Genomic DNA, 72,089 nt, shown 5'->3' on the forward strand with positions numbered 1-72,089 from the left:
ACTCCGTTATGTATTATCCATGCTTAATATGATGATTATCAATATTGAACAACGCTTGTGAAAGTATTCTTGGTAATTGACCATGGTTGAGAATTGACTCAAGTTGAGATTTATGTTGTGAAGCGATTGTGGAATCGGGATGAGATATATTGTTGATTCCCTTGCCGGGATGTTATTGCTTATGATATTGTTTCCCTTGCCGGGATGTTATTGCTTATGATATTATTTCCCTTGCCAAGATATTATTGATATACTATTGTTCCCTTGACGAAATTCTATTGTGATTTTATGATTCCCTTGCCCGAATTGCTTTGTGATTGTTGCTTGGGTAAGGAAGAATGGAAAGCACGAAGGGTGATGCCGTGCGTGATATTTGTGAGCGAGTGTTAATGCACGAAGGGTGATGCCGTGCGTGATAGTTGTGAGCGAGTGTTAATGCACGAAGGGTGATGCCGTGCCGATATTATGAATGTAAAAGAACGAAGGGTGATGCCGTGCCATGATATGAGTTAAAATGCACGAAGGATAATGTCGTGCCATGATTATGTGAGGTAAAAGCACGAAGGGTGATGCCGTGCCGAATCTATTGATTTTTATGGTGAGAAGGAGAGTAAAATCACGAAGGGTGATGCCGTGTATTTGTTATTGATTTCCTTATTCTTGATGATATGAAATTTTGGTGTTCCTTATGTTTCTCTACTGAGATTCTGTTAGTACTTGTTATTCCCCGCAGCATGTTCCCCTTTCCCATCTTTAACTGCTAGTTTCTGTTACTATTATTTGTTGTACATGATTTAACTACACATGCTTACTTGGTAGTCTTGTCCTAGCCTCGTCACTACTTCGTCGAGGTTAGGCTCGACACTTACCAGCACATGGGGTCGGTTGTGCTGATACTACACTCTATACTGTGTGTAGATCCTGGTGCTGGAGCATTTGGACTACAATGAAGTTGCTGCCTTTAGTCCAGCGGAGACCCGAGCTAGTCCTGCAGACGTCCGCAGGCCTTGGCGTCCCCTTCTATCTTTTCCATTCTGTTTTTATGTATTTCAGAGACAAACTTGTATTTTTCATTCAGACCACTGTTTGTAGATGGTCCGTGACATTGTGACACCAATTCTGGGTAGAGTTGTATGTCGGATTTTGTAATAGTATTTAGTTAAATTATCAGATTTCGTCTTTCGCATTTCTTTTATTATTATGGTTATTTCGCTGTTGATCACATGTTAATTTGGAATTGTTAAAAGGTTAAGGAAAAATGGTAATAAAATTTGTAACACTCGGCTTGCCTAGCTTTCACGAGTAGTCGCCATCACGATTCCCGAGGGATGGAAAACCGGGTCGTGACAGTATATAATACGACCGATCGATTAACAACCGGCGCTTTACCACTGAGCTACTTGGGAACAATAGGAGATTCGATCTCTTACCCATTCATTAGATAGAGAAGATCATGTCCAAGATTTCGCAATCCGTTACCGAATTTATTTCAATTTCAAAAGCTTGGATCAAATCGATATTCATGGACCAATTAAATAAAAAGGAAAAAAGAGATGATAGAAAATCCGTTTTTCCAGAATACTTAAAAGCACCGACCAAAATACAGAGACTCAAAAAAAGAAAAAGATCTCACTAAACTGCATTGTACTTTCTACCCTAACACCTATTAAGAAAAATCAAATATCCACAAACAAACTCCACTCTATTACATTCTTTTCATTTTGGGACATCTCTTTTTAATTAATTCCAATAAGAATAAAAAATACTTATTGGAATCATTCAATAGATAAAGTATTTTAAAGTCAGGTCAAATTGTACTTTGAATCTTTTTTCATTTGAATTTCTAGAATAATAAAATCTAAATATAAATCACCAAAAAAAAAAAAGTTATTAGAAATAAAAATATATATTTAAGAAACTTTTGGGATGATATAACAATCAAGTTGACATTGACTCAGCGGAATTTATTTTATCGGAGCTGGACATGTGATCGGAAATGAAGGTTTCAAAACGGAGCCCTAGAACCAGGCCTCAGAATCGCTTTCAACTGGGCATTTTGGAACTGAATCAAATAGGTATCCATTACTGTATTGTTTGAGAAATCTAGATAGAGACGACTCACAAGCTATAAGACAATTTCCTCTTAGGTTTAATATTTGGTGCTAAATCATGACTCGTAGGAAAAGTCTTCTAAGATTAACACCAAAGTGAAGGCTACTAGCTTGATTATAAGGTTTCAATTGGTACCAATGTCAGCGCCTGAGTTGGAGAGAGCATTGCACCATTTTTGAAGGAGTTCCTGAAAATTAGGTATCTACCATTTGACTCTGACATATAGTATGAATATTGAAACCATTACTATTATATTATAGACCTTGAAGCCATCAAGTTACATTATTTAATATTTTTTTTATGCTGTGACTTCCTAATATTCAATATTCAGGATGCGCGACAATGTTTCATTCAGATTTTAAATCTCTTAAAAAAAATTCTGAAATTAATATAAATTTCGTTTTATTAAAAAGTACTCTTAATGTTGCCTAGCTTCATCATTCATGCCTTGAGATTTGAGGAGAAGTATTGTGTATGATTCTCTTATAACTTTACTAAAATATACCTAATTGTTGCCTAGCTTCATCATTCAATGAATGTGTGAATAATTAAGTAGTCTAAACAATTTATATTCATGTTCGACTTACCAATTTACCAACAAGCAACATATTGGCATTGTTTGACTTTTAGGGGCAGTAAACTTTCTAATCTCATCTTTGCAAATTAGAAACAAAATCATTCATAAGACAAGCTTTAATCTAATGATATGAACCATGGACTTCAATAGTATATTGTGATATTGACCTTTGAGCCATCAAGTTGTATTTTTGTATATTTTTTGTTAGCTGTGATTTTCGTATATTTAATATTCATGGGAGATAATGTCTCGTGATCACATTTCTAATCTCTTAAAAGTCTTGTAAGACTATCACAAAAAAAGTTTTTCTTAGGGAAGTAAGTCAATGGTACATTTCTCAGAACCCCATAGTAGTGTCCTCCTCTCTCTCCCTTTTCAAAATATACTATACAGTAATGGATAGCGAACTGATTCCGTTCCAGATGGAGGCGATTCTGGGGCCTGATTCACAGCCATTTCAAACCTTTATTTCCGATCATTGGTCCAACTCCAAGGAGAAACGATCCAAGGCTGAGTGGATGTTCAACATGATGAAGCAAAAGGATCCAGAGTCCATTGCTCTTAAGCTTGTTGACTATCTTGGCCCTTCCCACGACATTTATTACCGTGAAAGGTGTGCTGGACTCCTTCGCAAGTTGCTTAATGATAATGACTTGTGCACTTGGCATAATCTTAGTGTCTCCACTCAATCGACCATCAAATCTATGATCGTTGATCGTTTCTCCGTTGAAGAACCAGGATTCATCATTCAAGAGCTCCTTATAACTGTTTGGACGCTTATTGATTCAGTTCGCGCAGATAAAACCTGGCCTGAACTATTGCCACCCCTGTACCAACGTGTCACTAATTCCAGTTTAGACCCGTACCTAAAAGGGGCAGCTTGCATAATATTTGCGATTCTATCTAAGGACATAGGCGAAACAACAGCACCTTGCATAAAAGATTTGCACAAGCTATTCCTTAATACACTGAATGATGATACCCTCCACCTCCAAGTGAGGATCACTGCCGCAAGAGCTGTGATCACCTTCATTCAGAGCATACCGAGTTCAAATGAAAAAGAGCGGTTTCAAGAACTATTGCCAGGTATGATGAGAGCTTTGACTGACACATTGAACAACAAGAGGAGGGAGGATGCAGCAGAGCAGGTGCTGTTATTTCTTATAAAGTTGGCGAAGAATGAACCTAGGTTCTTGAGGAGGCAGCTAGTGGATGTGGTGGGTACCATGTTTGACATAGCAGAGGATAAGAGTTTGGAAGAAACGACAAGGCACTTGGCAATTGAGTTCGTATTAGCTTTGGTTGAGGCTAGGGAGAAGGCCCCTGGTATGATGAAGAAGCTGCCTTTGTTTACTACCACTTGTTTTGCAGTGTTGTTGAATTTGTTACGGGATATTAAGGACGAACCTAGCTGGCATAGTTCGGAGATCTGGAATGACCAGGCAGGGGTTACTGATAACTACATTTATGGTCGGGAGTGTTTAAGCCGGTTTTCTAAAGCATTAGGTGGCAAGACTATAGCTCCTATTGCACTAGAGCAGCTGGATGCTTATTTGATAGTCCCTGAGTGGGAGAAACGGCACGCAGCTCTCATTGCACTTTCTCAGATAGCTGAAGGAAGCTCAAAGGTACAAATCTGATGTCTCATTCGTGATTATATTGCGATGATTTTGTAGCATTTGAGAGGTGTTTTTTCGCTAGCAAACTGCTGGGATAGATAAGATTGTTTGCCACTAGCCCCTATTCGTTCTAATTTAGTTTTCTTCGTCTATTATCTTGAGCCCATGGTTTCTCTGTTTGTAGGTGATGATGAAGTATTTGGAGCAAATAATGAATATGGTTCTGCATGCTTTCCAAGATCCTCATCCTCGAGTCAGATGGGCTGCTATTAATGCAGTTGCGCAGTTCTCAATTGACTTCTCTCCACATTTGCAAGTACAATACCATAACTTTGTATTGCCTGCATTAGCTGCAGCTATGGATGATTTTCAACATCCTCGAGTGCAGGTCTGACCTATGGTGATATGAACCCTTTATGATCATTGGACTTCCCAAAATACAATTGTAGCTATAAAAAAATAGAGTATATTATTCTTGCAGGAAACAACCAGCAAAAGTATCTAACTTGCTGCACCTTTACAATGGTGTTACATATTCCATAAACTTGATGATCTATAAGTTTGTATAGGTTTAATCTTTTTAATCTTAAAAATTTGTTGTTGTTATATTCAGAGAATTTTTTTAATTAACTTTACATATTCTAGTATGTTTTATTGACAAGAGTCTTTGGCCTTACTTATGGAGCCTTAATTGCGCACTGCCTCAAATTTAAGCTTATGACTATATTTTGGTGTAAATAAAGTCTCACCTTAAATCCTTATCCCAAAAAAAAAAGTCTCACCTTAAATGACTGTAAATATGACACAAGAGAGAATGATTACTACACAGAGATATGTTAGGGGAGGTATCTGAAGTGACCTTTAATAGAGTTTGACGAATTCACAGCGTAAAGATTGTGTATAGATCTGTCATTACTGACTTCATTTATTTCATGATACTTTCTATGGCATTTTCATAGGCACATGCAGCTTTAGCTGTCTCGGATTTCTGTAAATCTGACAAGCCAGAAACTTTGGTACCCTACTTAGATAGAATACTCAACAAACAGCTTGTACTTCTACAGGTATGCAAATTTAGAGGCCACCTTGTTACAAAAGGCAGATTACTGCTAACAAGTTTAAGAGATTGATGGTGTATTTTCCTACTCATTGCTGTTGTTTGGAATGCAGAACGACAACGAAATGGTTCAAAGAGCAGCATTAAAGGCATTGTCTGGTATTGCTGATTTATCTAAGGTATTACCTACTTGCATTCATTTTTGACTCAGTTCAGTATCTGCTTATGTTATGGATATTGATGGCTAAAATATCATATATATACTTCAACAGGAGCAATTCCAAGCGTACTATGATTTTGTAATGCCATATTTGAAAACTATCCGGGCAAATGCAAATGATAAATCTAATCACAAGCTTCAAGTCAGAGCCTTCGAGTGCATAAGCCTGGTTGCATTGGCTGTAGGCAAAGAGAAATTCAGAGATGACTTAGAGCAGGTCATCTCCCAACTATGCCCATTACATCTTTTTGCTTGTGTGTGTGATGCGCAAGACATATATTCATGTTATTGGAAAAACTTATATACACCCGGTGTTTATACCATACAATCATAATTTATCAATGGTTAATGATAACTTGAGGTGAAAATACAAGTTAATTAACCACAATTAAGTGATAAAGCGTCAATGACACATCTCATATATTCATAGATTTGGTGTAAACATCATCATGAGCAAGTATCTTTCAGTAGTGCCATTGCAGATGGATTACATTGTCTTCAGCACTTGGGAGCAACGACTAATGACTCATATATAACTTCTCCTCCTAGTTCCTCTTTTGTCCTACATTCTGCCTCTCTTTTGACACTCTCGTTCTTCTCTTGGCAACGTGGTTGTGTGATCTTACCCGTTCTTTCATTTCTCAACATCAACTTTTTAAATTCTGTTTTTGGTGTCATTAAAGGTTATGGAAGTGCTCAAGTCATTTCAAAAATCACAAGTGAGAGAGGCTGATACTATTGTTTACATTCTACAGGTATGTGTTAATCCTTTGATTTTACGAGCTTAGAACTTTTTATATTGGCCTCTCAGCGTTTCTTGATTTCATCGCAGGCATCCAACAGAATTTGCCAGTGCATAGGGAAGGATTTTCTTCCTTACATGAGTACAGTCATGCCCTCTTTGGTTGAGTGTGCTCAATTTGAGCCCGATAAGACTGTATCGACTGATAAATTATATGATAGGTAAGCTTTTATGATTGAGGGTTGGCTTTGTCTTTATTTTTGAAGTTCATAGGATTTCTTGTTATTTCTTTTGCCTTACTCATCAGTACTAAGACTACTAGGGAAATGTGGTTATTGGGGCTACCTAGGATCAACTTGAGTTTCACATTTTGCAGTATACACAAAGTCAAGTTCGGGAAGGAAATGATATGCATCAAAGGAAGTGACCTCCTAGAGGTGAAATCTATAGCCTGTGGTCTCCTTGGTAGATATGCTCATAATTTGAAGGAAGAATTCTACCCATGGATTTCCCAGGTTAGCATGAATAAATAATTATCACTTGCACATTTACTTTTTCGTGTGCTGTTAAGTGGATTTGCAACAGGTGATACTTATGGCTTAAATCATGAAACAGGCTGCTTCAGTTTTAGCTCCGCTTCTTAAATTCTATATGGACGATGATGTCAGGAACTATGCTAATTATGGTAAAAAATGCTCGATTTCATATGGTTTTCTTCATTTTTATTTTAACTACTTCAACTTCTGATGAGATGTTATAATTTGTGGTGGTTAAGCATTGTCATCCCTGTTGCCTTCTGCTGAACTGGCGGTAGAGAAAGGGATTGCTCAAGGTGGAAACCAGTCATACTTCAAGCAGTTGTCTGGCGATATAATACTGGCTTTGGGGAACGCTTTATACTCGGTTGCCTTCAACATATGCTTCTGGTTTTTTTTATTTGGGGAAAAGGATTGACCTCCATTTATCTGAATAATGAGAAAGTGACACTTTGATGATTGCTATCTCATGCAGGAGTCTGAGGCAAAAATAAGTGCAAATATATTATGGGGATTGAATGAATGCCTATTGGTACGTCATGTTAAGATGATTTCTTTACTTTGATCCAAGTATGCAACTTTTTTCCTATGATGGTGGTGTGATGCTTTTGAGTTTCTCATGTCCATTATGATGAGCGAGACACTTTTCCAAGCTCGTCCCTCAAATCCCATAAAGGGCAGCCCGGTGAACAAAGCATCCTGCATTCACGCAGGGTCCGGAAAAGGGCGGCACCCCAAGGGGTGTGATGTAGACCGCCTATCCTAATGCAAGCATTAGTGGCTACTTCCACAGGTCGAACAGGTCACACAAAGACAATTTTACCGTTGCTCCAAGGCTCCCTTTCCTACCATAAATCCCATAATTACGAAATTTCCCTTGACATGAATAGGCAAGACATTAAACAGATTATTAACTATGTAGTAGATTGACTCCATAATGAAACTTATTTTCAGCAAGACAGAAAACAGATTATTAACTATGTGGTAGATTGTCTCCATAATGAAACTTATTTTCAGTAAATCACTGTTAAGCCAACTAATGACATGCTTCATGCTTACTGAAAAAGCAAGAAGCAGCACTAGCTGTAGAAATTAAATGAGTTTGAACTTCAGTTTTCACTATTATGGTACTTTTGGTAACTTCTTTCAGATCTGTGGATCACTTCTCAATGAAGATCAGGTTCATAGCATCATCGATGAGATAAAGCACGTTCTTATGGAAAGTTCACGCAGAAATGGAGAACTCACAAAGAGAGCAAAATCAGAAGACTTTGATGCTGAGGAGGCTGAATTGCTGAGGGCTGTAAGAGAGCTAGAAGATGAAGTTTGCATAAATGTATGTTTTATTAGAGAATTAAGTTCATATACAACTCACGACACCATATTATCTTTATACAAGCCTTTCACTTTAATTTATTCTTGACTCACTTATACTTGTTTTATCAGGTTGGTAACATATTGATTACACTGATCCACACATTCAAGGCTGCTTTCTTGCCTTTTTTCGATGAGCTTTCATTATATCTATTGCCTATGATGGTAAGTTTCAGGTCACTATAACCAATGTCATTCTAACCCCTAGGTTGTTTTTCATTTATATTTCTCATTGTGTTTTTTCCCCTGCTTGAAGGGAAAGGATAAAACAGCTGCAGAGAGAAGTATGTGTTTTCATGTTTTTGACATACTTGTGGTGTATTGCGGTGAAGCAGCTCTAAAGTAGGTCTATATCTATGTTTTTCTTAAATAAGATCATAAGTCTGATGAAGGGGAGTCTTGGCGTAACTGGTAAAGTTGTTGCCATGTGTCCAGGAGGAAGTCGTAGAAACAGCCTCTCCTCTTGCAGAAATGCAGGGTAAGGCTGCGTACAATAGAACCTTGTGGTTCGGCCCTTCCCTGGACCCGCGCATAGCCGAAGCTTAGTGCACCGGGTTGCCCTTTCAAGATCATAATTCTGATAGTCACTTTCTTTCCAAACTAGGTACTATAATATATATCTTCCTTTTCTTTTGAACTCAAGTGACGACGAAAAGCCAGTTGTTAGACAGGTTTGCCTATCTTGGTAGACGGGTCAGTTTTCAGTTGTGTTACATTTTCTTTTTGATTCATCCAAACACCATTAACGTCATGTTCAGAATGCGCTTTATGGACTTGGGTTGTGTGCGGAACATGGTGGTTCTGTTTTCAAACCTTTTGTTGGAGGTAAGATACTGTTGAATCTGATATTGAGATCCTTCTCATCAGGGGGAAATGGACGAAGAGTGATATATTTTTGTATTTACTACTTACTAAATCTCATGGTGTGTTTCAGAGGCTCTTTCGAGAATCAATGTAGTGATAACACATCTACACGATCGTGAGCCTGAGAATTTAAGTGCATATTATAATGCTGCTTTTGCGCTTGGTAAGATATGTCAATTTCATCAGGAAAGTATCGACGCAGCACAGGTATGTTTTTTTGGGGAATCCGGGATGTTTTCTTGTTCATGTATTATATCTATCTTCAGTTTGTATATACTATAGTTATTCTAAATTATCAGGTTTAGATTTTGAGCACTTCACTGCTACCTTCATTTCATGCATCAGTAGTTTTGAACTCGCTATAATCTTTTGACCAGGAGCCTTGTCGTAACTGGTAAAGTTGCTATCGTGTGACCAGGAAGTCACGGGTTCGAGCCATGGAAACAGCCTCTTGTAGAAATATAGGGTAAGGCGGCGTAAAATAGACCCTTGTGGTCCGGCCCTTCCCCGGATCTCGCGCATAGCGGGAGCGTAGTGCACCGGGTGCCCTATAATCTTTTGATCAAAAGTCTTTAGCTTTTAAATGAAAGTCAATATACCAGCTCGATACAATTGCAAACGCTAGCTCATGAAGTTCAAGACTGCCTTAGACAATTCCTTCATTTATTCTTTAGGCTTTCTAATTTAATTCTTAAATTTCTGGCTGTATCAAATAATACATATATTATCAGTACTTATCCTCGTTTTAGGTGAAATGGACTGAAAACATGGATTGATGCTCCTCCAATATACTTCATAAGATTGTTAAAAAAAATTCTTATTTGAAGTTTTTTGGTAGATTATTCCGTCTTGGTTGAATTGTCTGCCCATAAAAGAGGACACGGTTAAAGCCAAAGTAGTTCACAAACAGCTCTGTTCAATGGTTGAAAGGTATTAAATTAGTTTTCTTGTCACCTATTTTGTTTTACTTTTTTTTGAAATTTTCCTTATGTTACATCAACCACCATCATCCTACAAAGAAATTGAAAGAACTACAACTAAATTCAATGAATGAGGTAAAAACCATGTTAACCAAGTCTAAAAATCATTTTAAAATTCTGAGTATCAAAAGGCTGAGAAATAAAATACGAAGCGCAAACGGTGATGTCTTGATTCCTATTGGTCGGTCTGCTATCCGGAACAAACCTTTGTCCAAGTAATCTTCAATCAAATTCCTGAAATTTACACAATTATATATTATTTTTCTTGATATTAAATTTATAATTTCCTATACTTTCCTAACACATTCATACAAAATGTTGCTTTAGCAATTGATATATTCCTTTTACTTAACAAAATTATCTTTCATGGTGATTGTTACTGGGATTTTTTGGTTCTTCAATTAACAAAATTAACCAATGTTTGCAGACTCTAAAATGTAATCTCGCGCACTAATGTATTTTAATCTTTAATGTTTAACAAAATCTTCTGACTTACAGATCAGACGGAAAACTTTTGGGTCCCAACTATCAGCACCTTCCAAAGGTTATTTCAGTTTTTGTAGAGGTTAGTTCAAAATTTCAAGTAGCAGATGTTAGAATGAGTCATCATTTATGCAAGAGATTTGAGTGTTAGTCAGTTGACAATTAGCTCTCCATCTGTCTATTTGGAGGGTTAATTTGACATTTCATTTTTGTTTGTTTTCCTTTAGTTTATGTACAGCGAGACCTCTCTATAACAACCATCCTTTATAACAGAACTTCATCATAACTGCCACGTTTTCTTTGGAACCAATATCTCATGTTATGTTATTATATAATATGTTCTCTATAACAACACTTAATTGTAGCAGCCAAAAAATATTGGAACAAACGAGGTTGTTATAAAGAAGTTTGACTGTAGTTGATTAATCTAATTTTATGACTGTCTTATTGTACTTTGATATTTGCATCTGACGATCTTTTATGCTGATGTAGCCATAAAGTAATTGAAAGTTGGTTCTTTTATGTAAGGTTTTATGTGCTGGAGAGAATCTTGCTGCAGACGAAACTAAAAAATGCATGATTAATCTTTTGAGGCATTTTCAACAAACAGTACCAGCAACCACCTTGGCATCAGCATGCTCATTGTTATTGCCTCAGCATGAGATGGAATTGGAATCCATTTTATCACCCGAGGAAGATGTTAACATTTCGACATACGCAATGTAACTGCTAGTCTTGTGAACTTGTGGAAATCAATTCATTTTGGTGCTCAGTCCACTCGTCTCGAGCCGTGGAATCGGCCACTAATGCTTGCATCAGGGTAGGCTGCCTACATCACACCCCTTTGGGATGCGGCCCTTTTCCGGACCCTGTGTGAACGCGGGATGCTTTGTGCACCGGACTGCTCTTTTCTACTCCTCTGATTAAACATTGTTCATTTTGGAATGAGATTTCACGTTGGGAGGCTTAGGTGTGGAGAAACATGAACACCGTGCACTGCAAGTAGTGGAAACATGTATCTATGTATAAACTAGTTAAGAGCTAGCCCGTGCTGAGCCCGGGCCCGAGTTCAAAGTGGATAAGTAATACTTTTTGAGTTTTGATTAAAATAGAATAACATGTGGTACATTCTTAAATTTCTGTTAAATCTCCACTTTCTCCTCGTAAAAAACAATTCGAGCAAACTGAAACTACAAAGCGAACTTAAAATACAATCATGGATATGTATTTCTAGGGACCTGTTTCTTCTTGCGAGTCCAATTCCAAATTCTTCGGCACATGTTTTCTAATCTTGTATTCATCTCTTTGACTCCCGAATTGGCGAAGCGTGTGACATATTTCAAGAGAACTGCTTAAAAGCCATGCTAGTGCATACACATTACATTTAGACAATACATGGGGAAAAATAAGCAAATCTTATGTCTTCAGTTGTCTTTGAATGATAGTGTGTAGTGCCAACTAATGTAAGCCTTTCTCAAGACTATCGGTAGTAGGCTTTGCAACAAAAAGACTAAGAAATCCCTGTAAGCTATAGACCAGTTTATCAAATATATCTGTCTTTGCTGGAAAACAAGTGAAGCCAAAAGGTGCTCACCATATTGCTTGAATATACTACTCCTATATACAAATCTATGTAACAAAAAGGAGATTCCCTTGCACATTCGTGTTTCTGAGCCTAAAATTATGTTCATTTATGAGATTTTTTTAAAGTGAAAATCTAATCTTTAATTTGTATACAACCCGAAAAACGGAGAGCAAGAAAGTTTTGGTGTATATTGCAACTGTCAAGTTGGATCACTCATTTGTCATCTTTTATCATTTTGAATAATATAGAATTCAAGAGGAACCATTTAAACCATATTTAAAGACAAACAATCCTTAGATTAACACGAGTACAGAGTTTACACTGAAGAAAGAATTCCACATGTGTAGACCATATCAAAGAATTTTTATAGAGGATACTCATTATTGCATAAGTATATTCTAGATAGGAGTGTCCTGTGGAACCCCTTCATAATGTGGTTCTATGGATCCGTAAACACTATGCCTCTTAATTACTCAGCTTTACCCATATGAGAATCTCCAACCTGAAAAGACTAACATCACAAATATCAGTATAGTGACAAATGATTGGAATGAAAGTAAGGGAAACTCAACTACTGTAAAGCAAAAGGTAACTACATTCTTTCGCTAAATGTTCTTATTTTCAATTTCTTGGGTAATAAGAAAAAATACATGGTCATAAGCTTTTCTTAAAAGAAGAAGAGCTCTGTAGAAAATAGGATCTACCGAGACATAACTTTTCTCTAAGTTTTCAGTTAGTTTAACAGAAATATTTTGAGTTCCATAGCCGGCAAGAACGGAGAAAGAATTAATACACCAAATCATAGCCAGTTGTGTTATTTCACCTGCATCATTTAACTCATATAAGGCCACGCAAGCTACCAACCAAATGATTTTACAGCATGAAAATTAAACATCACCAAACAATAAATTCCTATATATCATCTACAATTAATTGGTAATATTACCAGAATTTGTATCTCTTCTCAGACAATTCAGTTGGTAAAAAAAGCTTCCCCGTGTCTTGATGAAGTATGGTTGTTATTCCCTTCAAATTTACATGGTGAACTGCATTTTGCATTCAGATCCGTTAATACACTCTCAAATTACATAATGATGTTATATGCTTATATTAGAAGGCTCTATATTTACGTTGTACATTTTGGTGAAAGCAATAGTTCCAAGATCAAACATCCATAACATAAACCATTTGGTCCCACTCTAACACGTCACCATTGCTTACATTCACATAGGTAATGTAAAAACATTAAAATCTAAATATGTCAAAATGACCATTTTTGTGATTTTTTGCTTAATAAAATTAATTCCTACATGCAAATTGAACCTAAGATGGTACAAAATTAAAACGTGACAAATTTTATAATTTTTCTATGATTTTAAAAATATTTGACATGCATGAAATGCAACTAAATAAAGAAAAACTCCTAAAAATCAATTAAAATTATTTTTGGCCTATTTTTAGGAGTTATTTTCATGTAGGGCAAAAATTAGGTGCTCACACATAGTCATGGGAACAAACAGAATCAAGCTGCACTCTGTAATAAAATTTACTAAGCTTAAAAAAAATAGTGGAGGAACACGGAATACATGAGTAACCATTACAACACACGCAGTCCCAACTCTAGAGTACTGTGACGATCCGGCCAATCGTCTCATGAGTTACCACTCCATTTCTCCCATTTCAGCTTCTTTGTGCTTCGCTATCCGTGTTTTTGTGGTATCGGGTTGGTCGGATCGAGTCCGAAATGGGTTTGGTGAAGTTTGAGACACTTAGTCTCTTTTAAGAAGGCTTAAGTTGGAAAAGTCAACCGGATGTTGACTTATGTGTTAGAAGGCTCAGAAGTGAGTTCTGATGGTTCGGCTTCGGGAGGTGATTTGTGACTTAGAAGCGCGATCGGAATGAGTTTTGGAGTTGTAGAGAAGATTTAGGCTTAAATTGGCGAAGTTGATATTTTGGCGGTTCCGGTTGATAGGCGAGATTTTGATATAGGGGCCGGAATGGAATTCCGAGAGTGGCAGTAGCTTCGTTGTGTCAATTGGGATGCGTGCGCAAAATTTTAGGTCATTCGGACGAGATTTGATAGACCTTTTGATCGAAAACATAATTTAAGAGTTCTTAGGCTTGAATCCTATGTTAAATTGGTGATTGATGTTGTTGTTGTCGACGCCCCCTTTTTCCCTCCTGAAAGAAGGCGAAATCGGGTTTACGACATTATGGGCAAAATAACTCTTATTCCCCTTTCGAGGAATCGGGATATGGAATTTGAAGAGTCGCCACCTAATGATTATAGTGCATTAGGACACTTAAAAAAAAGGATTTCTTGAAAGATAAACCAGAGTTCGGGTAAGGGCTTGAGATTATCTCGATGGGAAGGTGTTAGGCATCCCTCAAGATCCACTAGTGTGGTTCCCGGCCGTGGTTAGTTATGACTTTAAGAATATGAATAAACAAGAAAAATTTGCACATATGAAGTGTAAACAAGTTGAAAAATGTTGAAAGAAGAAAGACACAAGTGATTTTGAAAAGAGAAAATCTTAGTTGAAGAAAACACTAAGTTAAGAAAACATTGATAACTAAAGAAGGAGAAAAGGGGTCCTAGGTTTAAATATAATATGAATCAGTTTGGTGCAATACCCAGCAATCATTCTCGCACGAGATATTAGCGCACCGTCATCATCTCCATATTCTACCCTTCCCACCCCGTTAGGGTATTAAACGCGATTAGTTTCGTTTTACTTATTGCATGCTAGTACCCGTCCCAACCTATCAGTCCCGGGGCATTTTGACTTCTAATCCTAAAGGGAGGAAAGGGATGGAGGCATATATGGAGCTTAAAAGGATAAAATACTAGGACGTCAGTCAAAACAAATAACAAATAAGCGGGGCATAAAATAAATATGCAATGCTCACATAAAACCCCGTAAATCACATAGCAATTAGTTTATCATGTCTTGCATATACTGGTTTGGTCTTTAATTAAAACTTAAACGGCGGACGGATCAGTTTAACACATAGAATTAGATAAAAGGTCTGCATTAGGCAACTCAGATCCAATTGTCAGGAATTGAAGTACTTTAAATGAATTATTTAGAAAGTACCGATTTCAGAAAAAGCCTAATGCAGAAAGGATTAAAACAGATAGTTGAGATTGCAAAAATTCGGAATTGACTTTGAAATCAGCAGATTTGAAATACAGTAGAGTTATGAAAATGAGTTTCAAAAGTATAGCGACTTTAAAAGTAAGAACAAACTGAATACTGTTTTGAATATAACAGCTTCCTAAGATGAAAATTTAAGCAGAAGATTGAAAACCGTTTTAGCAAAGAGAGATGCAAGTTAAAAAAGAAATCGAGAATTTTGCAGACTTGTAAGAGTTCTGGCAATAAACATATTAGTACAAGTTTGTTGAAAACGCTGAATCCAATTTCTAGATTATTGCTTATACAGATTAGACAAGTTTGAACCCTGTAGGCAGGATATCTATACCTGTTATTAAGCCATTAAGAAAAAATGAGTATTTGATTACCCTACAATTTGCCTAACGTTTTCATGCATTTCCTATAGGCATGATTTCTACGTGCAACGGGTTATTCGATTATTAGGTCCTATAGGTAGGATTTCTACTAATTTGCGATATTAAATCTTATAGACATGATTTCTAAATGATTGAGTTAAAGGAATGTAAAGGCCTATAGACATGGTCTCTAGGCGATTGAAAGCATTAAAATCCTATAGGCATGGTATCTAGGTGATTGAAAGCATTAAAATCCTATAGGCATGATTTCTACCCTTTAACTCATGCAAGCAATATAAACCCCTCCCACACCCTTTACTAATATTCCCCGAGTTCTTTTTACAAGATTATTACAGGACCAGAAGAAAGAAAGTAAACAGAAATACATCACAGCCTACAGCTAGATCCGAGCAGCCTAATTCAATCTTAATACCCAATAACATATCTTTCACCAAATCCGGATTCCAGATTCCGAGGCCTTCTCTTACTTAGAGTGTTTCAAAGTTCCAAGGAGCCTCAAGAACTCCAGGCAATACTTACACTCTGAATAACCATTTAGTAACATAATAGTACAGTGTGGAAGTGCCAGCCCTCAGGCATCCAAGTTCAGAGGGAACTCAGGGGTCCCAAAGCATGGCTTGCAAGAGAGGGGCAGAACTTAATAGCTAAGCGTAAGTGCAAAGTGAAAAAGGGGATTGGGGAGCCGTGACTGGTGGTGGTCATGCCTAGCCACAAGGTAGGCTAGCACACCCCAGACCACCTGTTTGATTAAACAAATTAGGAGCAGACCTTTGAAGGTCAGACCAGGGTCTGGACAGTGATTAGGACACTACCAGACCCAAGTCCATGGCTAAAACACATAAAGGGGGAAAATGAATGGGGAACTGATTGAGTTTTGGATTCAAAGAACCCAGTTCAGAAACATAGACAACAATATTAGAGTGTTGTCATGCTTTGAACCATAACTCACATATAAAAGGGTAAAGGGTAAGGGAATTCACGTAAGAAAAATAATGATAAAGTTGCAGAAAATAGTAAAGAAAAAGCATAACAGAACTGGGATGTAAAACACATAGTCGAGAAACAGTTTTAAACTAAGATGGACATACCAGTTGCAAAGTAACAGAAAAAGAATAGCGGAGTAACCACAGCAAGCAAACAGCGGAAACAACTCAGGTTTTCAGCAGAACACTCGAAGATTCAAGGAGAACTTAAAAGTATTTCAGAAATAAAAGAGAAGTAGAAAACAGAACTGGTCTGTGTGTTGAGAGAAGAAGAGAGTTAGTTGACTGATTGCCTTTTTGTTCGTTTTACTTTTTTTGTTTTGTTTTTTTTTCTTTTTTTGTTCGAAAAAGGGGAGGGCTAAGCCCTTTATATAGTTTTGAAAACAGGTGAGGCAGGCAAAGGATACAAACATAGAAACTAATCAAATTAGTATCAATCAGGGTAGCCAGACTCCTTTAATTAAGGGTCTAGTTCAAACAACTAAGAAGGAAGAGAGAATCAGTTTATTAAGGCTAAATTAAGGAAAAGAGACCATATAGTGCACAAATAGGGCCAAATACATAGTTGGTATTTAAGGAGAGAGGGCACAGTAGGTATAAATTTGAAAAAAATCAGTCAAAGGATCTCGGATCCAGTTGCAAACCACAAAGAAACTGAGGTAATTAAGGAAATAGATGATCCAGACGTTGGTACAAAATCACAGAAGATACAGGATCAATTATTTAAGGAAAACATCAGTAAGGTAAAAAAGGTTCAATCAAGAGAAATCAGTGACGAATTTCTTAGCATGATTAAAGGGATTTCAAAACTTTGAAAGGGAAGCTTATATATAAAGCATACAGTTCAAACCAAAGAAGAACAATGAGAGTTTTCATAATCACAGGCAAATAAGATTTTGAGTTCGATTGCAGACTCGTCGTGAGTCTGTAAACTTAGAGTTTCAGAGTGAAACCCTAGTGTCTTTTACTCAAAGAAAAAGAAAACCCAAATTCTAGGGTTTCCCCCATCGAATCAAACACATAAACGAGAAGGCAAATGAACGGACTCAAGGAGTCTTATGAGAATCAGGCAAATACAATAGCAGGCTTGAAGCAATCAAAGAAAGAAAACCATTTTAAGGCATGAAGAACATGTTCAGACGACTTCGGAACTTAAGAAAGGATGGGGATTTAAACAGAACAGACAAACATGCTTAACAAGAAACACGAACATAGTTCAGGAAAGCAAAACATCAAGAAACACAGTAGTAAATACGCATGGTAGAAGAGTGAGAAAACAGACTTAATCATGTGAGCATACATATAAAAGTAGGAAGACAATACATGCGTAATAGAGGAGGAAAACATACGAGCATACTGCAGACAAACGTCTAAAGAAAAGAACAACAAGAATCGAAAGACTTTAAGAAACCCTAATTTGAAAACCAACAATTTTGAAAGGGAAATTTAGGGAAAACCCTCAAACGTCAAATATAGCATAGATTTAACATAGCTCTAAAAGAATAAAATGAAATGGAACCTCGAATAGGCTAGGGTTTCTGAGAACCCTAAAGGACGAGAAGGCTTGGAAGTCTCGAGAGAGGATCTGAGATGTTAAAGTCGAATCCAGGCTCAAAAGGCTAAGGTACGCCGGAGCAAGGCCGGAAACGGCCAAAGAATCTCGAATCGGCCAACGTCTGGATGAAGACCTTCGAAGTCTAGCCTCGAATATTCAGCGAGCAGGTGTATAGGAGCAGGAGATGGTGAGTAGAGATCATCCATGGCTAGGTTAGCCATGTATTCAATTGGATTTGGGGTCAGAGGGGGTAGGCGGCTACTAGGGTTTCAGGAGTTGAGAGAGTTTGAGAGAGACGAGGGAACCAAAGGCGGCGGGTAGGTGAAAGTGATTTTAGGGTTGAGGTGTTGGTGGATTAAAAAAGGAAAGGAGGAAATGTGGCCGTTGATCATTTTGATCAACGACTTGGATCAAAAGGGGAGCCGGGCGGGTAAAATAAACGGGATGTGGGTCGGGTTAATTGGGATATGGGTTGGTCTGAAATGGGTTGAAATTGGGGTTAATTAAGGTCGAAATTGAGCTAGAATTGAAAGTAAAATGGGCTGCAATTGAAATAGCCATTTTTCCCTTTTTGAATTTACAAAAATAGTAAATGATGTTTAGAATCAAATTAAAAATACTGAGTTGATAAACAATATGTAAGTACTAATTTAAAAATATTAGAAATGATTTTTTGATTAAAAATGCTATTAAATCGAGAAATAGGCTAAAATTGCAATTTCATGCAATTTTAGTTTTAAAAATAACAAAATTGACTTGTAAAATTATGCAAAAATCATGTAAATTATATTTTGATGTAAATGTGAGAAAAAAAATTATTTACCAAAATGAAAAGTTTTGGGAATAATTGTTGGATTTTATAGTGCAAAATAGGCCATAAATTGGTTTTAAAAATCTTTAAAAATTTGGGAAAATACCAAAGCCTTTGGGCGTGTTTGTATATGCATACATATGCTATTTTGAAAGTATTTTGAGTATAAAAATACATAGGGAAAAATTGTATATCAACAACTGCCCCTTTTTACCCAAGGAGGATGAAAGAGTTGTCAGGTAAAGACAAGATGACCAATTTTGACCGGAAACGGCGATTGTAAAAGAATTTTGACCATTCTCCGGTTTCTGAGCTGCCTACATATCCCTGGTTTTACAGGAATCAGGCCATGTGTAGTTCAGGAACCATTGGCGGAATATGCCGATGGAAATTTAAAAGAACGGTCGCGACGGTCAGGTTTGAGAGGGTGCTTGGAATCGGACAGGCTGCGGAGAACTAGAGCGGGATCGCTGAGACAGTCGTGAGCCAGCCGGAGTACATGCAAGTGCGTGATGTGCGTATATATTTGCGTAATTTAAACGTGATGCAAGTTCCCGTTGGACCATGAATGTTTGTCTTCGGACGGTTAGGATGATGTCCTCAGACTATGATGTCCTAGGCCATGAAAAGCATAAAATAAAGATTCGCAGGCCATGAAATAGTGTTCTCAGGCTATGCAGATGGTGCCTTCGAACTATGACGCCTTTGAATAAGTTGGCAATTTTTCAGCCCATGAGAAGGTGGCAATCTTTCAGCCGAATGAATGCAAAGAGTGGCGATTTTTCAGCCAAGGCGTGAATTTGAAAAGCAGGAGGCGATATTTTAGCCGAAGCGAGAATTTAAATAAAGTGGCGATATTTCAGCCATACAGGATGGATACAGAGCTTAGTCTCGAAAGGCAGATAGATAGCCTTATGCAATATGGAGGTAGAGCTTAACCTCGGAAGGCAGAGAGTAGCCTTATGCAAAATGCGGATGGAGATAGAGCTTAGTCTCGGAAGGCAGATAGCTAGCCTTATGCAATATGGAGATAGAGTTTAACCTCGAAAGGCAGAGAGTAGCCTTATGCAATATGGAGGTAGAGCTTAACCTCGAAAGGTAGAGAGTAGCCTTATGCAAAATGCAGATGGAGACAGAGCTTAGTCTCAGAAGGTAGATAGATAGCCTTATGCAATATGGAGGTAGAGCTTAACCTCGGAAGGCAGAGAGTAGCCTTATATAGAAATGCAAATGGAGACAGAGCTCAGTCTCGGAAGGCAGATAGATAGCCTTATGCAATATGGAGGTAGAGCTTAACCTCGGAAGGCAGAGAGTAGCCTTATGCAGAAATGCAAATGGAGATAGAGCTTAGTCTCGGAAGGCAGATAGATAGCCTTATGCAATATGGAGGTAGAGCTTAACCTCGGAAGGCTGAGAGTAGCCTTATGCAGAAATGCAAATGGAGACAGAGCTTAGTCTCGGAAGGCAGATAGCTAGCCTTATGCAGTATGGAAATAGAACTTAACCTCGAAAGACAGGGAGTAGCCTTATGCAGTGCAGGAATGTAAAAGAGCAAATAGTAGTGATTGTCTTAGCTGATAAGCGGTTACGATATCATGACTGCTAGGAAATGCTGGGTGTAGATAGTAGACTTTTGCGAAATGAGTGATTGCTTTGAGAGTTTCGACTCTAAAGAGTGGGTGCGTTTTGCTTTTGCGGCCTGAATTCTGGTGGGCGGTTTGCGCTATTAAGACTACTGGGGAGTGTCGAGTGCGGATAGTGACCCTCTGGAGGGTTTTTGATTCTGAAGAGCAAATATACTTTGATTCGTTGCCTGAATTCCTGCATCTAAAGAAAAATTGTGAGTTTTATAGGGGGGAGGTTAGTTCGTATCCTCTGGCTCTTGCTGTTGCGTATCATTGGGGTAGCGTTGTGCGATCCAAATGATATTCGGGCATGACCTAGTGAATATAAGGCAAGTGCATGTATATATAGGTAAAAATAATTCCTTGATTGTTTCGGGATGAACAAACAACTGCAACGTGGTTCAAGACATGACAACCTCGCTTGCTCCGGAATTTTGAGGGTCCTCCTCAAAATTCTGCCCCAGTTTACTGGGTTGGTGCTGATGAGAAAATTGACGACTAACTTCGGAATTTTGAGGGTCCTCCTCAAAATTCTGCCCCAGTTCCAATAGCGGGGGGAAATATGGAATTTTTATTAAAATGTGACCGAACCTATAGGGCTGCCTACGTATCCCCTCTTAAACGAGAATTAGGTCAAGCGTAGTTCAAAATACATCATGAGGGAAAAGCATATGATCAAATGTAGTATCGCTTCACTGTGTCTGCATTGATAGGCTTCGTCCAAACTTCTCCGTCCATTTTCGCGAGAATAAGAGCTCCTCCGGTTAGAACCCGATACACCATATACGGACCCTGCCAATTGGGAGAGAATTTCCCTTTGGCTTCATCTTGATATGGAAATATATTCTTCAACACCAGCTGTCCTGGTGTAAACTTCCTTGGCTTGACTCTCTTGTTGAAGACTCTGGACATTCTGTTCTGATATAATTGACCGTGACAAACAACATTCATTATTTTTCCGTCTATGAGGGCTAACTGCTCGTAGCGACTCTTGACCCATTCTGCATTATCTAATTCTGTTTCTCGTATGACCCTTAAGGAAGGAATTTCTACCTCGGCGGGGATGACTGCCTCTGTACCATAAACCAGCATGTAGGGAGTGGCCCCAGTTGATGTGCGGACCGTGGTACGATAACCCAGTAAGGCGAATGACAACTTCTCATGCCCCTGTTTGTGCTTTTCAATCATCTTCCTTAGTATCTTCTTGATGTTCTTATTGGCTGCTTCTACAGCTCCATTTATTTGAGGTCTGTAAGCCGTAGAGTTCTTGTGTTTAATCTTGAATGTTTCACACATTTCCTTCATCAGGCCGCTGTCGAGATTAGAGCCGTTGTCGGTGATGATTGATTCCAGAACCCCGAACCGACAAACCATACGATCTCGGAGGAAATCTGCTACTACTTTCTTGGTGACTGCCTTGTATGATGCTACTTCAACCTATAGTCAATTGCCAATAGGATGAACCTATGCCCATTTGACGCGGCTGGTTCAATTGGTCCAATGACATCCATTCCCCAAGCGGCGAACGACCATGGTGAGCTTGTTGCAGTAAGCTCATTTGGAGGTACCTTTATCATATCTGCATGTATTTGACAACGATGGCATCTCCAAACGTACTGGATGCAGTCTTCTTCCATAGTCATCCAAAAATATCCTGCTCGGAGTATCTTCTTTTCCAAGACGAAACCATTTATATGCGGTCCACAGGTCCCTGCGTTCACTTCCTCCAATAGTTTGGTTGCTTCTCTTGCCTCGACATATCTTAATAATCCCATATCGGGAGTCCTCCTATATAGGATTCCCCCAATGTGAAAGAAGTTGTTGGATAATCTCCGAAGTGTCCGTTTCTGAGTAGCATTGGCAAGCTCTGGGTACTCTCCCGTTGTCAGGTATTTTCTGATATCGTGGAACCAAGGTTTCCCGTCGGCTTCTTCTTCGACGTGAGCACAATAAGCTAGTTGGTCGTGAATCTTGACCTGGATGGGGTCAATAAAGTTTGTATCTAGATGCTGAATCATAGATGAAAAAGTGGCCAGTGCATCGGCGAACTCATTCTGTACCCTAGGAGTATGCTGGAATTCCGTCTTCCTGAACCTCTTTCTCAATTCCTGTATGTGATGCAGATAAGGGAGTATCTTGGGATTCTTGGCTGCCTATTATTCTCGAACCTGACGTATGAGTAGGTCCGAGTCTCCGATTACTAGTAACTCCTGAACGTTCATATCAATGGGCAGTTTAATCCCTAGAATGCAGGCTTCATATTCGGCCATGTTGTTGGTGCACGGGAACCTGAGCTTGGCGGATACCGGCTAATGCTGACCAATTTCTAATACAAGGACTGCTCCTATGCCAACTCCTTTGAAATTTGCGGCTCCGTCGAAAAACATCCTCCAGCCGTCATAGGATTATGCAATGTCTTCTCCTATGGAGGCTATCTCCTCGTCAGGAAAATACGTCTTTAGAGGTTTGTATTCTCCTCCTACAGGATTTTCGGCGAGGTGATCTGCCAAGGCTTGTCCTTTGACTGCCTTCTGGGTAACATAAACAATGTCAAATTCATTTAACAGTATCTGCCACTTGGCGAGCTTACCGGTAGGCATGGGCTTCTGAAAGATATACTTCAATGGATCTATCCTGGATATGAGATAAGTGGTGTAAGCACAAAAATAGTGTCTCAATTTCTGAGCCAACCAGGTTAGGGCGCAACAAGTGCGCTCTAATAAGGAATACCGAGCCTCGTACAGGGTAAACTTCTTGCTGAGGTAATAAATGGCTTGCTCCTTTCTTCCCGTCTCGTCATGTTGTCCCAAAACACAACCAAATGCCCCATCCAACACTGCAAGATAAAGCAATAGGGGTCTCCCTGGCTCGGGTGGAACCAAGACTGGCAGTGTCGACAAGTATTCCTTGATTCTGTCAAAGGCCTTTTTGACAATCGTCAGTCCATTTAGTGGCGGCATCCTTCTTTATCATCTTGAAGATGAGTTCACAAATGACAGTGGACTGAGCTATGAATCGGCTGATATAGTTGAGCCTTCCCAGAAAACTCATTACATCTTTCTTGTTCTTTGGCGGTGGCAACTCTTGAATGGCTTTGACCTTTGACGGGTCCAATTCTATTCCCCGGCGACTCACAATGAAACCCAATAACTTTCCGGCTAGGACCGCGAACGCACACTTGGCAGGATTCCGTTTTAAGTTGTATCTCCTCAGTCTGTTGAAGAATTTTCTCAAATCTCCCATGTGATCTGCAACTTTCCTGGATTTAATGATGACATCGTCCACATGCACCTCGATCTCTTTATGTATCATATCATGAAAGATTATGGTCATGGCTCTCATGTAGGTAGCACCAGCATTCTTTAAACCGAACGACATCATTCTGTAACAGTACATTCCCCACGGCGTGATGAATGCCATTTTCTCTACATCTTCTTCATCCATCCATTCTGGTGGTATCCAACAAAACAATCGACGAATGACTGGAGCTCATGTTTGGCGCAATTATCAATCAGTATGCCTATATTTGGTAAAGGGAAATCGTCCTTAGGACTGGCCCGGTTGAGATCCCGGTAGTCGATACCGACTCTAACCTTCTCATCCTTCTTCGGTACCGGCACAACGTTGGCTAACCATGTTGGATACTCCATTACTTTGAGAACCCTGGCTTTGACTTGCTTGGTGACCTCTTCTTTGATTTTCAAACTCATGTCTGGCTTGAACTTTCTGAGTTTCTGTTTGACTGGTGGGCATGCCGGATTCGTCGGCAGCTTGTGAGCCACGATGGATGTGCTGAGATCGGTCATATCATCATACGACCAAGCGAATATATCCTCATATTCTTTGAAAAACTCTGTGTATTCTTCCTTTTCTGATGGTGACAAGTGTACGCTGATATGTGTTTCCTTGACATTTTCTGCGTTCCCCAAATTGATGACCTCAGTTTCATCTAAGTTAGACTTGGGCCTATTCTTGAAATTCTTGACCTCCCTGACAACCTCTTCTGGTACCTCATCCTCTTCTGAGTCTATATCCATTTGTCGCACTATCTCATTGCAAGTCACAGTCGTTGGTTCATCATCAAGATATGTAATAGTAATGCTATGTAAAATAAAGTAAATGGTAGAGAAAATAAATGAGAGCGAAACGTAAAGATAAACTTGGAAAATGCCTTTTCATAACCGTTTAAAACATCAGAGCTCTTTTCAAAAGTAAAGACAATGTAGAGAAGTAAAATCAACTAAAGTAAAGTGTGATGCATATGCGTCGTTTAGCCTTGCTACCTCGAGGCTCTCCGGGCCCTGGTGGTCCTGATTGACCAATTGGCGAGGTGCTCTCCTTGGTTCATAGCTTGAATGGAAGGGCCTTCCTCCACTTCCTCCTCGAAGATAACACAACAATCCATATCATCTTCCAGAAATAGGTTCTTTATTGCTGCTAGTGCCTTGCCTTCCTCTGATCCGTACAAAGTGTCGGCTGGCTAAAAAATCTGCTCCAACTGAGGTATAGGGTGCTCCAACGGATGGTATGGTCCGCGCCATGGGGGTGACCAGTGGTTGAACTCCTCTTAAGTGTACTCATACCCTAGGCCAAAAGCGGTACCGTGCTTCTTCATCTTGATAGGTTTGGTGATACCCTGCAGGTTCTTGCCAAGTCCTTTTCCAGGTTCATACCCGCTCCAATTCAGGATGCTCTCAATTTTGTTATCCCACCACTTGTCTTTGTCTATGGCGTTGACTCGCTCGATGTGATGGTATGTTTCTCCACCGATTTTCCTTCTACCTCCGATCATCGGGATGGCCTGACGACTATATATAGGGTTGCTACCGTCGCCATGAATGATTACTTCCTGATGATTCCATTCAAATTTTACAGCCTGATGCAAAGTTGACGCCACAGCCCCAGCGGCGTGGATCCAGGGTCGTCCTAGCAACAAATTGTAGGACGCTGGTACGTTAATGACTTGGAACTCGACATCGAACCAGGTGGGTCCCATCTGTAGGCATAAGCTAATTTCTCCAATGGTGGACCTCTGAGATCCATCAAAAGCTTTGACACTGATAGCCCCGTCTTTGATCTCGTGCAGTCCCTTACCCAATGTCCTGAGAGTTACCAACGGACAAATGTTGAGGCTGGATCCCCCGTCGACTAGAATCCTGGTGACAAAGTGATCCTCACATTGCGCAGTGATGTGCAACACTTTATTGTGACCAAGCCCTTCTGGCGGTAATTCATCTTCATGGAAGGTGATCTTATGTCTTTCCAGTACCTGCCCCACCATGTTTGCTATTTCACCTCCTGTTATGTTGCTGGGAACATAAGCTTCACTCAGTACTTTTATTAAGGCGTTTTTATGTGCCTCTGAGCTTTGTAGAAGAGCCAGAATGGAAATCTGTGTTGGCATTTTGTTCAGTTGCTCGACGACCGAGTACTCTTTGGCCTGCACCTTCCTCCAAAGGTCGTCGGGTCCAGTTTCAACAGCCCGCCCGGAGGCCTGCTTGATGGACTCAGCCAAGTGTTCCGGGGTGTATACCCTGCCTGTCCTGGTCATGCCCTGTGCGGCAATCACTTCCCCAGTATATGTCTTTCCCTTCCTTCTAGCCTCAACGGTGTAGTTCCAAGGTATAGCATTTGTCTTGAACGGGGTTACGTCTGTCATAGAGACTGGAATTGGTGCCTTAGAAGGTAACACAGTAACTTCAAATGGTGCAGGCGCCCTTGGAACTCCGAACTCAACCTCAATTGGTTTCGGCGCCTCTGAAGGTGGTGCTTCAAACTCGAGTGGTATGGACACATTTACCACATCGCCCTCAGAGGGCTGAATCTGGACAACAATGGGATTGAGAGTAACTATTGGCTTCTTAGGCTCGTCTCCTTCAGCTATCAACCCGATTGACCCCTTGGGGTCCCAATCATCTTCGATCTCGATCATGTGGATTCCTCTACCCTCGTGGTCAGGCAGAGGGTTGTTGCGGACATTAGGAGTGGGCTCCTTTGCTATAATGATCTTGTTGTCAATCAGGTTCTGAATCTTGTCTTTCAACGAGCGACACTCGTCGATGGTATGGCCCTTCATCCCGGAATGGTATGAGCAAGTCTTATTTGGGTTGATCCACTGGGAAGGATTTTTTGGAGTTACGGCTGGGATAGGGGTAACGTAACCAACTGCTTTGAGTTTTTGATATAATTGGTCAATTGGCTCGGCTATGGCGGTATATTGTCTAGGAGGTTTGCGGTCGAAGTTTGGTCTAGGTCGAGGGATGTTCTGACGGGTAGGAGGTGATGGGTAGTGAGAAGGTTGGGAGTTATATGCTTGGTATATAGGTGCGGGTTGGGAATATCTGTGTGAATCGGGTTCATACATAGGTGGTGTAGCAGGTGATGGAATTTGGTAGGTGGGTGATAGTGCGTGGTAATTTAGGGTAGGTTGATGTGTGAGTGGAGCTGAGGGATAGGTTTGGTACTTCATAGGGGAGTTGTTCCTTTGCGCATCCATCACAAAATTCACATCCTTTTTCTTTGATGAGCCACCAGACTGTAAAGCCTTGTTGGTAGCTTGCAATGCCTCGAGGTTAGTGACCATACCATTTTTGATGCCTTCTTCGATTCTTTCTCCCAACTTGATGATGTCAGAGAACCTTTGGCCCTCTATTAGCATCAACCTCTCGTAGTACTGCGGATCCTGAGCAAGGATGAAGAACCTGTTCATTTGTTCTTCCTCCAAGGCCGGTCTGACCTTAGCAGCTTCTGACCTCCAACGAGTAGCATACTCACGAAAGGTCTCTGTGGGCTTCTTCTTGAGATTCTGGATATAGAACACATCTGGTGCGTTCTCAGTGTTGAACCTAAACCGATCCATAAAGTCAGACGCCATGTTCACCCAACTAGTCCATTTCTTTGCATCCTGGCTAATATACCATGATAAAGCATCACCCTTCAAACTCCTCATGAACAGCTTCATGCGAATCTTCTCGTCCCTTCCGACCCCTACCAGCTTATCACAATACATTCTGAGGTGGGGATCACTTGTACCGTCGAATAGTTTGAACTTGGGAGGTTTGTACCCTTCTGGGAGCTCAACATCTGGCTGAACACAGAGATCTTCGTTATTTAACCCTTCAACACTTTTGTTACCTTCAAAATCTTGGACCCGGCTAGTCAACTTCTTGATCTCAGCTGCCAAATTCTGAATGAGGGAGCTTTTTTCATCTGTCTCGATTGCACTGGCGATTGGCTGACTGTAATGTGGCATGGTGTCCACAAAGATTGGAGTGTTATGGTCTTTTGTGGTATTTTGTGTTTTAGGAATGTGCAGTGGAGTGTTGTTGCAGGTGTTGCAGGCTTGGGCATGAGCGGGTTGTGCTGGTGGTGTAGTATGGTTCTGGTTGTTGGCATCAGCAGTGGCAAGAGTGATTGACAGACTTGCCAGGCTTCGAACTTGTTCCAATTCTTCTCGAAATCTCAGCAAAATTCGCTCAAGATGAGCAGCAGTTTCCTTAGTGATTGAAGTGTTCTGAGAGGTTTCCTCGATTTCCTTTCTAGCACTTGTATCTCCCATTTTGCCTTTGTTCCTGTTTCTGGTAGGACTTGGAGGAGGAGGAGGTGGAGGACCCTTGGATCTTGTTGAGTACGCTGATGGTGCCAGAATGCACGAACTAACCTTTGGGGAGGGGAATAAAAATAATAAAAGAAAAAAAATAAAAAGGTAAAAAGTTAGCGCGGATTCTGATAAATAATATTGCAATATTTAAACACATTGTGCTGGAATATAAATCGCTTCCTAATTTGGGTGCCTCGTTGTGCCCGAGGTAAGCCTAGCGACAAATTAAATTTGGAGAACTTATAATGCTAAATACCTCATTTTATTGATAAAAACAAGACGGGTCTTAAAACAACTGAATGATAAAAATATCACTAATGGCCAATGGCCTTATTACATTATGAAAGTAGAAAATAAGAGTCCTACTACTTGGTCCCAGAAGGACCTTCCCCAGATTCGTTACTCTTGCCTCCCTCGTACAGCTGCACCAGCTCACGCAGTCCCAGCAGTAAGTAAGCTCGGACCAGGTACCCACCTTCATTAACCTCAGCATTCTGACAATCGTCGATCCTCTTCAGAAATTTACCTTCCAATTCCACTAAGCCTCATTCCAGATACACCAACCGGTTGTTGGCATTGACAGCCATATCCTTCCACTCGTTGATCAACCTCTCATGGGCTTCCTGTATTTCCCGGTGCTCGTTCTCGCATTCTCGCATCCTTTTGCGCAGTTGATTGTATTTAACCTTTGTTGCAGTCTTTTTATTGATAAGCTTATGACCATGGACAAACCCTGGGTGACCCTAACCAATGTGATCATCCTCCAACCAACCTGTGTAGTGCGGCACACACCCAGCATGATACCTGTCTGGTTCAATAGACTCCTTCCCTAAAATGAGCTTGCAGTGCCACATATGCTGAGCGTGACATCTGTGCGGGCTATCATCATCTTGAAAGTCAGCCCTGAAATGACTCATTTTCTCTATCCTAAGAATAATTTGTTTCCTTCCGGCTTACCTCATGACTCGGATTGGGACGTAAGGATGAGTTCCCCTCAGGCCAATGAGTATGAGGAATGGTGCGTCTCGGGAATGGATAATGAACTCCCCTGTTGGTAACCACTCGAACATCCACTGAATTTGCTCTTCTTTTAGATTCTCGAACAATTTTACCCATCCACTGGCGTCCTCTGGTTGAGCGAATATGTTGGGCATAAAGTTCATTTGCTTTGGGTGTTGAAAAGTGATGTGGTCATCCCAATCCCTGCGTATGATTTCCTGTATGTAGTCGCCCTTCTGAAAGTGTTCTATAAGCCAAATCTGAAGTAACAGATTACAACCCTCGAAGTGCGGAGCCCCTTGTTGACATTTTCCCAAGGCTCGATAGATTTCAGCGATGATCATAGGTACCATGCTGAAAGACTGCCCGTCAATTCCTTCCATTAAGGTCTTGGTCACCATGGCTAGTCTGGTGTGGATCCTAGCCTTCTTCATAGGGAAAATTATCATGCCCAAGAAGCAAAACATGAACACGAACACCCTTCTATGTATATGCCCCAAAAAGGTGAGGGCGAATTCGTCCATGTAGGTGCGATAGGACTTGCTGTGGCCATACCTCTCGTATAAGAAGTCTAAGGGTATGTAGGAGTCATTCAAGTAAGAAAGGTCGGGGTTTTTCTTGAGTCCCATCATCTTAAGAAAGCCTCTAATTTTGCGATTCTTCGGCATAAGCAAACCCAAAGTTTCCCAAGGGATACCGGCTATGCCCCCTATCTCTTCTAGCAGAGGGGTCATTTCCAAGTCTCCGAAACGAAACACTGATCGATCACCATCCCAAAACAAAGTGGCAGCCTCAATGATCTTGTTATTGGGTTGGATTTCCAAAAGTGAGTGTAAATTCCCCAAGTACTTGCGGACGAGGGTTTGATCACTACCATGAAGATCTTCCCACCAGCTTAGCAACCTTGGGTGGATGTTGGATACCATACCGAATCTGGGGACCTCGTGCCTCATTTTCTACAAAACAAAATGTTAGGCCCTTAACCCCCACCGGACTCGACTATTTCAATCAATAATTAGCAAAAGGGCATTTAGTTCTCCAAATAAATGCACATAACGTGGAGGTGTCCGTTTGGGTTTCGAAGAAACCCAATGGACTTTGGTTTAGGATATCTTAATGAGTCATTATGCGGACAACATAACTGACTCGGCTAAGTTTGACCATGATGCATGAACAGTTTAATAGAGTAAGGTTTCTACTTTGAAGTGCTAGACAAGGTACCCTTGAGCGGACAACTCAAGAGGGAAAGGCGCGGAACCGTCGACTACACCGTTGATCGACTGGTTTTACCGCAAATATGTCTTTGCCACATTTAGGGGTTATGATATCGGAAGGGCGCAACCACTCATTATAAGCGTTGCTATAGGATTTGTTTTGGCACGAGTGGGATATGATGTTGAGAGATGCAATTACAATAATGAAACAAATTACATGTATTTTCACGTTCATAAAGTAAAGATTACAATAAATGCTCGGAAATGAAAATAGAATTGAGATAATGGTAAAGCAGTAAAGGGGAAAGCAATTAAAGGAAAAGAAAACACGAAGAGTCAAGGTAGTATTCATGAAGAAATGATTAAAAGCAGGAAATAAAGGTAACAAAGGAAGCAATAAAGTCATAAAAAGAACGTAATGGTAAAAGCCTTAAAGCATCTCCCCAGCGGAGTTGCCATGCTATCGACGCCCCCTTTTTCCCTCCTGAAAGAAGGTAAAATCGGGTTTACGACATTATGGGCAAAACAACTCTTATTCCCCTTTCGAGGAATCGGGATATGGAATTTGAAGAGTCGCCACCTAATGATTATAGTGCATTAGGACACTTAAAAAAAGGATTTTTGAAAGATAAACCAGAGTTTGGGTAAGGGCTTGAGATTATCTCGAGGGGAAGGTGTTAGGCATCCCTCAAGATCCACTAGTGTGGTTCCCGGCCGTGCTTAGTTATGACTTTAAGAATATGAATAAATAAGCAAAATTTGCACATAGGAAGTGTAAACAAGTTGAAAAATTTTGAAAGAAGAAAGACACAAGTGATTTTAAAAAGAGAAAAGCTAGTTAAAGAAAACACTAATTTAAGAAAACATTGATAACTAAAGAAGGAGAAAAGTGGTCCTAGGTTTAAATATAATATGAATCAGTTTGGTGCAATACCCAGCAATCATTCTCGCACGAGATATTAGCGCACCGTCATCATCTCCATATTCTACCCTTCCCACCCCGTTAGGTTATTAAACGCGATTAGTTTCGTTTTACTTATTGCATGCTAGTACCCGTCCCAACCTATCAGTCCCGGGGCATTTGGACTTCTAATCCTAAAGGGAGGAAAGGGATGGAGGCATATATGGAGCTTAAAAGGATAAAATACTAGGATGTCAGTCAAAACAAATAACAAATAAGCGGGCCAAAAAATAAATATGCAAGGCTCACATAAAACCCCGTAAATCACATAGCAATTAGTTTAGCATGTCTTGCATATACTGGTTTGGTATTTAATTAAAACTTAAACGGCGGACGGATCAATTTAACACATAGAATTAGATAAAAGGTCTGCATTAGGCAACTCAGATCCAATTGTCAGGAATTGAAGTACTTTAAATGAATTATTTAGAAAGTACTGATTTCAGAAAAAGCCTAATGTAGAAAGGATTAAAACAGATAGTTGGGATTGTAGAAATTCGGAATTGACTTTGAAATTAGCAGATTTGAAATACAGTAGAGTTATGAAAAAGAGTTTCGAAAGTAAAGCGACTTTAAAAGTAAGAACAAACTGAATATTGTTTTGAATATAATAGCTTCCTGAGATGAAAATTTAAGCAGAAGATTGAAAACCGTTTTAGCAAAGAGAGATGCAAGTTTTAAAAAAAAAGAAATCGAGAATTTTGCAGACTTGTAAGAGTTCTGGCAATAAACAGATTAGTACAAGTTTGTTGAAAACGCTGAATCCAATTTCCAGATTATTGCTTATACGGATTAGGCGAGTTTGAACCCTGTAGGCGGGATATCTATACCTGTTATTAAGCCGTTAAGAAAAAATGAGTATTTGATTACCCTATAATTTGCCTAGCCTTTTCATGCATTTCTTATAGGCATGATTTCTACGTGTAACGGGTTATTCGATTATTAGGTCCTATAGGCAGGATTTATACTGATTTGCGATATTAAATCTTATAGACATGATTTCTAAATGATTGAGTTAAAGGAATGTAAAGGCCTATAGACATGGTCTCTAGGTGATTGAAAGCAATAAAATCCTATAGGCATGGTATCTAGGTGATTGAAAGCATTAAAATCCTATATGATGATTTCTACCCTTTAACTCATGCAAGCAATATAAACCCCTCCTACACCCTTTACTAATATTCCCCGAGTTCTTTTTACAAGATTATTACAGGACCAGAAGAAATAAAGTAAACAGAAATACATCACAACCTACAGCTAGATCTGAGCAGCCTAATTCAATCTTAATACCCAATAACATGTCTTTCACCAAATCCAGATTCCAGATTCCGAGGCCTTCTCTTACTCAGAGTGTTTCAAATTTCCAAGGAGCCTCAAGAACTCCAGGCAATGCTTATACTCTGAATAACCATTTAGTAACATAATAGTGCAGTGTGGAAGTGCCAGCCCTCAGGCATCCAAGTTCAGAGGGAACTCAGGGGTCCCAAAGCATGGCTTGCAAGAGAGGGGCAGAACTTAATAGCTAAGAGTAAGTGCAAAGTGAAAAGGGGGATTGGGGAGCCGTGACTGGTGGTGGTCATGCCTAGCCACAAGGTAGGCTAGCACACCCCAAACCACCTGTTTGATTAAACAAATTAGGAGCAAACCTTTGAAGGTCAGACCAGGGTCTGGACAGTGATTAGGACACTACCAGACCCAAGTCCAAGGCTCAAACACATAAAGGGGGAAAGGGAATGGGGAACTGATTGAGTTTTGGATTCAAAGAACCCAGTTCAGAAACATAGACAACAATATTAGAGTGCTGTCATGCTTTGAACCATAACTCACATATAAAGGGGTAAAGGGTAAGGGAATTCACATAAGAAAAATAATGATAAAGTTGCAGAAAACAGTAAAGAAAAAGCATAACAGAACTAGGATGTAAAACACATAGTCGAGAAGCAGTATTAAACTAAGATGGACATACCAGTTGCAAAGTAACAGAATGAGAATAGCAGAGTAACCACGGCAAGCAAACAACAGAAACAACTCAGGTTTTCAGCAGAACGCTCGAAGATTCAAGGAGAACTTAAAAGTATTTCAGAAAGAAAAGAGAAGTAGAAAACAGAACTGGTCAGTGTGTTGAGAGAAGAAGAGAGTTAGTCGACTGATTGCCTTTTTGTTCCTTTTACTTTTTTTTTTGGTTTCTTTTTTTTTTTTCTTTTTTTGTTCGAAAAAGGGGAGGGCTAAGCCATTTATATAGTTTTGAAAATAGGTGAGGCAGGAAAAGGATACAAACATAGAAACTAATCAAATTAGTATCAATCAGGGTAGCTAGACTCCTTTAATTAAGGGTCTAGTTCAAACGACTAAGAAGGAAGAGAGAATCAGTTTATTAAGGCTAAATTAAGGTAAAGAGACCATATAGTGCACAAATAGGGCCAAATACATAGTTGATATTTAAGGAGAGAGGGCACAGTAGGTACAAATTTGAAAAAAATCAGTCAAAGGATCTCGGATCCAGTTGCAAACCACAAAGAAACTGAGGTAATTAAGGTAGTAGATGATCCAAACGTTGGTACAAAATCACAGAAGATACAGGATCAATTATTTAAGGAAAACATCAGTAAGGTAAAAGAGGTTCAATCAAGAGAAATCGGTGACGAATTTCTTAGCATGATTAAAGGGATTTCAAAACTTTGAAAGGGAAGCTTATATATAAAGCATACAGTTCAAACCAAAGAAGAACAATGAGAGTTTTCATAATCACAGGCAAATAAGATTTTGAGTTCGATTGCAGACTCGTCGTGAGTCTGTAAACTTAGAGTTTCAGAGTGAAACCCTAGTGTCTTTTACTCAAAGAAAAAGAAAGCCCAAATTCTAGGGTTTCCCCCATCGAATCAAACACATAAACGAGAAGGCAAATGAACGGACTCAAGGAGTCTTATGAGAATCAGGCAAATACAATAGCAGGCTTGAAGCAATCAAAGAAAGAAAACCATTTTAAGGCATGAAGAACATGTTCAGACGACTTCGGAACTTAAGAAAGGATGGGGATTTAAACAGAACAGACAAACATGCTTAACAAGAAACACGAACATAGTTCAGAAAAGCAAAACATCGAGAAACACAGTAGTAAATACGCATGGTAGAAGAGTGAGAAAACAAACTTAATCATGTGAGCATACATATAAAAGTAGGAAGACAATACATGCGTAATAGAGGAGGAAAACATACGAGCATACTGCAGACAAACATCTAAAGAAAAGAACAACAAGAATCGAAAGACTTTAAGAAACCCTAATTTGAAAACCAACGATTTTGAAAGGGAAATTTGGGGAAAACCCTCAAACGTCAAATATAGCATAGATTTAGCATAGCTCTAAAAGAATAAAATGAAATGGAACCTCGAATAGGCTAGGGTTTCTGAGAACCCTAAAGGACGAGAAGGATTGGAAGTCTCGAGAGAGGATCTGAGATGCTAAAGTCGAATCCAGGCTCAAAAGGCTAAGGTACGCCGGAGCAAGGCTGGAAACGGCCAAAGAATCTCGAATCGGCCAAGGTCTGGATGAAGACCTTCGAAGTCTAGCCTCGAATATTCAGCGAGCAGGTGTATAGGAGTAGGATATGGTGAGTAGAGATCATCGATGGCTAGGTAAGCCATGTATTCAATTGGATTTGGGGTCAGAGGGGGTAGGCGGCTACTAGGGTTTCAGGAGTTGAGAGAGTTTGAGAGAGATGAGGGAACCAAAGGCGGCGGGTAGGTGAAAGTGATTTTAGGGTTGGGGTGTTGGTGGATTAAAAAAGGAAAGGAGGAAATGTGGCCGTTGATCATTTTGATCAACGACCTGGATCAAAAGGGGAGTCGGGCGGGTAAAATAAACGGGCTGTGGGTTGGGTTAATTGGGATATGGGTTGGTCTGAAATGGGTTGAAATTGGGTTTAAAATTGGGGTTAATTGAGGTCGAAATTGGGCTAGAATTGAAAGTAAAATGGGTTGCAATTGAAATAACCATTTTTCCCTTTTTGAATTTACAAAAATAGTAAATGATGTTTAGAATCAAATTAAAAATACTTAGTTGATAAAAAATATGTAAGTACTAATTTAAAAATATTAGAAATGATTTTGTGATTAAATATGCTATTAAATCGAGAAATAGGCTAAAATTGTAATTTCATGCAATTTTAGTTTTAAAAATAACAAATGGACTTGTAAAATTATGCAAAAATCATGTAAATTATATTTTGATGTAAATGTGAGAAAAAAATAAATTATTTACCAAAATGACAAGTTTTGGGAATAATTGTTGGATTTTATAGTGCAAAATAGGCCATAAATTGGTTTTAAAATCTTTAAAAATTTGGGAAAATACCAAAGCCTTTGGGCGTGCTTGTATATGCATATATATGCTATTTTGAAAGTACTTTGAGTATAAAAATACATAGGGAAAAATTGGGTATCAACAGTTGTGAGCGTTCTGAAGTTTTGAACAAGTTTGAACGATGTCATAGGATGTGTTGGTACAATTGGTTTGAAGTTCCGGGATGTTTTAGGCCGAAAATCATAGCTGTAGCAGGTCCAGAAGGGTTGCAGGCCTCGGAACTCATCCGCGCGGTCCGCATAAAAAGAAGTGCGGCCGCGGTATGTGCTGTGCGGACCTCACAAATTGAAGTGTGGCCACGGTAGGAGGCTGTGCGGACCGCACAAAATGCAGTGCGGCCGCGGTGGGGAACATTTAACTGGTCCTACTTCGGAAACTCATATCTTTTTATATTCACGAAATTTTGAGATGATTCAAAAATGATAGCTGTAGCCCTTGTGTATAGTTTCCAGAAAAGTAAAGATATCACAATTTAGACATCTGTAGCGAAAGTTATGGCCAAAATACTAAAGCCTATCACTATAGAGGAAAGTTTGTGCGGCCGCGGTCGATTTTGTACGGACCGCGGAGGTGGAAATCTGTGGGGTACTCTATAAATACGAGGTTTTGGGTTTTATTTGATATTTTGACCTAGAGAGCTCGAATTTTGACGATTCTTTGAAGGTTTTTCAAGAAATTCATTGGGGTAAGTGATTCTAACTCAGATTTGGCTAGAGTACATGAATCTATCATTAAATTCATCATTTAATTCGTGATTTGGGATGCAATTTGGGAAGAAAATTTGTGGAATCTTCCACAAATATAAAATGATGATTTGAAGGACCAAATGATACCGAAATTGGATAATTTTTGTATGGTTAGACTCGTGAGAGTATAAGGATTCTAGTTTTGTGAGTTTTGTCAAATTCCGAGATGTGGGCTAGGGGGTCGGATTTGACAAATTTTTGGAATTTTGTGGTAATTCGATTGTTTTCGCTTGGGCTTTGTTTCCTTAGCACATTGTGACTTATTCGTTCTGATTTGGATAGATTCGACACGCGTGGAGGCTGATTTGAGGGGCAAAGGAATCGCGAGCTAGAGATTTAGCCAATTCGAGCTGAGTAATGATTGTAAATGATATCTTAAAGGTTTGAAACCTTGAATTTGCACATCGTAGTGCTATATTGAGGTGACAGACACGCTCGATGACTAGCGTGGGGTCATGCACTATTGGGGATTGTGACTTGGTCCATCCCGATTGTTGATTTTACCGCGTATTTGACTGAAACTTATTTGTTATCATTATGATTTGGGTTGTTTACCATATTTGGGCTTCGTGCCAACTATTTGAACCCTTCGGGGATTTTATTACTATTTCCTCACTGTTTTGACTTATTATTTAAACTCAGTCATGTTATTTTCCACTGTTTTACTACTCAGCCATATTTACTCAGTTTTGAGACTTAAATGATATTTTAAATGATGTTTTGGGCTGAGAAATACTGTTTTACTATTGCCCGAGGGGCTTGTGATGATTTTTGGACTAAGTAAGACCGAGGGCCTAGTTGTGAGGATATATTGATACTAATATGAGGCCGAGGGCTTGAGATACATAAATATGCCACGAGGTGGCTTGATTGATATGAGGCCGAGGGCCTAGATTTGATGTCACGAGATGACTTGATATTGCACTTGGGCCGTAAGGTGTCCCTCCCGGAGTCTGTATACCCCATGTGAGCGCGAGTACCCATTGTGATGTGAGATTGAGCCCGATGGGCTGATATTGTTATGAGATTGAGCCCGAGGGGCTGGTACTGTTCTGAGATGTTGCCCGAGGGGCGGATTTGTTGATACTGTGCCCGAGGGGCGAACTTCTATTTGTTTACTTAGCTGTCAATTACTTGTTTTACTTGTTAAAAAGAGATTTACTTGACTCTTCATTGTTTTACTGATTAAGTGATTTTTCTGCTTCAGTATAGAATGCCTTTGTTTTACGTGTTTTCTTACTTTCAATCGTTATTTACATTTGTTACTCACTGAGTTGGAGTACTCACTTTACTCCCTGCACCCTGTGTGAAGATTCAGGCGTAGCTGGTACCGCTCCTGAGTGCTAATTCCTCCAGTTTCAGGCGTTATTTTTGCTTCGGAGACTACGAGGTAGTTGTTGACGTCCGCAACCCCGAGTCTCTACTTCTCTATCATTTCTGTTTCCTTTCAAACATTTGTAGTAGTTTATGACTTTAACAGACTAGTATTATGGTTTAGAGATGCTCGTGGCTTGTGACACCCTGGTTAGGGCTATGTCGGTTTGGACTTTCCGCATTGTTATCGATATTTCCGCTATTTAGTATTGTTTAAATCATGTTTTGACTATTTTTATGTTGATTAACTGCTTTAAAAGTTGAGTTGGGTTGAACTGACTGGCTTTGTCTTCACAAGAGGCGCCATTACGACCGGGTTCGGGGATAGGCTCGTGACAAGTACATAGTCCAATTAGATAATACATATGCAGCACCCTCTAGTGACTTCCGTTTATATGAGTTTAGTTCAACATATGTCTTTCCTCACCAGCCTCCAGAGTAATGGCCTGTGTTCAAGTTCAGGGTGAGAATCTGCTAGCATTAACGGAATCGCATACCAAGCTCGTAAGCTTGAAGCAACACAATCATCTCAAAGACAAAGGAGAAACCATATGTGAGAATAAGGACTGCCATTTTTGAACTTCATAACAACATGTCTTGGTATTACTCTATCAAGCTAATGATATCCTCTCATGAATGAAGCACTCAATATCTGATCAAAGAGTGAATTTTGCTTCTTATTCAGAATACATACAGTAGCAGCAGCAGGAGTAGCAGTGTGGATTTTAACGAGAATGCCAAAGGAGGAAAGACTGTAACCTTCAGTTTCAATCACCAAGGTGTTTCGAAACAGTCAAAGTTAAATTAATTTAGAAAAATAAGTCTAATTTAAGAAACTTAAAGTAATTAAACAATGATCAACCTGACAGTGCATGTTTATCAACTATATTTGACCAAATGCCGTCTAAGTAATAAAATAAATTTACCGGACAGTAGTAAGATCATATTATTATCATAGCGTTCTAATTCCTTAAATATTATTAAGAGACTCTCTGTGATTGCATTTAGATACAAGTCATTCTCCATCATGTCATTAAGTAGCTCCTTTGTCGTTCCAATCTAAAGCTTAAAGTTGGATTGTAACAAGATCACATTCTATTACCCAAGAAAATAGCCTAATTATAGTTTGAGTATGACATTAATATAATTCTTTTACTATGATTTCCCGGCCTACTTAGTATTCTTTTAGTGGCGGAGCAAAAATTGAAAATGCACATGTTTTCCAGTGAATAAATTGAATCTAAAATTCATGTGTTGGTGATAGTATATAATGTTCAGGTGAGAGCATTAATAGATAGTGTTACGGAACATGCTAGATCTAGACATCGACAGAAAAGGAATCGTATTTATGAAATGAAGCTATGCTGCAGATATCTATCTGATCAACAAATGCAATCATTAGATTTTCCTATTCGACTTAATTTTCTCAAATTTATGCTTCTGTTTTCAGTGTATCAACGAAAAACTCAACGTTAAAGCAAAATAACTAATGCAAACGATGCTTTTGCGGGCTATCAGAAAAAAATTATTAGCAGCGTTCTAAAAGATACATTTACCTTCCACCAAGTCATATATGCATGCCCCATTGTCTTTTTAGTAGTGTAGAAGGAAAAGGTTGTTTTTTAGTAGTGTAGAAGGAAAAGGTTGTTTTTTTAGTAGTGTAGAAGGAAAAGGTTGTTTTTTTAGTAGTGTAGAAGGAAAAGGGTTTTATGTCGCCTAAGCCTTTAAATTGTCATGTATAATCAACTTTGACATTTCTTCTTGCAAGAACAACTCACAAGTTAACTTATAGAAACTAATAGGATAGACCATTAAATCACACGGAGAAAGGAAAATTATAGAACTAAATAATTAACAAGAAATTAGCCAAATTCACATGTGTAATAAGTGTTCCCAAATCATGACTACTGCCTTAGTAATAGTGATAAAATTTTATTGGTTTCATTCTAAAGAATTTCCACCGAATCCTGTAAGTAAACTCATTTTTTCAAGTATTAGAAAATTGATCATGTCACACAATTCCCCTTAGTTGGGACGGGAGGTTCAACAACTTCAAGTTAGTTAACAAATAAGAAGAGGTCAATTATGAGCGTATAAGTTATGTACACTGAAAATACAAAGAATGATTATGCTACCAATATAATTAGTTGGAAAAAGGGCAGTTAACTTTTATTTACAGAAGAGAGTGATGAACCCTAAACATCTTTTAACTAAAACCCAACAAAATTGAGCAAATAGAATCGTCGGAGTTAAGTTTCCATTAACACTATATATATAGCAACAACAAAATCTAGAAATTAGCCTCACATGGGAAGGTGAAAAAGTGATTTATAAGTAGAGCACATACCCAAAAGAAAAACGCAAAGTTGATAAAAGAAAACATGTGGGGCAGGAGTAGAAAAGGGGAAAAAGCATATCAGAATATTTTCACCGCACAGAGTAGATACAATATCAAACTTAACTGGGAAAGAAAACCAAGAGAGAATAGGTCTTTCAATAAATCAGTAGTTAGAAAATACTCTGCCAAAAAAATGAAAAAACCAGGTAATACGGACAAATAGGAATACAGACGACGCCAATCAGACTATTATGAAATTGAAGTTCTAAGTGACGTAAAAACTTAACTGGCCGCACATGAATATCCATCCTTATTCTTCTTCTTCTTTTGTTTCACGACACATTAATCGGAGAAATTTAAATAGTCATCTTCTCCAATCTTGTTTCGATTTGAAAAGTTATACTAGAAAAAAATTCAAGCCATGCAAATTGAATCTTATGTATATTCAGGTGTGCCCACTGCTGAGATTTGAAGAGAATAGTTCAATTCTATGAGGATGAACTAACAAAAAAATCAACAACACAAACAAATGAACAATGTAGCTTTAATTCCAAACCTAACGCCAAAAGAAGAAAAGACAGACAGAGAGGAGAGAGAGGGAGAGAAATAGGGTAAGATAGGAAATTAAAGAAGGTGACCGATGTCTCTCACCTCGATTTGCATGCGCAGTCCGGGCGTGTAGCCGGAAAGCTAATATGTGAAAATCTGTGAAAAATGATGAATTTCGGCTTTAAAATAAATTTAAGTTGATTTCGGTCAATATTTTGGGTAAACGGACCCGGACCCGTAATCGAATTCCGAGGTCCCAAGCCCGAGAAATGAATTTTTAAAGAAAATTATTTTTTGGAATATTTATCAGTTTTTAAAAATGAAATGTATTTAAAACTTGATGGTATCGGGCCCGTATTTTGGTTCCGGTACCCGGTACAGGTCTTATATGTGATTTAAGACGAGCCTATGAAATTTGGCAAGAAACGGACTTGAAACGACGTGAATCGGATCGTATTTGAGAAAATTGGAAAATTTTAAGTTCTTAAGAAATTTCATGATTTTGATGCTAAATTCATAGTTGTTGATATTATTTTAATGATTTGAATGCACGAGCTAGTCTGTATGATGTTTTTAGGTTGGTGTACATGTTTGGTTTGTAGCCCCCCGAGGGCTCGGGTGAGTTTTGGATAGGCCACGGGGTGGATTTTGGACTTGAGAAATTGCAGGCTTCAACTGTTTCATTGTAGGCCTACAGGCTTCGCATTTGTGAAGTCTGGCTCGCAAATGCGAGTTCGCAAATTTTAAGGCTGAGTCGCAAATGTGAAATAGCCCAGGCGAGCCCTTCCTCGCAAATGCGATACTCCCCATTTGGGCATGTTATCGCAAATGCGATTGTATGTTCGCAATTTCGACCTCGCAAATGCGAGCTTAACAGAAGTCTGGGTTCGCAATTGCGAACCCTGGTCGCAATTTCGACATCTGCAACCTGCAATTTTATAACTTAGCAAAAAATCTTTCATTTTTCACACTCTTTCAAAACCAAAACACTCTTGGGCGACTTTTCAAAGACAACTCTTCTTCCAAATAGATTGTAAGTCAATTTTAACTGATTTTCTTCAATCATTAATACCTTTTCACATGATTTCAACTCAAAATCAATGATTTTCATGGGGAAAATTGGGTGTTTTGGGTAGAACCTAGGTTTTTCAAAAATTGGGGATTTGGATCTCGATTTGAGGTCCGATCTAAAAAAATTATATATTTGGGTTCGTGGGGGAATGGATAGTCGGGTTTTGGTTCGAACCTCGGATTTTGACCATATGGGCCCGGAGGCGATTTTTAACTTTTTGGGTAAAACTTTGGAAAATTTATTTTCATGCATTGGAATTGATTCATTTACCATTTATTGATGTAATTAAGTAACTTGTGGCTAGATACGATCGAATTGGTAGTGGAATCAAGGGGTAAAGCGATAGTTGAGACGTGAATTGTGTTCGTGGCATCGAGGTGTTTGGTCTAACCTTAGCTTTAGGGATTAGGAGTCGAGTCTTATTTGCTATATGGTATTTGTTGAGTACGATGCATAGGCATGGTGACGAGTATCTATACGTTGGTGTCAAGCATGTCCGTGAGTCTTATATTGTGGTTATTATGACTTTGTTGTATAATTCATGCTTTGGTGAATGATTTCTATTGTTGGGCAATGTTTGTGGAAGTAATTGTGACATTTGAATATTGAGGAGTGTTGGCGCAAGTTGTATAATGAAATGTGAAAGTATAAGTGGTAATTGACCTTTTAGAGCATTGTCTCAAGTTGTGAAGTGAGTTGAGAAGTAAAAGTGAAAAAGACAAGAGAATCATTATATTATCTCCCTTGCCGGGAATTTGTTACTTTTAATGTTATCTCCCTATTCGAGATGTTGACACTTCTTATGATGTTGTTCCCTTGCCGGGACTTGATTGTTGAACTATTGTTCCCTTGCTGGGATTCTTATTGTAATTTCATTTATTCCCTTTCCCTATTGTTTGTGATTGTTGTTTGGGTGAGGAAGAATGTTAAAGCACGAAGAGTGATGTCGTGTATTGTTTTGGTGAGAGAGTATTAAACCACGAAGGGAGATGCCGTGTATGATTTGTGAAGATAGAGTGTAAAGAACGAAGGGTGATGTTGTGCCACACGATGTACAATTCCATGCCGATTATATTGATTATATAGTGAGCACGAGGGTAAAAGCACGAAGGGTGATGTAGTGCACATTTTTATTACTTGATTGTTTTGGTGAGGACGAGAGTAAAAGCACGAAGGGTAATGCCGTGCACTTATTGATTTCTGATTCTTTATTGATATTTGAGATATGTTGTTTCTTTCAATTACCTGTTGTCTTTCTATTCTAAATTGATGTTTTCCCGCAGCATGTTACCCCTCCCATACTTGATCGTATATTACTATTCTTCTTTTCTGTTGTATATAGTTGAATTGCGCATGTTTGTTTGGTAGTCTAGTCCTATCCTCGTCACTATTTCATGGGGTTAGGCTAGACATTTACCAGCATATGGGGTTGGTTGTGCTGATACTACACTCTGCACTGTGTGCAGATCCCGGAGCAGCAGCTTTTGGACCGTAGATTGGGTGGCTGCCTTCAGTCCACACGAAGATTCAAGGTAGTCCTGCAGGCGTCCGCAGGCCCTAGCGTCTCCCTCTATCCCTTTATTCCTGTTTCATTTACCTAATTTAGAAGCAATGTATCTTTCATCTTTCAGACTTTATATGTAGTATTCTTAGATCATCCGTGAAACTGTGACACTAGTTCTAGGTAGTCGAGGCTCAAACAGTTGTTTTGGATACATATTCAGATAATTTATTGCTTTTCTTCCGCTTATTGTAAATTTCACTGTCTACATGTTACTGCTTTATAATTTTTAAAAAATATAAAATGGGTAAAAAGGGAATGTTTCCAAACTGTCGTCTTGCCTAGCTCACATTAGTAGGTGCCATCACGACTCTTGAGGGCAGAAAATCCGAGTCGTGACAAGTTGGTATCAGAGCTTTAGGTTACATGGGTCTCACAGTTCACAGACAAGCTTAGTAGAGTCTGAGGGATTGGTACAGAGATGTCTGTATTTATCCCCCAGAGGCTACAGATTTAGGAAAAAATTCACATTTATTCTTTCTTGTCGTGCAGTTTGGTTTCTCAATGCTAATTGAACTTCTACTCTATTCTTTCACAGATGGCGAGAACACGCACTTCCTCATCCACTGACCAGCAGCCCGGCCCCCCAGCAGCAACTCCTACGAGAGGTAGAGGCTGAGGCCGTGCTAGAGGCCAAAGTAGGGGCAGAGCTCAGCCCAGAGCTGCAGCACCAGCGGCAGAGCCTTAGGTTGACTTTGATGATGAGGTTTCGGCCCCAAGAGTTCTGGTGGACCTAGCTCAGGTACCATAGGGTTTCATTGTTACCCCAGTACTCCAGGATGCTCTGGTCCGTCTAGTGGGCCTTATGGAGAGCGTCACCCGGGCAGGCTTGCTCCCTATAGCACCAGTCGTCTCTCAGGCTGGAGGAGGAGCCCATACTCCTACTACTCGCACTCCAGAGCAGGTGGCTCCCCAGTTTCAGACTCCAGCAGTTCAGTCAGTTGGAGTAGTTCAGCACGGTAGCTCAGACCGGTGATGCAGCAGCTATGTCTACCGATGTTTTGTGGAGATTGGATAGGTTCACCAAGCTCTTCACTACTACTTTCAGCGGTGCATCTTCTGAGGATCCCCAAGATTATCTAGACAGCTGTCATGAGGTCCCTTGAGACCTTTAGGAAACTTTGACACACTCAAGTCTGAGAAAGGCTTTGGGACAAATGGAATTTGAGGTGGTTTATTCCATAACTCAGAGAAGAAGTCAAGAATCAGGCTTTCTCTAGTTGTAACTTCTTCTTTTACACTTTTCTGCTGTAATTCATTATTCGGTCTGTAATAAGTTGTAATAAACATTGGGGTTGACTAGTTAAAAGGTTAAGGAAAAATGGTAATAAAATTTGTAACACTCGGCTTGCCTAGCTTTCACGAGTAGGCGCCATCACGACTCTTGAAGGTGGGAAACCTGGTCGTGATAGTATATAATATGACCGATCGATTAACAACCGGGAGCTTTACCACTGAGCTACTTAGGAACAATAGGAGACTCGATCTCCTACCCATTCATTAGATAAGAACACGCGCTTCCTCATCCACTGACCAGCAGCCTAGGCCCTCAACAGCAGCTCCCACGAGGGGCATAGGGTGAGCCCGAGGCCGTGCTAGAGGCCGAGATAGGGGTAGAGCTCAGCCTAGAGCAGCAGCATCAGCGACAGAGCCTCAGGTTGACTTTGATGATGAGGTTCCGGCCCCAACAATTTTGGTAGGCCCAGCTTAGGTCCCAGAGGGGTTCATTGTTACCCCCAGTACTCCAGGATGCTCTGGTCCATCTAGTGGGCCTTATGGAGAGCATCACCCGGGCAGGCTTACTCCCTATAGCACCAGCCGTCTCTCAGGCCGGAGGAGGAGACCAGACTCCTGCTACTCGCACTCCAGAGCAGGTGGCTCCCCAATTTCAGACTCCAGCAGTTCAGCCAGTTGGAGCAGTTCAGTCGGGTATGGTAGCTTAAACCGGTGATGGAGCAGCTATGTCTGTCGATGCTTTGTGAGATTGGACAGGTTCACCAAGATCTTCACAACTACTTTCAGCGATGCATCTTCTAAGGATCCCCAAGATTATCTAGACAACTGTCATGAGGTCCCTTGAGACCCTTAGGGAACTTTGACACACTCAAGTTTGAGAAAGGCTTTGGGACAAATGGCATTTGAGGTGGTTTATTCCATAACTCAGAGAGGAAGTCAAGAATCAAGCTTCCTCTAGTTGTAACTTCTTCTTTTACACTTTTCTGCTATAATTCATTATTCGGTCGGTAATAATTTGTAATAAACATTGGGGTTGGCTAGTGAAAAGGGTTGGGTAATTGTGCATGCTTAAGGGTAGATATCATGCCTATAAGATCTGTTGTGTTTAAATTTTGCATGTTTAACTCTGCATTTGGAAATCATGCCTATAGGAGTTTCAAGTAAATACTGCCTGCTTCATTTCATGTTCGACTAGATATCATGTCTATAGGAATTAAAATTAGCAATAATAGATATCAACGTCTATAAAATCTAAAACCAATCTAGTTTAAAATCAGCCTAACTCGTATTGTTCTAAATTAGTTTTAAACAGCTTTACTCCTTTATTTAATGCGGTTTAGAAAGCATGTCTATAGGATCTCAAATCGTTTGTTGTAGAATTGTTACTGCTTTGCTACATTCTGACTCAGTAATAGATATCATGTGTATAAGATCTCACCCAAACACTTAGGCAAGCCTTAGGTAATAACGACAATAAAAACTGAACCTGCCTTTGTTAATCAGTAACTGCTACAACCAGCAGGCAGGCCTGATTCAGACTTCTTATCTGAGTTATGTAATAAACTGGTCTACCTCAACAATTAAAATTCTCCTTGCCTTAGCACTTTAAATTCAGACCCTAACTGTGTTTAAGTCATGCTATTTATGTGCTTTGTTTGAGGTGGTACACATGAACCTTTTAACTGTTTACATGTTTCCCACTAATGTGTAATCTTATGTATTTTGTATGTCGCCTTAGCTTTTTTCACCTTTTGAAACCTGAAAGTTAGTCTAATATCCCTCCCTTTTAGGAATAGTAGTCTTAAGTTCCTCTGGGACTGATAGGAGTAGGACGGGTAATTGCATGCAATAGTAGTCGAGACCAATCCACGCTTTAATACCTCGACGGGGTGGGAAGGGTAGATATGGATATGATGACCAGTGCGCTAATACCATGTGTATCCCCTCTTCTGAGGAGTATCATATCGGGTATCGTATTGATGTGATCCATATTATAAATAAACGTAGGACCCCTTCCCCTTTTCCTTTCCTTTTTATATTCTCAAGTATTTGTAGAATTGTAACTTCTTTTTCAAAATCTGCCTTTTAATAATTGCTTTTTTCAAACTCTTATGTGCTTAAACTTAAATCCCCTACTATTTGAGCCTATACTTGTCTATTTGCTAAATTGCACAAATTCATAAAAACTGTCTGGCCGGGAACCACACTAGTGGATCCCGAGGGGTGCCTAACACCTTCCCCTTGGGATAATTTCAAGCCCTTACCCTATCTCTGGTTATCAAAAAAACTTAGAAGTGAACCTTATAGGTGTCCTAATGCACCTTAAATCATTAGGTGGTGACTCTTCAAATGCAAACCCAGTTCCCAAAAGGAATGAGTTGTCTTATACCCATAATATCATAAACCTGATTTTTCGATGCGAAGAGGAAAAAAAAGGGATCGCGACAGTGAGTTTCCTGAGGTATTCCCTTTAGACCTGCCGGGTATGCCACCCAACAGGGATATTGACTTTTACATCGATTTTGCTCCGGGAACCCAACCCATTTCTATCCTGCCGTATCGTATGGCCCCGCCTGATTTGAAAGAGTTAAATGAGCAGTTGCGATACTTACTCGAGAAAGATTTTATTATACCAAGTGTTTCACCTTGGAGTGCGCCGGTGTTGTTTGTTAAGAAAAAGGACAAATCGATGAGAATGTGTATTGATTACCGACAATTGAACAAGGTTACAATCAAGAATAAGTATCCATTACCAAGGATTGATGATTTGTTTGATCAGCTTCAGGGTGCCAAGGTATTTTTGAAGATTGACTTGCGATCTAGCTACCATCAGTTGAGGATTAGGGCATCTGATGTCCCTAAGACAGCTTTCCACACTCGGTACGGGCATTATGAGTTCATGGTGATGTCATTTGGGTTGACAAATGCCCCAGCAACTTTTATGGATTTAATGAACCGAGTGTTCGGGTCTTACTTGGATTCGTTCGTGATAGTCTTCATTGATGATATTTTGATCTATTCCCGCAGTCGGGAGGAGCACGAGCAATATCTTAGAGTGGTTCTTCAGACTTTGAGGGATAGTCAGTTGTATGTTAAGTTTTAAAGTGTGAGTTCTGGTTGAGTTCAGTTGCATTCCTGGGTCATGTTGTATCAGCAGACGGTATTCAGGTTGATCCGAAGAAGATTGAGGCGGTCAAGAACTGGCCTAGGCCAGCTAGATCCAGAGTTTCTTGGGATTGGCAGGCTACTATTGTCAGTTTGTGGAGGGGTTTTCGTCTATTGCATCCCAGATGACCAGGTTGACCTAGAAGGGTGCCTAGTTCAGATGGTCATATGAGTGTGAGGCGAGCTTTCAGAAGCTTAAGACAGCTCTGACTACGGCACCGGTGTTGGTTCTGCCCACAGGTTCAGGGCCTTATACAGTTTATTGTGATGCATCTCGTATTGGACTTGGTGCGGTGCTGATGCAGGATGGCAATGTCATTGCCTATGCTTCGCGGCAGTTGAAGATTCATGAGAAGAACTATTCGGTTCATGATTTGGAGTTAGCATCCATTGTTCACACATTGAAGATTTGGAGGCATTATCTGTATGGTGTGGCATGTGAGGTGTTCACAGATCACAAGAGTCTGTAGTATTTGTTCAAGCAGAAGGAGCTAAATTTGAGGCAGAGAAGGTGGTTGGAGCTATTAAAGGACTATGATATCACCATCTTATATCATCCTGCAAAAGCCAATGTGGTGGCCGATACTTTGAGTATGAAGTCAGCTAGTATGGGCAGTCTTGCTTATATTTCGGTCGGTGAGAGACCACTTGCTTTGGATGTTCAGGCTTTGGCCAATTAGTTCGTGAGGTTGGATGTTTGTAAGCCCAGCCATGTGTTAGCTTGCACAGTCGCTCGTTCTTTTTTATTGGAGCGTATTCGAGATCGGCAGTATGATGATCCTCATTTGTGTGTCCTCAGAGACACGGTGTAGCACGGAGGCGCCAAGCAGGTCACCTTAGGAGATGATGGTGTTTTGAGGTTGCAGGGTCGAGTTTGTTTTCCTAATGTGGATGAGCTTCGAGAGTTGATTTTAGATGAGCCCCACAAATCCCGATACTCTATTCATCCAGGCGCCGCAAAGATGTATCAGGATTTGCGGCAACATTATTGGTGAAGGAGAATGAATAAGGATATCGTTGCATATGTGGCTCGGTATTTGAATTGTCAGCAGGTTAAGTACGAGCATTAGAGGCCCGATGGTTCATTTCAGAAGATTGAGATTCCTGAGTGGAAGTGGGAGCTCATCACTATGGACTTCGTTGTTGAACTTCCACGGACTCAGAGGAAGTTCGATGCAGTATGGGTTATTGTTGATAGGCTGACCAAGTCAACACATTTCATTCCTGTGGCAATCTCCTATTCTTCCGAGAGGTTATCTGAGATCTATATCCGGGAGATAGTTCATCTTCATGGTGTGCCCGTGTCTATCATTTCGGACCGAGGTACGCAGTTTACCTCCCATTTATAGAGAGCAGTTCAGCGAGAGTTGGGCATACGGGTTGAGTTGAGCACAATGTTTCATCCTCAGACAGATGAGTAGTCCGAGCGAACCATTCAAATTTTGGAGGATATGCTCCGAGCTTGTGTCATTGACTTTAGAGGCTCGTGGGATCAGTTTTTTCCTTTAGCAAAGTTTGTCTACAACAACATCTACCAGTCGAGTATCCAGATGGCTCCTTATGAGGCTTTGTATGGTAGGCGGTGTCGGTCGCTGGTTGGATGGTTTGAGCCGGGAGAGGCTCGGTTGTTGGGTACGGATCTAGTGCAGGATGACTTGGACAAGGTCAGAATTATTCAGGATAGGCTTTGCACAGCTCAGTCCATGAAAAAGAGTTATGTCGACCGCAAGGTTCGTGATTTGGCATTCATGGTCGGTGAGCGGGTGTTGCTTCGAGTGTCTCCTATGAAGGGCATGATGAGATTTGGGAAGAAGGGCAAGATTATCCCTAGGTTCATTGGCCCGTTTGAGATTCTTGATCGAGTGGGAGAGGTGGCTTTCAGACTTGCGTTGCCACCGAGCTTATCAGCCGTACATCCAGTATTTCATGTATCCATGCTTTAGAAGTATCACGGTAATCCATCACACGTGTTAGATTTCGGCATTGTCCGGTTGGACAAGGACTTGTCTTATGAGGAGGAGCTGGTAGCTATTCTGGATCGGCAGGTTCGTCAGTTAAGATCGAAGAGTTTTCCTTCTGTTCATGTTCAGTGGAGAGGTCAGCATGCTGAGACAACGACCTGGGAGTCCGAGTCCAATATACGGAGTCGTTATCCCCATCTTTTCCCCGACTCATCAGGTGCTTTCTTCTTCTATCCGTCCGAGGATGAACAATTGTTTTAGAGGTGGAGAATGTGATGACCCAAAAGGGCTCATCTTGGGTCATCACTTGTTTTAAAAGTAAATTGTGTTCTGAGGCCTTAAAAACCTTTTTCTAACTCATCTCGATTTGCGTGTGCATTCCGGGCACATAGCCGAAAAGTCAATATGTGAAAATCTATGAAAATGATGAATTTCGGCTTTAAAATAAATTTAAGTTGACTTCGATCAATATTTTAGGTAAACGGACCCGGACCCGTGGGACTTGGCCATATGCTCGGAACCGAATTCTGAGGTCCCAAGCCCGAGAAATAAATTTTTAAAGAAAATTATTTTCTGGAATATTATGAGTTTTTGAAAATGAAATGTGTTTAAAACTTGATGGTATCGGGACCGTATTTTGGTTCCGACACCCGGTACACGTCTTATATGTGATTTAAGATGAGTCTATGAGATTTGGCAAGAAACGGACTTGAAATGACGTGAATCAGATCGTATTTGAGAAAATTGAAAAATTTGAAGTTCTTAAAAAATTTCATGATTTTGATGCTAAATTCATAGTTGTTGATGTTATTTTAGTTATTTGAATGCATGAGCGAGTCCGTATGATGTTTTTAGGTTGGTGTGCATGTTTGGTTTGGAGCCCCGAGGGCTCGGATGAGTTTTGGATAGGCCACGGGATGGATTTTGGACTTGAGAAATTGCAGGCTTCAACTGTTTCATTGTAGGCCTACAGGCTTCGCATTTGCGAAGCCTAGCTCGCAAATGCGAGTTCGCAAATGCGAAGGCTGAGTCGTAAATGCGAAGGCTGAGTTGTAAATATGAAACAGCCCAGGCCAGCCCTTCCTCGCAAATGCGAGATTTTCCTTCGCAAATGTGATACTCCCCATTTGGGTTTGTTATCGCAAATGCGATTGTATGTTCGCAATTCTGACCTCGAAAATGCGAGGGCCACTTCACAAATGCGAGCTTAGTAGAAGTCTGGGTTCGCAATTGTGTCACGCCCCAAAAACTGACCAGAGCTCAACCGAGTAAACCCGACTGAGCAAGTCTGTTAGGTTTCATTATACCCAAACTAATGCATGGATAAATAGGAGATAGACTTCATTAATCATACTTTGTAAGTATTTCATCCATTTTATTTCCATTAGCAGCTTAATTCATAATTATCAAAATATTACAAGTTTTATAAATCTTTACCAAATATCAAGATTTCTAACTCAATTCCCCATTATCAAACACCACCCATAACCTGTCTACGGAGCCTCTAAATACAACTGAAGAGTAATATGGAAATGCCGGCAACAAGGCTCCGGCTATACCTCAAAATACAAAGTACATGATAAACAATTGATACATGACCCCGAAATGAAGTGGGGCTCACCATGTCAGCCGAAAGGAAAATGCGGCACTAGCTGCGACTATCACTGCCTGCTGTGGAACCACCTACATCCATTTAAAGACGTAGCGCTGTCGGCAAAAAGGACGTTAGTGCCATCGAATAGCACTAGTATGTATAACTAAACACCATCTCATTAGAAAGAATAACCATACAAGAACAAAGAAATCATAAGGATTCAACAAAAGCTTTAAACAATCACCACATCATCAAATAAAAGGAATCACATAGCTTTCACATAATTTCCAGAGCTTTAGTTTAGGGCATTTAATACCGTTCATCATCATTCACAATACCACCACTTTCTTGAGCGAAGTCCGATCACGACCCGATCGGCTAGGTTTCCTCATTTGAGACATGTACCTTAATCACAATCTCATTCTCACTTTTCGGAATTCAATATCAGCACAATACCACCATGTGTGTGCCATGGCGTCCGATCACGGCCCGATCGTCTAGGCCGCCTTACCAAGACATTGTTCCTTTCTTATTAATCATCAGATTTCAATCTTTATCTCACATATATAAATTCATAGGCACTTAGGGCCACAATTATCACATCATACTTGGCATTAGACCACATTTCATAACTCACATTCCACATCACTTTCACTTTCAACATCAAACTTGCAATTTAAGATAATGGGCACATACAAGAGCAATTCAAGATGTAAGCATAGAGAGGAATTCTCATGATTCGGCATAATAGTCACAATTTAAACTTGACTTGAAATCTAGGCAATTTAGCATATAGTTCACATTCTTCACATATCCCCAATTTACCAAGAATAGCACATTGAACACATTGAGACACACCTTTCACATATATTCTTGCAACACCAAATCCTTTGAAATAACAAATACTACATAAATCAAATTCTGGACTTACAACATATACGGGGACACCATGGGAGCTCAATTTCTAAGAAGAGGGTTTTTTAGCCATACATACCTTGTTTAAGCTTTTCTTAAGTTTCTACAATCCACCAATACCTCTAGCAATAACAATCCGGAAGATAGTGAGCTAGAGATTAGCATGCTTGATTCTTGAGGGTTTGTGCAAGATTGATGATTAGGAGGCTAGGTTCCCTCTTTCTCTCTCTAAAATGCTCTCACCTCTCTCTAGATTTAGTGTAAAATGGTTCCAAATGAAGCCCCAAAATGTAATTATCAAAGTGAGTTTGGATATGAAAATTTCCAAAAATGACTCCCGAAGTCAAATATGTGGTGCAATTATGCTATAGCATAATCGAAATGTGGGCAACATTCTTGCAGCAAATTCATTATGCAATAGCATAATTGGCAGCATAATCGATTATGCTACAACATCATCAACATGCGACAACATAATATTTTGCCCGACACTGCTTCATTTATGCGACGCATATGCGGTCTGCATAGTCATTTTGCGATCGCAAAATTGGTCGCAAATTTAGCCTTTGGTAATTTGATCATAACTTTGTGTAGGAAGGTCCAAATGACGAACGGTTTGAAGCGTTAGAAACTAGACTCGAAGACCTTTTATTTGATAGGTTGTTCACCATGTAAAACCTTATATATATATATATATATATATATATATATATATATATATTTAGATATGCTTGTCCAAAGTGTGGAGTTGTGCGAACTCATTTGGAATTTTAGCCTAGTATGAAATTTTCCAATTTGACTTAGACTTAGGACTCCCATTAGACCCCACATTACAAATTATAAGACTTATACACTTATTTACCAAATCCAATTGATGCCCATCATGTTAATACCACATAAAATATTATAATTAGCCTATATGGCACCAGAAATCCTAATTTACTTAGCGAAACTTTTCGGGGCCTTACAAATTGCGAACCCTGGTCGCAATTGCGGCATCTGCAACCTGCAATTTTATAACTTAGCCAAAAATCTTTCATTTTTCACATTTTTTCAAAATCAAAACACTCTTGGGAGACTATTCAAAGACAACTCTTCTTCCAAATCGATTGTAATTCAATTTTAACTCGTTTTATTCAATTATTAACACCTTTTCACATGATTTCAACTCAAAATCAATGATTTTCATAGGGGAAATTGAGTGTTTTGGGTAGAAACTAGTTTTTTCAAAAATTTGGGATTTGAACCTCGATTTGAGGTCTGATTTCAAAATAAATTATATATTTGGGTTCGTGGGGGAATGGGTAGTCTGGTTTTGGTTCGAACCTCGGGTTTTGACCATGTGGACCCGGGGGCAATTTTTGACTTTTTGAGTAAAACTTTGGAAAACTTATTTTCATACATTGGAATTGATTCATTTAGCGTTTATTGATATAATTAAGTATCTTGTGGCTAGATACGAGCGAATTGGTGGTGGAATCAAGGGGTAAAGCGATAGTTGAGATGTGAATTGTGTTCGTGGCATCGAGGTAAGTGTTTGGTCTAACCTTAACTTGAGGGATTAGGAGTCGAGTCTTATTTGCTATGTGGTATTTGTTGAGTACGACGTATATGCATAGTGACAAGTATCTATACGTTGGTATCAAGCATGCCCGTGAGTCTTATATTGTGGTTATTATGACTTCGTTGTATAATTCATGCTTTGGTGATGATTTCTATTGTTGGGCAATGTTTGTGGAAGTAATTGTGACATTTAAATATTGAGGAGTGTTGGCTCAAATTGTATAATGAAATGTGAAATTATAAGTGATAATTGAACCTTTTAGAGCATTGTCTCAAGTTGTGAAGTGAGTTGAGAAGTAAAAGTGAAAAGAGAAGAGAATCATTATATTATCTCCCTTGTCGGGAATTTGTTACTTTTAATATTATCTCCCTATCCGGGATGTTGATGCTTCTTATGATGTTGTTCCCTTGCCGGGCCTTGATTGTTGAACTATTGTTCCCTTGCTGGGATTCTTATTGTAATTTCATTTATTCCCTTGACCTATTGTTTGTGATTATTATTTGGGTGAGGAAGAGTGTTAAAGCAAGAAAGGTGATGCCATGTGTGAGCACGTGATTTTTGCTTCACGAAAACTACGTCAAAATAAATCAAAAATAAAACAAATTTTATCTGTGTACAATTTTGAGAATTTGAGTGACATTTTGGTAATTATTTTGTCCGTAAATGTTTACCCTTGTGGCGATTAACTAAAAATACAAAAACACATGTTGCATGCACATTTAAGATTTATTTGTACATTTTGGAATTAAAGCCATGTTTTATTTTAAAAGAAAGAAAATCAAAAAAATAAATAAATATGTATTTGTTGCGTTTGTCATTTATGTGTGCCATTGTGCAATTTTATTTTTTCTAATTAAATGTTTGACCTTGTGCGTTAATTATTGTTAAGGTTTAATTGACATTTCGTAGGCTAATTTTGGGTTTATAGATTATTTTTAGAATTTTATTGATTGTTAATTAAAATTAGAAAAAGAAAAAGAGTTGAAAAAAATGAAAAAACTCGGATGGGGCCGAAATATAAATGAAAAAGTCAGGCCCAAATCAATTACCACAACCTAGTCCAAACCCAGGCTGCCCAGGCAGGGTCCCAAATGACGCCGTATCAACATCCCCATCTTGAGCCATTGATTGATTCAAATGAACGGTCCAGATCAGGCCATTCACTTACCCAAACGACGCCATATAGGGCCATCTGATCTCAACCGTTAACCCAACCCCATCCAACGGCCTCAGGCCATCCCCATATGCCCGACCCATTTAACCCCGGACCAACCCGATCCCCTTTTAAGTGGAACGACACCGTTCTACATTAGCCAAGGGATCCTGGCCATTGATCAATCTCTGTCCAACAGCCAGGATCAAACCACCCCCTCCGTATATAAGCTCCCCATCACATCCCACGCCCCAAACCAAACTCCACCCTTCACCACTGTACATCATCGTCCCAAACACAAACCCAAGCCCCCGTTCCAAACCCTAGCCGCCCCTATACACTCTCACCATGAACCCGGCGGCCCCGACGCCGGTGACCACCAAAGTAACACCCCTGATGCACCTCACCACCCTGAACACGGATCTACTACCCCCTTGCCTCGAATCATCCCCCATCATCTCGAATCTTAATTTGAAGGTTCGAGCCCAACCCTGACCTACACCAACCCACCCCAGTTTCACACCAGTTCCTCACTCGTGACCAAACCAAGCTTGGTTTGGTCCGAATCTACCCGCAAATCCTCAAGCCCTAAATCGGACTGGTTCGAACCCTATAACACAACAACCTTGGAATCCGGCCAGTTTAACAGAGGGTTGGGGTCTAATAGACCTTAATCAAGGTGTTCTCGGTTGAGAACACCCCGATTAAAGTTTGTTCGACCTCTAAATGGGAAAATACGGTCAAAGCTGGGGTCGTCTGTGTCTAAGCTTTTCAGAGTGAGTTCCCTCTTTCGGGGCTTGTATTTTTGTTTAAAATGTTGTTTTAGTTTGTCAGCATGTTTGGTTAGTTTGTTTGGTATTTCTAATATTTGTTTTCCAATTTGTTCTCCGTCTTCGTAAGACCTTTTATTTGGTTGATTGTTCTTCTGTTTATGTTTGAACACGTATGATAAGATGCATGTTCAATTTGATTAATATCGTCGAGCAGATAATTCATATGGGTTCCCAGTGTCGTGCAAAAATTGTTGAAAGCAATTGATGCCCTATTCGTTTGTTTGTTTGTTCGACTGATTATTCTATGTTATAATTAGTGTAGTCGATTAGATAAACGTCGTCGATTAGTTTTATAGGACTGAATGTGCAAATATTCTGATTCATATGGTTTCTTATGACTGATCGAATCATTGTCGTTTAGCTAATTGTTTGACATATCTGTGAATGGTTTGTAGCTGCAATGTAATATCTAGAGTTTAATTTAGGGCAGTTTGAATTAGAACTTTCAGAAGTCCAAAAATTCCTGCTACTGAAGTAGGGTAATACTGTAATAATCAGGGTTTAGCAGGTTTAGTTTGGGGGTTTGAAAAGATCAGAAATGTTTAGTTTAAGTTGGGCTGACAATAGGGTACTGAAATAGGATTAAACTAAGGCAATAGTGGGGAACAAGATTAAATGGCATGGGGGAGGTTAATTAAAATAAGTTAGACACCCATAATTTTGAAAAACATGCGGTATGGGGAGCTGTCAGGAATATCATGGGCATTTTCTGATTAGTTTAGTATGTTTCAGGGGTATGGGCAGAGTTAAGGAAAAAAGATATCAAGGCAGCCTGGGGTTTGCCTATTTTTGTCTATAAAGAGGCTCATTCAGAACAAGAGAAAAAAAAAAGTCTTTTCTGGATCCTCAGAAGCCAGAGAAAAACAAGAGTGTTAAGGCTGGTTGATCCATAAGGCTAAACTTTACATCAAAAGCTTGAGCTTGTCCTTTTATTTTTCCTTTGAGTGTTTGACAAATCAGAAAACTACTGTTTCTCGCATCTGTCTGTGTTCTTTTGGTACTATTGGATTTCAGCTGGTACTCTCCTAGCTTTCTATTGTTTGAACACTGTTCCATTGGGTTACTGCTTGGTTTTCTTTAAATCTGCCACGGGGTGTCTATTACTGGTTGTTGTTGGCTTCACTGGTTGTTGCTGTGTTGCTGAATCTGTTGTGTTACTGCTTACACTGCTGCTGCTTCTACTGATTTTCCCCTACTTCTTTGCTTTCCACATATCAGGTATTGATCTCAACATTGAATGATGTATAAATGTCAAGTTGATTAAAGCCTATTTGGAAGAAAGAACGAAGTGCAAGCACTACTGTTATGGCATTGGTCTCGATGCTGTTTTATTTCCTAATCATTGTTGAATGTTCAAGTTCTGTTAGATAGGTAATGGTAATATAGAGATTCCAATAATTAGGATCTGTTATAATTTGTGTAATTTGGATTAAGTGAATCTGTAATATGTGATAGACTGTGATGAAATGAGGAATCGTTAAGTATAGATGTATAAATATGTTGGCCGTTGAGTATTAGTTGAGACTGATTCGAATTGATGACCATTGGTTAAGTTGATTTCCAGTATTATCAAAAACCCTTTCAATATGTGAATAGGAAGATTGTAAGCTATCTAAGTAAGGTGACGTTTTTTTTCAACATGGCAAATTCTAGATAACGTGAATTAGTATAAAAGTTCGAGTTCTAGAATTCAGAGAATTTAGAGTAAAGTTGTGGTTTAAAAGGCAGGAATTATTGTTAAGTAGATATAATTAGTAAGGATAATTACAGGCAGTTCGTTTTAGGCTAGCGTCACTAGACCTTGACCTTTCAATTCTCATTGTAGCCATGCTAATATTCAATGCAAGCTCATAAATCGGCATGTTAACAAAATGGAGTAATAACAAGGGATTTGAAACTCGAATTAAGTTTGCAGTATATTTGTAACTATAGTTATAGGAGCTTCTGTAGGATAAGGATGTTGAAATTCGGTCATTTCCTAATTCATGTTCGTTATCGTACCATTGGCTCATTATTTGGCATACAGTGCGTAGTTTCGGTTTTATTCTTTTGAAGTAGATTCAGATGCGTTTTCCCTAAGGTTTAGTTTTAAGCCAGTAATTGATTAGGATTCTTTCATTTTTAGAGACGGACAAAAATAGAAAACATAGTCACTTTATGATTGTTTTTTTATGAGAGGAGCCTCGCTGGATAAACTCATAAATGGCGGGGCCCTCGTTAAGTGTATGTATTAAATGCTTAGATTTCGGGACGGACCGTTTAGCAAATTTCACGGCCCTACCCAAAATAATGATACGCTAGTCGCTTTAGGCGCGTATTTAATAATGATATTTTCCTAAACTCGGGTGTGCATTTATGTAACCCAAATCTAAATCTCAACGGAGTCAAGACTCGTCGATAGCCTCGGGTACATTGATTGTGACGAGGTTCGAGATACGTTTTCACGACGTTGCAATTTTTTGTTTTGTAAAATAACAACAATAATAATAGAAGCGGTAAAAGAATCATAATTTGCACTAAGTACATAATTGTTAAAATCAGATAAATAAGCCGGATATAACAGTTGAGCGACCGTGCTAGAACCACGGAACTCGGGAATGCCTAACACCTTCTCCCGGGTTAACAGAATTCCTTATCTGGATATCTGGTGCGCGGACTGTAATTTAGAGTCATTCTTTTCCTCGATTCGGGATTAAAACCGGTGACTTGGGACACCATAAATCTCCCAAGGGGCGACTCTGAAATAATTAAACAAATCCCGTTCGATTGTCCTTTAATTGGAAAAAATTCATGTACCCTCGCAGGGGCGGAAAAAGGAGATATGACACCATGTATTGTTTTGGTGAGAGAATGTTAAAGCACGAAGGGTTATGCCATATACGATTTGTGAGGAAAGAGTGTAAAGCACGAAGGGTGATGTCGTGCCGCATGATGTACAATTCCGTGCCGATTATATTGATTATATGGTACGGACGAGGGTAAAAGCACGAAGCGTGATGCATTGCACATTTTTGTTACTTGATTGTTTTGGTGAGGACGAGAGTAAAAGCACGAAGGGTGATGTCGTGCATTTATTGATTTCTGATTCTTTGTTGATATTTGAGATATATTGTTTCTTTCAATTACCTGTTGTCTTTCTATTCTAAATTGATGTTTCCCTGCAGCATGTTACCCCTCCCATACTTGACCGTATATTACTGTTCTTCTTTTTCGTTGTATATAGTTGAATTGCGCAGGTTTGTTTGGTAGTCTAGTCCTAGCCTCATCACTACTTCGTCGGGGTTAGGCTAGGCACTTACCAGCACATGGGGTCGGTTGTGCTAATACTACACTCTACACTGTGTGCAGATCTCGGAGCAGCAACTTTTGGACCGTAGATTGGGTGGATGCCTTCAGCCCACACGGAGATTCAAGGTAGTTCAGTAGGCATCCGCATGCCTGAGGTCTCCCTCTATCCCTTTATTCCTGTTTCATTTACCTAATTTAGAAACAATGTATCTTTCATTTTTCAGACTTTTTATGTAGTATTCTTAGATCGTTTGTGAAACTGATACCACTTTTGGGTAGTCGGGGCTCAAACAGTTGTTTTGGATACATATTCAAATAATTTATTGCTTTTCTTTCGCTTATTGTAAATTCTGTTGTCTACACGTTATTTCTTTATAATTGTTAAAGAATATAAAATGGGTAAAAAGGTAATTTGTCCAAATAGTTGGCTTGCCTAGCTCACATTAGTAGACGTCATCATGACTCCCGGGGGCGGAAATTCGGGTCGTGACAATCACTAAGAAGATAAGCTCGAACAATTCCTAAGTTATTTATATTAAGATTCTTATGTCTAACTAATTAACTAACAAACTAAAGTAGTAAATTAACAACTAAAGATGCTAAGGGTCGGAGACAAGATTGGAAAAGCCTAGATTTATGATTTTCCCAATTGCCAGAATCCTCCATGCTACGTCTCCTACAATTTTGTCTAAGTATTCTTTACTGATCATGAGCACTCTACTTATCGTAATTCTCTCTCGAGCAACTACAATAGTGTACTAGTCATATTCTCTCGAATTACACTAGCTCACACTTTTTTGCCGTTCACTATAATTACGTCAAAGCTTCGTTATCTCTAATCCCTCTTTAAACTCGCCCTATTGATCTCTCATATACCTTGGGAGTGACGTTGTTCGACAACAACCTACCCCAATGATAATTATTAGAACCAGGGGGAAAATTATTAGACAACTTATCGTAATTATTAGACAACAACCAATGATAATTATTAGACCTAGGGGAAAAAATTACTCTGATCAAGCATGTATTGCAATCTCTCCCCACTTACACATTGTCTGCTATGAGCTCCCCCAAGAGCACTATTACTCTCATAGAAAAATATTTTGCAAATTTTTTCTGGGGTTCCATAGACGGGTCTAATAATTATCATTGGAGTTCTTGGCACAATATGCGCCTTCCCAAAGAAGAAGGCGGCATTGGAATTAGGAGGATGCAAGATATAATCGATACTTTTAGTATCAAGAGATGGTGGAGGTTTAGAACTAAAAACTCTCTATGGGCCACCTTTTTCAGAGCCAAATACTATCCGAGATCTCATCCGGCAAGTAAAACCATGACCTCAAAAGACTCTCACATTTGGAAAAACTTGATAAAAACCCGACACATGGTGGAAAGGCACATTAAATGGAGCATCCAAAATGGCTCATCAAGTTTCTGGTGGGACAATTGGACTGGTGAAGGCCCCTTGGCCCATCAGGTTTAGGGCATCGAGAACTCGGCCAAAACCCAAGTTAAGGAATTCTTAACTAATGGGCAATGAGACATCAACAGGTTAAATCAGGTTCTCCCTTCCCACATCTCTAATCTTATTTGCAAAATTGAGGTAAGTAATGATACAAATGATGATTTCCCTATTTTGTCCTTGTTGGATAATGGAAATTCCTCAAACAAATTAGCATGGAACTCTATTAGATTTAAAAAACAAAAAAACAATTTTTTAAAGAATCTTTGGCATCATTCTATTCCTTTTAAAATGTCCTTCCTAACTTGGAGAATTTTGAAAAGAAAATTGCCATTTGATGATTTGATTGGTAAGTTTGGTACTAACATTGTGTCGAGGTGTTCTTGTTCTAATGTGCCACAGGTGGAATCCATGCAACATGTTTTTGTAGAAATTGAAGCGGCGATACAAATATGGAAGAGCATTGGCAGCCCATTGGGCATCACCCACCAAAATGCACCTATTGCGGCAATTCTCAAGAATTGGTGGGAAGTCAAAACAAAAAATAAAATTCATGGTCGAGTTCTACAAGCTGCACCAATATTTATCTGCTGGAAAATTTGGAAACAAAGATGTTCTTGTAGATATGGCACGCAAAGAAAATTCCAACACAATGTCATGAAGTGATAGGTTGAATGGAACATCAAAGCCAATATTGCCAAACTTATGCCAAATGAAGATACTCAATATAACTGGCCTTCCCTCTGCAACTTAATTGAAAAGCTGAAGCCTGTACAAACGTGGAAGAAAGTTCAATGGCATCCTCCGCTTCATAGCAAGGTTAAAGTTAACATAGACGGAAGCTATATCAAGGAAAGTGGGAAACCCGGCGTAGGAGGAATCATACGAGATGAGGATGGGAATTGTATTATGGCCTATGCAATGTCGATAGATTATGATAGTCATAACATGGCCGAGGCTCTAGCTGCTGAGTTCGGAGGAAAATGGTGCAACCAGTTGGGTTTCACTAATTTTGTTCTCGAACTTGATTCAAATATCATAGTGAACATGATCAACCAAGATGGAAACAAGAACAGGAAACTAAAGATGGTGGCGGATAGAGTTACAAGATGGGTTCAAGAAGCAAATGCGATGGTCCAACATTGTTACAGAGAAGGAAATCAGGTAGCCGATGCCTTAGCTAAAATCGCCTCCATATCTGGTACGAGAATGATTTACCAATCCTTTGAACAACTCCCAAAAGAAGCCAAAGGTCCTTTCATGATGGACAAGTGGCAAATGCCTAGTATTAGAACAAAGTATGAAAATAACAATTTTTTTGTTAGTTAAACTAGGATGTATATAGCTTTGGCAGTAGAGAGGTAGTTTCCTCTACTGTCCGTTTTGGGTGATAGCAATCACCATGTTGTAGTATGTTTCCGAGGTTAGGCGTAGCCCCTCTCACTGATCTTTTTTGCAATACAACGCCTAGACATCTGTCTGGGAACTTTATATATATATATATATATATATATATATATATATATATATAAAAGTTATACCTCAACCCCGATCCAGCTATGATTCCGATGACTTCAAAGAATATTGAGTTCATTACTCAAATGGTCATACAACTGTCCAAAATTATTTAGTAAAATTATATTTCTTTTGCTTGTAATACAAAAGTCGTTTAACTATGTCTATAGCATTCTGAAAGTTACTCAATCATATTTCTCAAACTTTCCGTGGATAAACACTATTTTACCCTCTCAATTATCAACTTTAGTCCTTTTTTATTTTTGTAAATATTATGATTTTTTTTCTTTTTAATCTATTTTATGAACTTATGCATTAAAAGATAAATTTTATTATAAAGTAAAAAAGTAAAATTATTTTACTCTAACATTATATATACTTGAATAATATTTTTTTTACTTATAAATAAGATTACTGTTATACATAAGTCATAATATACATTAAAAAGGAGAAAAATATTATAATATTAAATAAAATAAAAAACAATAAATGTTGATAATTTAGAGGGTAAAATATGTAGTTAATCACCGAAAAGTTTGCTTAATTATGGTTGAATGACCTATTGTATGCTAAAAGCATAGTTAAGTGACTTTTGTGATACAAATAAAAAAATATAATTATACTAGCTAATTTCAAATAGTTGAGTGACTATTTGAGTAATATACCCAAAAATATTAGCTGAAGTACCAATAAAAGATAGTGCAGATTCAGTTAGATCATCTATGACTTCAAAGAGTTAACTAAGTTAATATATCGATTAAAAAGGTTCAAAAATTAACTAACTAGCTAGTTTGTCAACTTCAAGGTAGGGTTGGGCCTATATCGGGTATAACCGATAGCCTGAACCGATAAAATGCTATTGAGTTATCGATATCGGGTTATTAGGTAAATAATTCGATAATGGTTTAATGCTATTTAACTAATGGGTTATTGGTTCAGGTCTCGGTTTGCCCAATTTTATTAATGGTTTAACCGATAGCCCAATAAGCTTTAACAAAATTATAATTTTACCCACTAAGTATATAAAACCACCTTATGACTTAATTCTTTCATCTCTCAATTCTCTTGGTAGTTACTCTTCATCTTCTGACCTTAATCTTTAGAGTAAGTTTTAAACTTTTCTGAATTTCTTATTTTAATTCTTTAGTTAAGATTTTTGGTTTTAATCTTTAAAGAATTAATTATTCAGATCTGTAGTTTTTCTATTGGTTTATTTTGTTGCACTGGTTTTTTAGTATTTACAAGATTAGGATTTTATTATCTTCCTGTGAATTATGCCCGGACGCAATGAGATCGTTATTGAATGTCTTATCCCTTACTCCTATTAACTTATAACTTTGAAAATTGAGATTATTCATTCGGATTTTCAAATGCAAAGAAAGTTTTATTTTCTAAGTTGAAATTTAATCCCTCTTTTCTTAAGAGCAAAAATTCAATTCCTTTCTCTTAATAGTATGATCACGATTACATGAATTTTTGAATAGTTTTTATTCTTATTGGGTAAACCGATAACCGAACTGATAAGGATCGACAACCGACTAACCGATAAACGATATCTTATTGGTTCGGTTATCGGTTTAGTATATTTATAAATCGGTAACTGATATGACGAACCGATAACATTCACAATCGAACCGAACCGACCGATGTCCAGCCCTACTTCAAGAAGGATATACTAAGTTAAAGAAAAAGTTCAATTTCAGATAGCTATTCATCAATGACATCATTTGAATTTCTGTCAAGAATTACAAAATATCTCTAATATCTTTTGTTACTTTAACTAATGCAATCGAATGACACGTTCCGTTCACTTAGTGGCACATGCATATCGGAAATGAGTTTACTTTCTTGTTCGGTCGATTTGTGTATTTGTATTAAGAAATCTATGAAATATATACAAATTATTATAACGTAGAATCCAACAATTTAAAATGACTAAAATTCCGAACCTATAAACTTCATATCCGGACTCCACTTGTGGCACTGGTAGTTATAAATTACATTATGAAATTTAAGTGACCCATAACAATATATATTTTATAAGTTTAATTTGGTAACTTATACACGAGAGTAAATAACTTTTTATAATCATATCAGTTTATATCAAATACTGAATGATTTCACCCAAAAAAATGATACTTTCTCAATTTTAATTTATATGAAACTATTATTATTTGGGGAGTCAAATAAAAAAAAATATTTGTCCACATTTCTTGCAAATACTTTTTAAATATTTGAGTACTTTTATGTAATTTCTAAATATGTAAATTTTATATCAAAATATTTAGGAAATATATGCTCAAATTCACATATAATATTAGTTAATTTGACCCTCCTACTCTGGAAAAGTTTATATAAACTGAAACAAAGGGACTATAATTACCTAAGGGTGTTCGTTGGTCGATGTTGTACGTATTTAGATATCTAGTTCGTTATTTTTAATATTCGGTTTCTTAAAATGATATACCAAAAATCATACTTATTTAAATTCAGTATGGTTCATCTTTCTTTCTTTCGGTTTTGATTTATTCTGCCTAAACTTCGGTTGTTCGGCTTGAATATTAACTAGTGCATAGAGCCATAGTGTATTGGGAAAAATTAAGTTCATATATAGAATTAATGATGAGGTGACACGTCATGACACGTGAACTGGTCAAAGGATGACAGTTGACAAAGAATAGTTGAAGAGGCACGAGCTTCAACAGGCACGAGCAGAGGTTCAAGAAAATCAGGAAGGATAGATGCTCGAACCTCTTAATATTCGAAGGTCGTATTAAGAGAATGAATCTGGATAGCAAAAAAGGGGATAGATACGTATTGTCAGTAATTAATAGGCATGAAATATGAAAAACGTTAGGGAATCTGTATTGAATCAAATATGATTACTAATTATAATGTTATATTAAATGCCATTAATTATCCATAATGGCTCTATTATGAGAGAAACAAAACGTATTACCTAGAGATGGCTATAAAAGGAGAAGACTAAACATTTGTAAAGACACGAAATATTATTGGAATAAATTGATTTACTTTGCTTTACATTTAGCTATTATATATATTAATTATCCTTATTTCTATTTGATTATCAGTAACCCGAGTTCTTCTAAAATAAGCTTTGGCCGAAATCCCAATTTGTAGTTAAACACATAGATTGTAATATTCTTAATTAAAATTCTCACAAACACAAAAATAAAAACGTTCTATGCTCCCTTATCCATTGAGAAAATCTTTATCTATAACCAACAAGTTCAGCACATAGAGAGAGAAAAGGTATATAAAGGAATATGATCATAAAATATGTCTTGTTACTTGCTTACAGTTAATTGTTGAACTTAAAAAACACAATAAGGACTAATCCAACAGATACAATATCAATCCACGGGTAACGAAGTAAGAAATACCCTAAAACCCATAGAAGCATTATGATAAATTGCTTGACAACTTGGATAGTAAGAGTCAAAATCTGCAGCCTACCTTGTTCCTCCATTTTCCAAAAGAAGTATATGGACTTTATTGCCAACCTCAACATGAATGCCAAAAAAACGTATGGTTTAACTTAGTATGCTATATCTCACAAGAGTTGGTTGGATGATCAGTGGTTTCCCACATGGAAGACTTGAGATCGATTTCCCTCATCAGAAACTTTCATAATTAGAACTCGTCGCATCGGACTTGCCTAGTATCGTTTACATCTCTTATGTTGTTTGCAAGCTATTGTAGAGTGAGCAAGATACCAGTGCGCGCCAGAAAAGTAGTGTTTTTCGGAAAAACTTAGTATATTAAAATCAATAAGACGTGTATTGTATAACTTAGTATATATTTCAGAAAAACTTAAAGAGTAAATTCCACTTTACCTCCTCTGACCTTTTAGTGTAGGGAAACAGTACCCCCTTCACCTTTTAAATGGGAATGGGAACACCTTTCTCAGCTAGCAAAATTTAGCCACATTGACCTTTCTCAATTGTGCATGCATGTTAGATATATGTATGCCATGAGCTGTATGTTGGCTACATATTAAAATCTTGAATAATAAAGAAGTCAGGAACTGCAAGAGTTAAATCAATTATGGAACTCCAAGCTACTTTTAGCTAAACTATTTTCTGTTCTACACTTGTTGATCACAACTTGAGCTTTAATTTCTCACAGAGTAGGATTAATGAGAGAGCACAAGCTAGGTTACGGGTTAACTACATTGACAAGTTAAATCTTAAAATTATGCTATCCTTTTGTGCAACCGTGTCCTGAAAAAAAAAATGAAGTATTAGGTATTTGAATATGAACAATATCGGCTAAATTTTAGTATATTGAACCTCTTTTTCCACTGCAGATTTCGCAAAATTAGTGTTGCCAAGCTAGCTATATTCCTCAAAGATGGATGGAGGGGAAATCGACACCAATTGTGGAAGCATTGTTTTTTTGGTTATATGTTAATAAAGATTATGGTGCACTGAAAAAAAAAAAAAAAGGAGAGGATTTCTTCTTGGGTTTTATCTTGGAGAAGGATGCTTTAATTGTGAAGGGAAGAAGATTGCTAGCTTCTTGGATTTTTATGCATTAGTTTTGTGTATTAATAATACATTGTTTGGTACACATTTTGAACCTATGCATTAGTTATGCAAACATTAGCTATACATCCTATTTGTATATCCTATGCATAACTAATGCATAGAAAATAATGGTATTAGCAATGCAATGAGTTTTAATGCATGCATTAGCTTAGTTAAAGACAAAATTGTCCTTCAAAATTTATGTTTGATTAAAATATGCTAGTAAGTATATTAATGCAAGTTCAAAATAATCCAAATAGTGAGAAATAAAATTATATCCCTAGTAAATAAATAAATACTTACCATATATTTTTTTATAAATAAATATTTAATTTTATTTTACAATATAGGCAGACAAATCAAATAATTTTTTGTAAACTTTTTCATATAAAAATATTTCTCAACATATATTTCTTTTTAAAAGTTAGAGTGTGAACTAGTTTTGAGGGCATTTTTGTAAACAAATAATTCTTTAAGAAATTGTGCAATGCTTTAATACATCAAACCAAACAATGGATAAGAAATATGTCAGCATAACTAATACCAGTATAACTAATGCAAGCATAACTAATACCAGCATTTCTAATACACCCTATTCAGCATTATTCTTATGCACCCTACCAAACGACTCCTAAGTGTATAATAGCAAATCCGAAATAAGTTCGGCCGGGGAGGGAGGGGGGATTATGCGTTTTCCCTACAACTTATTTATATCTATCTTTTCGGGTTTTAATTTTAAATTCCAACCAAAAGCAATTCTAGTCTTTACCGAATTCTCTCAAAATTGAGCTATGGATTTTAGAGGATATTCTCAATCGTCTGCAACATTACAAAATTCAAACAAATAACAGTTTCACAAAATCTAAATTCGATTATGTTGGAATGTGAGTTCATTTAATTGATTAATATTTGTGTCCTTTTTAGATTCTGGATGCGTTCTGGGGTGTGAATGATGTCTGCTCTTATGATTTTGAGTGCCAAAATTCATCATTAATATATATTCTCGGCTTGGGAATGGTTGGCGAGAGAGAGACATATAGAGAGAATGAGAAATATTAGAGCCTAAAATGCAAAAAAATAAAGCCTAATTCTTTACATTGCATATAATTAGTAAATATAGTTATGTTAGGTAATTAAATTAGAACCTCCATAATAATGGTAATTAAGTTTATAATTTTGCAATAAAAATTCCTAAAATCAACACCTATAAAAAGAATCTCGGTGCACAACGTATTTCGCGTTCATGCAGGGTCCGAGAAAGCGACGTACCTCAAGGGGTATGATGTAGACAGTCTATTCGAATGCAAGTATTAATGGCTGCTTTCACCGCTCGAAGTCGTAACCTATAGGTCACACGGAGATAACTTTACCGTTTTAACACGTAACAAATTCCTAATAAAAACAACTTTAACATGCTCATCAAAATGTAAATAATCGAAGAAAAAATTGACTTTAAACAGAAGAAAAAAAACATTACGTGTGGGGTTGAACAGAGATTGTGGAGCTGCAATTGTTGAAATTGAATTTCACTTAATTTTTTTGGTTTGACACAAAAAGAGTAACACATTCAGTGGTTTTAATGTGACGAACCGGCCGGTCGTTTTGAGTGTTTTAGCCCGGATCCCCTATTTATTGCTATATCTCGCAACAGTTACTTGAGTTGGTTGGGTGGTTAGTAGTTTCCCACATGGAAGACCTGAGATCGATTCCCCTCATCGGCAACTTTCCTAATTAGAACTCGTCGCATCAGACTTGCCTAGTATCATTTACATCTCTTATATGGTTGGCGAGCTATTGCACAATGAGCAAGTTACCAGTACCTACCAGAAAGGTAGTAGTTGGGGGTTTCCCTAAGAATTTTCCAAAAAACTTAGTATATTATTCCCTTTAACCTTTTAGTGTAGGAAAACAGTACCCCTTCACCTTTTGAATGGGAATGGAACACCTTTCTCAGCTAGCAAACTGAAAAACTGTTGCCAAAATCTACGAACTGTTGCCAGCACCAACCGACTAGAGACAATAATGATATATAGCAAGTGAAATCATGAATGATTGTGAAACTTGGAAAGCAAACAGGTTTTTATTTTGTAGGTTCGTGCAACAGTTTGGATTTTGGCAACAGTTTTTTCAGTTTGCTAAAATATCGAATATCAATATTTTCAATTTTGGTACGGTAATTTTATTTGTATTTACCAGCATAACCCTACAAGTACTTTTCTACAAATTGTCACACCTCCTTTTTACACACCTCCGGAAGAGGGTATACGGGAGTTTTTTCCAATTTAAGTAACAATCGAAATATGATTATTTATTTAAAATTTAGAGTCGCCACTTGAGATAATTTATGGTGTCCCAAGTCACCGGTTTGAAATCCCGAATCGAGGAAGGTTTGGACTCTTATTTATGGTTTGCGAACACAGAAACCGGGGTAAGGAATTCTGTTAACCCGAGAGAAGGTGTTAGACACTCCCGAGTTCTATGGTTCTAGCATGGTTGCTTTGATCATACTTGGCTTATTAAATTGTCTAATTACTCATTTTAGAACATATGTGCATTTGCCGTTTTAATTAAGCAATTATCTTAAAACAGGTCACGCGCACGTGTACCCATTTATTTAGCGCGCCAAAAATCATATCACGCGAACGTGTCCACAATTAATCACACTTTATTATTATTAAGAAAGTTTGGCCGAAGTTGCGCGAACGCATACTCCGATTTTGTTTTTAGAAATCATAATCATGTCACGCGAACGTGTCCACAACCACGATAGTATATTAAACGTGCCTAAAGCAAACTACGAACATTTGTCATTTTTATATCTAAGTTATGAAATTAATACGAGGGCCATGTATGATTGAATGGTGGATGACACACCTCAGACTATATGAACTGAATTTAATTAGTGGCCTATTAAAATAATTTTATTATTAAGAAAAGATTTATCGAAGTTGCACGAATGCATACTCCGAATTGGTTTTTAGAATTGTAACCATGTCACACGAACGTGTACACAATCATAATTGTATTTTAAACGCGCGCCTAAAGTCTTTTCTACGGATATTTTTTTTAAAAAACTAATAATAATATTATGAGGGCCATGGGTATAGGCCTAAGGATACTTGCATTTGCAAATGATTTGAACTTAATGGAGTTATTAGTTGTAAACAGATTGGGCAATGGGTGGTTTCAATGAAATGGACCGTCATGCTAGTCCCTTGGGTTGTTGAAATCGAATGGCCATAACTTACTAAAATAAAGCGACAGGAGCATTGGGCTGGGGAAATGAATCCAAAATTGAAAAGGAAAGGCCTGAGACATACGAGCCTGACTTGGGTCCAGCAGTCTCACTTGGGCCATTTAATGGTCCTGGCGATTCAAAAGATGTTGTTCAACATTTTTCTTATTTTGGACTACTTAGTTCTGCAATCCTTCAACTGATTGATATGTCAAAGAGTAATTCAAGCACTAATCTAAACTAATTTAAACCAACCCCATCAAAGCAAATTAAAATTGTGCAACATTGTTACGACCCGGATTTTCCACCCTCGGGAGTCTTGATGACGCCCACTGATGTGAGCTAGGCAAGCCAGTTATTGAACAGATTACCCTTATTCACTTTTATACCTTTTTAGAATTTATAAAGCAATAATGTGAAAAACAGCGGAAATTTCAATAATGCGGAAGAAATATAGTGAAATATCTGAAATATGAATCTAATACAACCGTTTAAGCCTTAATCACCTAGAACTGGTATCACAGTACCACAGACGATCTAAGAGTGCTAAATACAAAGTCTGAAAATAAAAGATGCAATGTTTCTGAATCAAAGAAATGAAACAGGAAATAAAGGATAAAGGAGACGCCAGGGCCTGCGGACGCCTGCAGATCTACCTTGGATCTCCGCGTGGACTGAAGGTAACCACCCAAACGGTATGGTCCAAGAGCTGCTTCGGGATCTGCACATAGTGCAGAGTGTAGCATCAACACAACTGACCACATGTGCTGGTAAGTGCCTAGCCTAACCTCGATGAAGTAGTGACGAGGCTAGGACCAGACTACCAAATAAACAATGCAGTTATATAATATACAACAAAAAATAAAACAGAAATAAACAAGTAAAGCTGGGAGGGGGTACATGCTGCGGGGTATATCAATGTCAACAGTAAATCCAGACTAACATCATAAGAACAACTTAGATCTCACAGCAAAACTATAAGAGACTTGTACCCAATCTATAAATACTTTGCATCAACAATTGTTGCGGCGTGCAACTCGATCCCAATATATATATAACAACACTGTTGCGGCGTGCAACTCGATCCATATCATTTAATATTGTTGCGGCGTGCAACCCGATCCACAAATAATATTGTTGCGGCGTGCAACCCGATCCGAATATATCATTATTGTGGCGTGCAATCCGATCCAAATATATCATTATTGCGGCGTGCAACCCGATCCAAATGTATCATTGTTGCGGCGTACAACCCGATCCAAATATATCATTGTTGCGGCGTGCAAACCGATCCACATATACAATCAACAACAATCATAGCAAGAGTCCCGACAAGGGATCAGTAAAGAACTACACTATCCCGGCAAGGGAATTGACAGTATAAGTAACATCATCCCGGCAAGGGAGAAACAACTATAACCAAACTTGTTCTAACATCTAACTACCTCAGCTAACACCAATACTCAGTCATAAGTAATCTCCACGAGAATAATCACGATCCTTGCTCAATACAGAGAATCATCAACTTAAGCATCTGTAGTATTATTTAAGAACACAGTAAATTACAATTCAAGACTCACGGTCATGCTCGACACCAACGTATACATACTCGTCACCATGCCTATACGTCGAACTCAACAAGAAAAAAGTAGCAAATAGGACACAACTCCTAATCCCTCAAGTTAAGGTTAGACCAAACACTTACCTCGAACTTCCATAGCCAACTCAAGCCTCAAACACCGCTTTTCCTTTTGAATTCGGCTCCAAATCAATTGTATCTAGACATAATTGACTTAATAACACCAATAAATGCTAAATAATCCAATTCCAATGCTTAATTATAGCTTTCCCATCATTCTTTCCAAAAAGTCAAAAATTGACCCCAGACCCGCTTGGTCAAAACACGAGGTTCGGACCAAAACCCAATCACCCATTCACTCACGAGCCCGAATATATAATTAGTTTCAAAATTCGACCCCAAAACGAGGTCTAAATCACAATTATACAAAAAGCCCTACCTCTACCCAAATCCCTAATTTTCTACCCTTAAGAACATGATTTAACCTTAGAAATCTAATGGGTGTTAATGAAAATTTAAGAAAATGAGTCTAAAATTACATACATATGGAACGTCAAGTTGTTTAAGATTTTTATTATCAAAGTTTTCTCCATATACTCTGTTAAG

The 72,089-nt window shown here is 38.6% G+C and overlaps 3 protein-coding genes across 15 annotated transcripts; 1 reads left to right on the forward strand and 2 right to left on the reverse strand.

Annotated features, from left to right (window-relative positions):
- The first annotated feature begins 1,947 nt into the window (after positions 1 to 1,947).
- Positions 1,948 to 11,700, forward strand: LOC104224466 (uncharacterized). 13 transcript variants are annotated; one of them, XM_009776129.2, is made up of 21 exons: positions 1,949 to 2,310; positions 3,112 to 4,317; positions 4,493 to 4,696; positions 5,268 to 5,372; positions 5,479 to 5,544; positions 5,638 to 5,802; positions 6,269 to 6,340; positions 6,418 to 6,548; positions 6,704 to 6,842; positions 6,943 to 7,012; positions 7,103 to 7,230; positions 7,339 to 7,395; positions 8,014 to 8,199; positions 8,310 to 8,402; positions 8,494 to 8,579; positions 8,842 to 8,908; positions 8,996 to 9,062; positions 9,172 to 9,308; positions 9,940 to 10,031; positions 10,580 to 10,646; positions 11,093 to 11,700. In XM_009776129.2, the coding sequence occupies exons 2-21, from the start codon at positions 3,112 to 3,114 to the stop codon at positions 11,288 to 11,290; spliced, it is 3,336 nt and encodes a 1,111-aa protein (XP_009774431.1). In that variant the 5' UTR covers positions 1,949 to 2,310; the 3' UTR covers positions 11,291 to 11,700. The 13 variants fall into 13 exon arrangements, 8 of the variants coding, with proteins under 8 accessions (XP_070018412.1, XP_070018413.1, XP_009774435.1 ...); XM_070162310.1 differs by having other exon boundaries at positions 1,950 to 2,075; positions 2,181 to 4,317; XM_070162311.1 differs by having other exon boundaries at positions 1,948 to 4,317; positions 8,044 to 8,199.
- Positions 11,701 to 21,333: 9,633 nt separating this feature from the next.
- LOC138881875 (uncharacterized) lies at positions 21,334 to 21,954 on the reverse strand. Its single transcript, XM_070162165.1, has one exon. It carries the CDS (start codon positions 21,952 to 21,954, stop codon positions 21,334 to 21,336), a length of 621 nt encoding a protein of 206 aa, XP_070018266.1.
- A 2,129-nt stretch (positions 21,955 to 24,083) lies between these two features.
- Positions 24,084 to 28,216, reverse strand: LOC138881876 (uncharacterized). Its single transcript, XM_070162166.1, has 3 exons — positions 27,576 to 28,216; positions 25,242 to 27,410; positions 24,084 to 24,759 (listed from the first exon to the last, which is right to left on the reverse strand). Exons 1-3 carry the CDS (start codon positions 28,214 to 28,216, stop codon positions 24,084 to 24,086), a joined length of 3,486 nt encoding a protein of 1,161 aa, XP_070018267.1.
- Positions 28,217 to 72,089: the final 43,873 nt, after the last annotated feature.

This window comes from Nicotiana sylvestris, chromosome 11, assembly GCF_000393655.2.
Source record: "Nicotiana sylvestris chromosome 11, ASM39365v2, whole genome shotgun sequence".
In the NCBI taxonomy this organism is placed as follows: Eukaryota; Viridiplantae; Streptophyta; class Magnoliopsida; order Solanales; family Solanaceae; genus Nicotiana; species Nicotiana sylvestris.

What these genes read in the sequence shown, in the direction of transcription:
- LOC104224466 (XM_070162310.1), top strand. Translation starts at nt 3,085, where the DNA reads ATGGATAGCGAACTGATTCCGTTCCAGATGGAGGCGATTCTGGGGCCT. An exon ending in TTCAACATCCTCGAGTGCAG is followed by an intron (nt 4,697 to 5,267) that starts GTCTGACCTATG and finishes GCATTTTCATAG; the next exon opens with GCACATGCAGCTTTAGCTGT. An exon ending in AAAAGCCAGTTGTTAGACAG is followed by an intron (nt 8,909 to 8,995) that starts GTTTGCCTATCT and finishes CGTCATGTTCAG; the next exon opens with AATGCGCTTTATGGACTTGG.
- LOC138881875 (XM_070162165.1), bottom strand. Translation starts at nt 21,954, where the DNA reads ATGTGTGAAACATTCAAGATTAAACACAAGAACTCTACGGCTTACAGA.
- LOC138881876 (XM_070162166.1), bottom strand. Translation starts at nt 28,216, where the DNA reads ATGGGAGATACAAGTGCTAGAAAGGAAATCGAGGAAACCTCTCAGAAC. An exon ending in AAGGGTGATGCTTTATCATG is followed by an intron (nt 27,411 to 27,575) that starts GTATATTAGCCA and finishes TACTCGTTGGAG; the next exon opens with GTCAGAAGCTGCTAAGGTCA. An exon ending in GGTACCGCTTTTGGCCTAGG is followed by an intron (nt 24,760 to 25,241) that starts GTATGAGTACAC and finishes TATTTTACATAG; the next exon opens with CATTACTATTACATATCTTG.